We start from the raw sequence: 71,452 nt of genomic DNA, 5'->3' as shown, positions 1-71,452 counted from the left end.
GAAGCAGGGATGGGCTGAGAAGTGGGAAGGTAATTATAATAATAATAACTGTGGTATTCATTAAGCACTTACTAAGTGCCAAGCACTGTACTAGCAGAAGCAAATTGGGTTGGACACAGTCCCTGTCCAACGTGGGGTTCACACTCTTAATTTGACAGATAAGGTAGCTGAGGCCCAGAGAAGTGAAGTGATGTGCCCACAGTCACACAGCAGATAAGTGGCAGAGCTGGGATTAAAATCCAGGTCTTTCTGACTCTCAGATCCATGCTCTATCCACTAGGCCATGCTGTAGAGGGGAACATGGGCTTGGTCATGGAGATGAAAGGTAGAGAGGAGCATGGGATGGGGTGGGGAGTGGGAAGGTGAGGGTTGCTGGTTTCCACAATGACCCTGCTGGGTTATACAGGCTAAAATCCAGACCTGCGCAGCTCTGTGACAACATCAGTAAGTGAGAAATAGATTTGAATGTAACAGAGGCTCTTGGGGAAGAGACACAAGAGGAACCCGGGGACTTTGTGATTGGTGGAGAAACCGTTGGTTATGGGAGGTAGAGGGGGAATGGTGCAGTGGGGGTGGGGCCGGGGGTCTGTCCAGGGCAGGTCTGTCCTCTCCTGGGATGGGGACACACTGGCTGGTTTGAGCTTTTGTCTTCCCACTCTGGGTGTCCATCTCACGGCCACAAGGAAATCCCAGCTCCCGTGGCTGGGAGCTGGGAGCACTCTATGCATCTGAGGGTGGTGGGAAAAGCTTCATGGCTTCCTATCCTGGACTCGGTCAATGTTACATGGACATGGGTGGGGAAGTAGACTTGGGAAGAGGAAGTAGCCCTCCGCTTTCCTATTTCCCCAGTTGTGTCAACAATGAAGTGTGACTGAGCGTGAGGTCCCGGGTTCATTGTCTTTGAGGTACAGAGCGGCTGGCAGGAGGGGTCCTCAGAGGGGCTCCCCGAGAGTCTGGAGGGTCTGCCTTAGTTTTCCCAAACATTGGAGGGCCCTTTGGCGGGCTGAGCTCCTTTTAGGGGAGCAATATGAACTTATCAGAAAAGCACAGGATGAGGCATCCGGAGACCCCAGCTTTTAAACTCAGCTCTGCCCCTGGTCTGCAGTATGACCTAAGGCAAGTCGTTTAACCTCTCTGGTCCTCAGTTGCCTCAGCAGTATGCTCTCCCTCCCTTTTAGAATGTGAGTCCGGTGTGGGGGAGAGGCAGATGCCCCTATTCTGATTATCTTGTATGTATCCCAGCACTTAGCACAATCTCCTGCCATATAAATACCCTAGCCATATACCAGTGAACTTTTCCTCCCTGCAGGTTTCTGCCCACCCTCCCCATCACCATTGCCCCACCACCGGACCGTCCCACGTGCAGCCAATGGGGGCACTCTGTACTTGATAGGGGGATCTCAGGAACCACGACCAGGCCCAGTGGGGGCTACTGGGCCCAAGACACCCTTCCTTCCATCTGCTGATAAATCGGAGCCCAGACTTGAGGCCTGAGGGTGGGCTGGAGGGGAGATGGTGGGAGGGTGAGAGGTTTGGGGATGGAAGGGAGTGGGTGTTGGGGCGGGGGGAAAGACAGCAGGCCAGAGACCAAGGAAAGTTCTGGGTGTGGTTACTTCTCTCAGAGCTTGAGAGTGGGCCTTTGACCACCACCACGAGTGGAACTACAGCCATTCCATCAAGTCCTCCTTTCAGCTCCCCTGTGGCTGTGTTCCCTGGGTCATACCCCTCTCCCTTAGGACAACCGGGCAGCTGGCCAAAAGCAGAGAAATGAATGTTATCTTGTCCCCAGGCGTTGCCAAGGTACTTATCTAAATTACTTGTGCTACAGGCCAGAGATGCAATGCAAAGTAGGACCCACTCCCTTGGCTCCTGGAAAACCTATCCTGGGCCTTATTCTTCCAGGGGGCTTTAGCAGAATGAAGTACAGTACTGAAGAGGGTCCTTGCCCCCCCTGGGTCTCAACTCCTGCAGGGAAAAAACAGGGGAGCACCCAGACAGACTGGGGAAAGAAGGTTGAGGTCCAAGGGAGGTCAGGAAAGCTCACAGGGGTGTGAGGAGGAGGAGGAGGAGGAATAGCAGGAAAAGGACCAGGAGAAGAAGGGAGAGGGTTTATTTAGCACTTACTGTGTGCAGATCACTATTCTAAGTGTTGGGAGAAAATACACTCCTCTTCTTAATATGGTAACAAATAATAATTGTGATATTTGTTAGGTCCTTTCTAGGTGCCAAACACTGAACTGAACACTGGGGTAGATACTATATATGCAGATTGGAACGGTTGCCTGTCCCACATGGAGCTCACAGTCCAATAGGGGGGTAAAACAGGTATCCAATCCCTTTTTTGAAGATGATGATGATGATGAAACTCAGGTGAAGAAAAATTAAGTGACTTATCCAAGGTTAAACTGCAGGATGGAGCAGAGTCTAACTAGTAGCTAGGTCCTCTGACTCTCAGGGCCCAGCTCTTTCCACTCGGCTAAGCCGCTTCTTCCTTTGTAACATCCCTGCAGCGCTTGGCCGAATCAATCCATCAGTCAATCAATCAAAGTATTTACTGAGCAGTTACAGTGCACAAAGCACTGTACTCTTTGGGAGAGTGCAATACAGTAAAGATGATAGAAAGGATCCCTATTCTCAAGGTACTTACAAGCTAGTGGGGAGGCAGACATTAAAATAAACTACAGATAGAGGAAGATTAAAATAAATTGCAGTAGAAGAAAAAGCAAAGTATAAAGATATGGTGTGGGTTTCAAAGTGTATAAGGGTACAGACTTAAGTACTTAGGCATCACAGAGAAGAAGGTGAATAGGGTGGGAAAAAGAAGGGTTAGTTTAATCATTAATAATCTTTATGCTATGGATAGTTAATAGTGGTATTTGTTAAGCACTTACTCTGTGCCAAGTACTTTACTAGGCACTGGAATAGATGCATAATTAGCAGATATCGGTAAGCACTTATTATGAACAGGTATAAAATCCCCATTTTACAGAGACGGTAACTGAACCACAGAGAAATTCAGTGACTTTCCCAAGGTCTCACAGCAGGTAAGCAGCAGAACTGGGATTCAAACCTAGATCCTTTGAATCCCAACCCCTCGCTCTTTCCACTAGGCCATCCTGCCTCTCACTAAACTTTATACTGCTTGGACACTGAGCCCCATGTAGGGCAGGAATTCTGTCCAGCCTAAGTTGTGTTAACCCCAATGCTTAGACAAGTGCTTGAAACATAGTACATGCTTAACAAATACCTTAGTAATAATAACAGTCTGCTGCCTGCTTTCATTTTGGCCATTACTAAACAGTCAGTTGTATTTATTGAGTGCTTACTGTGTGCAGAGCTCTGTACTAAGCGCTTAGGAGAGTACAATATAACAATGAACAGACACATTCCCTTTGCACAATGAGCGTACAGTCTAGAGGGGGAGACAGACATAAGCACTTACTAGGGGCCAAGCAATTGGGTAGATTAAAGACACATCCGCCATGCAAACTCTCTTCCTCCCTTCAAAGCCCTACCGAGAGCTCACATCATCCAGGAGGCCTTGGCAGACTGAGCCCCCTTTTCCCTCTCCTCTTCCCCAGCCCCCGCCACCTCCTTCCCCTCCCCATAGCATTTGTATATATTTGTACAGATTTATTACTCTATTTTACTTGTACATATTTACTATTCTATTAATTTTGTTAATGATGTGCATATAGCTTTAATTCTATTTGTTCTGACAATTTTGACACCTGTCTACCTGTTTTATTATCTGTCTCCCCCTTCTAGACTGTGAGCCCGCTGTTGGGTAGGGACCATCTCTATATGTCGCTGACTTGTACTTTCCAAGCGCTTAGTACAGTGATCTGCACACAATAAGCGCTCAATAAATATGATTGAATGAATGAACGAATAATCAGATCAGACACAGACCCTACACTGGGCTTCCTGGCTAAAAGGAAGGGGAGAGTTTTATGCCCATTTTACAGATGAGGAAACTGAGGTCCAGAGAGAGCTCATCCTCTAGACTGTCAGCTGGTCTTGGGCAGGGAACATGCCTACCAACTCTGCTATATTGTACTCTTTGTACTCTTTGTACTCTTTGTGTGCTCTGCACACAGTAAGTGCTCAGTAAACACCACTGACCGATTGATGAATTATCTTGCCCGAGGTCATGCAGCAGGGCAGCGGCAGAGCTGGGGTGGGAACTCTGATCTCCAGATTCTAGACCTGGAAACTTTCCAAGAAGTCACGCCCGCCCCCCTGGCACCTGCCTTTGCCCAAACACCAAGCACTTTGCCTGGCCTGTCATTGCCAGCTGTCGGGAACAGGGAGAAAATGGCCCACAGTGCCAGCCAACTGCCCTCTAGCCTCTTTTTGACCTCAGTGCCAGGCACCTAACCCTCACGCCCTCCATCCACTCTTACTGGAGGGAGGGGAAGGGAGGAGGAAGCTTGGTGGGAGAGTGGAGGAGGGGAAGGGAGTGGGGGACCTGGGAGGCATCTGGGAAGAAGCTGAGAGAGGACCCCAGAGACCACCGGGGCAGAGAGGAGGAGGAAGAGGAGGGGCCCGAGATGCCAGAAGCCGGGTGGGAGGGGACTGCAGAGATGGAACCCTTGGCATTGACCCAGAGAACATACCAGTGACCCCGCCGTGCCCTCCTGGGCTGGTCTGCATAGTCGAGGGCTGAGCCTGCAGTCCACACGATTTTGATCAGAGCAGCTTCCCCGATGGACTGTCCAGGGGTCGATTTCAGACATAGCATCGCTGGACCAGTGCTGGATGTCTGCGGACCCCAGGGTGGCCATTGGGCTGTGAGTCTGAGGAAGAGGAGAGTGCAGGTGACTGTGATCTTGCTGGGAATGGTTGTAATTGAGTCCCAGAGGTGCCTTTGATCTCCAGCAGAGACGGGAAGGAGGAGGAGGAGGAAGAGGAAAAGTCAGATAGTCAATCAGTCGTATTCGTAGGAGAAGCAGCCTAGTGGATAGAGCACAGGCCGGGGAGACAGGAGATTGTGGGTTCGAATCCCGACTCCACCACTTGTCTGCAGTGTGACCTTAGGCAAGTCACTTCACTTCTCTGTGCCTCAGTTACCTCATCTGTAGAATGGGGGTTGAGACTGTGAGCCCCACGTGGGACAGGGACTGTGTCTTACCCGATTAGCTTCATCCAACCCAGCACTCAGTAAAGTGCCTGGCGCATAGTAAGCACTTAACAAATACCCAAATAATAATTATTATTATGATTGAGCACTTACTGTGTGGAGAGCACTGTTCTGAATGCTTGGGAGAGTAGACTATAACAATAAACAGACACATTCTCTGCCCACACAAGCTTGCAGTCTAGAGGGGGAGACAGACATTACTGTAAATAAATTACAGGTATGTACTTAAGTGCTGGAGAAGGAGGAGGAGGAGATAGGGCAGGGAGATCAAAGCCTCAGAACACCCCTGAAGCCCTTCACCAGCCCCATTTCTTGGAACTTGCAAACAAATCCCAGAGAGATGAGCTAGTCTGATGTTCCAGGCCCCTCTAGTAGAAATGACTTAATATCTGACAAACAGGTGTTTCTGGCCCAGAATCCTCCCCCTTTCTCCCAACATACTCACTTCCTGAGGCCACACAGACCCAGACCTGCCTCAGGTAGATGGCTCTTGACGTCTGGGCAGAATGGGGGCCCTCCAGACACTGGTGCCCTATTCAGCAGAGAAGGGATGGCCACTGCCAGTACTCAGGAATGCAAGTCACCCTAATGTACTACTGTGCCTGTACCAGAACAGTACTGGGAAGCAGCATGGCCTAGTGGGAAGAGCATGAGCCTGGCAGTCAGAGGACCTGGTTTCTAATCCCTGCTCTGCTACCAGTCTGCTGGGTGACCTTGGGCAATTCACTTATCTTCTCTATGTCTCAGAATCCTCATCTGTAAAATGAGTACCCCCTCATGCTCCCACCTGGGACAGGGACTGTGTTCAACCTGATTATCTTGTATCCACCCCAGCGCTTTGAACAGTGCTTGAAACATAGTAAGTGTTTTAACAGGTACCTTTATACTGAAAGCTCATTGTGGGCAGGGAATGTGTTTACCAACTCTGTTGCATCATACTTTCCCAAGTTGTTAGTATAATGCTCTGTACATAAATAAGCACTGACTTCATATCATTGACGATGGTGAAATTGAAAGCTCATTGTGGGCAAGGAATGAATGAATGAATGAATGAAGTGATGATTATTATTATTTTCACTGCATGGGGGACAGACCACCTGAATGTAAGGGTTCTGCCTGGTATAAAACATGGCAGAATGCCCTCCAGAGCCAAGATGGCCTCACCCCTACTCCTGCTGGTTTAGTCTGTCCTGAGCAGCTGGCCCACAGCGAACCCCAGACCCCATCAGAAGGGACTCAGCTTGGCTATTCCACTTCAGTTTACACCCTTGATTCACCCTTCCCTCAACCTCACATCACTTATGTATGTAATTGTAATTTATTTATTTAATGTCTATCTCCCGCTCAAGACTGTTAATCTCATTGTGGGCAGTGAATGCGTCCACTAACTCAGTTATATTGTACTCTCCCAAGAGCTCAGTACAGTGCTCTGCACAGTAAAAACTCAATAAATATGATTGATTGAAGTCAGTTATGCTAGTAGTCGTAGGCATATTTATTAAACATCTACTGAAGACAATGCACTATATAAAGCAGAAGCCCAAGGCATATTCCCTACCTAAAAAGAGTTCATAGTCCTTTGGAACACACACACACACACACACACACACACACACACACACACAAAATGTGTCATATAATGTCATATAACTATACTAAAGGGACTCATAGGAGTTGAACAAATGGACTGGAATGGAGTATCAAAGAAATCAGAGCAAATCATCGAATGCCCAATTGAAAAGGCATATTACACAAGTGCTGACGATAGGTTTATAAAAGCGGGGGGTTGCTGGATGGATACTACTTGGGGTGTTGGGAGTGAATGAGGGAAGCCTGGCTGGAGGAGGGGGCACATGCTGGAGGAGGGCTTTGTACCATGGGCAAGGGGGCGGGAGGGACCAGTGTTGGCTGTCAGTCTGCCAACAGTCAGAGAGGAGTCATGGTGCTGGCAGGTGGACCGGCTAGGAATGCTTCTGGCACCCACAAAAGTTTTCCAGGAATTTTCATTTCTTAGTATCTCCAAGGTCCTGGTGCGAGAAGAGAAGAGCCGCTCTCACAGTCTCTCCTTGTTTGTACTTCACTGCGCCCCACAAAAACTCCCAGAACCCAGGAAGGTGGCCCACTGCTCATTAGAATCCCAAAAGGGAGTCAACATGGTCCTGGGCCATGATGAAGCAGATTGGGTGGCTGCTGGCGGCACTAGAGAATCCTGTACAACCCACCCTTTGCTGATCCCATAATGCAACTCAGGTCATGTGAGGCGGGGCATCGGGGGCGACCCCTGAGAAAAGATTCTTTGTGGAAATTTGCAGAACCTGTATAGCTCCCCAGCCTGGCACTGTTATTATTGTCAATTGCCGTTGAGTCGTTTCCGATTCATAGAGACTCTATGAATATACTTTCTCCAGAACATCGTGTTTTCTGCCATAATCCGTAACCTTTCTAGTGGTTCTTCCATTATTGTTTGTTATGATCTCTATCCATCTAGCTGCTGGTCTGCCTCCTCCACGTTTTCGCTGGACCTTTCCTAGCATTAGTGTCTTCTCCAGGGAATTAGTCCTCTTGATTATGTGTCCAAAATAATCTAAGTAAAGTCATTTGGTCTTCCAAAGACCACTTTAGTTTAATTTGCTCCAAAATCCATTTGTTTGTTTTTCAGGCAGTTCATGGTATTCACAAAAGCCTTCTCCAACACCACATTTCAGAACAATCTATTCTCTTTCTATCCTGTTTTTTCATGACCAGCTTTCGGATACATACATTGTTACTGGAAACACCATAGAATTGACAATTTATATTTTTGTGCTTGGCCTTAGGGGGACCCCAAATTCTCCACCTTGCACTCCCTTTCCAGGTTCCCCCCGAAAACAGGTGCCACATTCAACCTACAGAACTCTTCACAAGGCAGCATGGCCTAGTGGATAGAGAACGGACCTGGGAGTCAGAAGCACCTGGGTTATAATCCTGGCTCCGCCACTTGTCTGCTGGGTGACATTGGGAAAGTCGCTTCAATTCTCTGTGCCTCAGTTACCTCATCTGTAAAATGGGGATTAAGACTGTTAGCCCAGTGACTTGTCTTGTCGAGTGGTCTCTGACCCATAGAGGCTCCATGGACACATTTCTCCCAGAACGCCCCACTCACCATCTGCAATCGTTCTGGTAGTGTATCCATAGAGTTTTCTGGGAAAATATATGGAAATGGTTTTTCCATTGCCTTTTCCACACAGTCAGTCCACGCTGTTGCCTGGCACAGTTGAGTTTTGACTTGTAGCAGATTGCTTTCCACTCGCTAGCCACTGTCCAAGCTAGGAATGGAGTGAGTGGGCCTCTGCTTGACTCTCCCTCTTATAGCTAATCAATCAATCATATTTATTGAGTGCTTACTGTGTGCAGAGCACTGTACTAAGCACTTGGGAAGCACAAGTTGGCAACACATATAGACGGTCCCTACCCAACAGTGGGCTCACAGTGTAGAAGCTAAGACTGGTAGAGTACTGCGATCCTGAGAGAAGGGGCCCAGTGTAGGACAGATACTTCCTTGTATCTACCACAGCACTTAGTACAGGGCCTGGTATAGTATATTAAGTATAGTAAGTGGTTAACAAATACCACAGCTGTTATTATTAAGGCCTGGGTTAAGGGAGGCTGGGTGCTTTAAATAAAGATAGTGGGCATAGAGGCTTCCAGTGTCAAGTCCATACAGACTGTCTAGTGTGAATCTGGACAAATGGCCTCTTATTTGGGCCTCTTCCACCTCCAACAAGATTTTCTGTGATCATTGTAACTCTAGAAGGTAGCTCCAGTAGGCCTGGGCTTACCAGGAAAAAGTAGTGAAGCCTAGTGGAAAAGGCATGGGCCTGGGAATAAAAGCATCTAGGTTCTAATCCATTTCTGCTCCTTGCCTATTGTGTGACCTTGGACAAGTCACTTAGTTTCTCTGTCCACAGTTTCCTTACCTATAAAATGCGGATTCAATGCCATTCTCCCTCTTACTTAGACTGTGGGCCTCATGTGGGTTAGGGAATGTGTCTAACTTGCTTATATTATATCTTTTTATGGTATTTGTTAAGCACTTACTGTGTGCCAGGCACTGTACTAAGCACTGGAATAGGTACAAGTTAATCAGGTCGGATGCAGTCTATGTTCCAAATGGGGCTCACAGTTTCAATCCCCATTTTACAGATGAAGTAACTGAGGTACAGAGAAGTTAAGTGACCTGCCAAGGTCACACAGCAGACAAGTGGTGTAGCCAAGATTAGAACCCAGGTCCTTCTGACTCCCAGACCTGTACTCTATCCACTAGACCACTCAATCCATCCTTAAAGCAATGGTATTTATTCAACGCTTATGGTATGCAGAGCACTGCACTAAGTGCTTGGAAGAGGACAATAAACAGTGTTGGTAGCCATGTTCCCTGCCCACAGTGAGCTTAGAGCCTAGAGGGGAGACAGACATTAATATAAATAAATAGTTCGTGGATAGGTGCATAAGTTCTGAGGGGCTGAGGGTGGGTTGAAAACCAAGTGCCCAAAGAATACTGATCCAAGTGTAATGTTTAGTGCAGTGCTTGGCACCTAGCAAGCACTTAAGATATACCACAATTATTAATATTATTATTATTATTGGAAACCCAGCTAAAATGCTCAATCCACGAACTTATCAGCCACTTCTAGTTCTGCAATTATAATAATCATGGTGTGTATCAAGGCCTTACTAGGTGCCATGTCCTTTACTCAACACAGGGCTAGATATAACCATTGTGGGCAGGGAAAAATAGCCAAATCTGTTATAGCGTACTCTCCCAAGTGCTTAGTATAGTGTGCTCCTGCACACAGTAAGCGCTCAATAAATATAATTGATTACAAGATAATCAGCTTGGATCCCATGTCTGTCCTCAATCTAAGGAGAGGGAGAGTTGGGTATCTTATCCCCATTTTACAGGTGAGGAAACAGAGGCCAAGAAAGTTTAGGTCACCGGCAGGGAGCGGGCACTAAGCAATCAGTCAAGCTTTATTGAGCTTCCTGTGTGCAGAGCATTGTCCTGAACTCTTGGGAGAGTTCAATACAACAGAGTTGGTAGACACTACAGCATTTAGTACAGTGCTCTCTGCACATAGTAAGTGCTCAGTAAATCCAATTGACTGACTGGCTGACTGATTGGTAGACATTAGAATCCAGGTCTCCTGACTCCCTATCCTGGGCTCTTCCCAATAGTCCATACTGCGTCCCGTGTCCTAACTGCCTTTGGTTTGGGGATTGGCCATTGCCAAATGCCAGGCTATTTTCATTCATTTATTCAATCGGATTTATTGAGCATGTACTGTAGGCAAGCACTGTACTAAAGGCTTGGGAGAGGGTGATACAACAATAAACAGACACATTGCCTGCCCACGACTTCTCCCCAAAGTGCTGGCTTCACTGAAACTCCTGCAGCCAGCGCCTCACAATTCCTGGCAGGGCTTAGAACGACACTTTCCAGCTGGACTTTCTGGCCCAACCTCAAAGTCTCCATCAGTGGGGGCTTTATTCACCCCAGGAATGAGGCTTGACTTTGCCAGGACCATCAAGGAGGCCTTTTCAGTGGCTAGCTGCCCGCAGCCATATTTGGGGCAGGGTTGACAAAGATGTGCCTCCTTTAGGAAGCCCTCTCAGATTGAGAAGGAATTTGGCCTAGGGCCTGGGAATCAGAGGCCTCGGGTTCTAATCCCAATGTGGCCACTGGCCAGTTGTCTGACCTTGGGCAAGTTACTTTTGTTCTCACTGCCTCAGTTTCCTCGTCAGCAAAATAGATGTTAAATGCTATTCCCTCCCACTTAGATTGTGAACCCCATATGGGACAGGCACTGTATCTGCCCTGATTATCTTGTGTCTACCCCAGTGCTTAGCACATAGGAAGTGCTTAACATATACTGTAATTACTGTTATTACCCTACCTGGGGTCCATCAATCAATCCATAGTTTTAAATAAGTGCTTACTATGTACAGAGCTCTGCACTAAGTGTGTGGGCCCATACAATAGAATCAGTGGACATGATCCCTGCCTTCAAAGAACTGAAAATCTAGCTGAGGAGACAGCTCCTAAAATAAATTGCAGGTGGAGGAAGCAATAGACGGCTTCAGTTGCTCTCATTCAGTAATATTTATTGAGCGCTTACTGTGTTCAGAGCACTGTACTAAGCGCTTGGGAGTGTACAATATAGCAATGAACAGACATGGTCCCCACTCACGACGAGCTTACATCTGTTCACTCCAGCAAATAGAGAATGTGTCGGATATGGATTTTGGGGATTTATCCTACTTAACTCCAATTTCCTCTCCCTGTTCCCTTCATGCCCCTCCACACACTTCCTCCAATTCTGTTTTGGACTAAACCTTAGTTCCGGTGTAATGAGAGAGAGCTTGGTCTAAATGAGGTCCCCCAGACAAACCCATTTCTCAGAGGGAAAACCTACAGGGAGTATAATAATAATAATAGTACTTGTTAAGCACTTACCATGTGCCAAACACCGTTCTAAGTGCTAGAATATCCCTGACCCTGAGCACCTGCCCAGTCTGGGACACAAATGATCGTCAGGGGCCCAAGCCGGAGGCCTCAACCCAGGCCACCAGCCTACCTCCTGCACAGCTCAGAAGTGGGCACATTTCAGAAGATGTTGTGGGTAATTTTAACTGAAGAGGAGCAGGTGGGCAAGGGGGAAAGGTGAATGGGGGCAAGGTGGGCAGGAGGGCAGGTGGATGGACATGTGGGCAGATAGGACAGTGGGTTGGCGGATGGACAAGAGGGCAGGTGGGCGGGCAGGAGGGTAGGCAGGCAAGCGGGCAGGAGCGAGAGCGGGCCGTCTGTTCCCAGTGACTCCACCTTTCAGCCCCTATCTGGGTGCCAGTCTGCTCAAAGGGGAGGGGCCTCGCTCCAGACAAGCAGGAGCAGGCAGCTAGCACACCTAAGCCATGGTCTCCCTACCTGATCATTGACCCCTGCTCAATAGCACAACTTTGACTCCAGCTACCTTTGAGGTAGCCCAAGTGTGGAGGGAGTAGAGCAAGGGTTTTGGGCTCCTGGGACGGAAATTTCTATGCCACAGTTTCCACTTCCAGGGGGAATAAGGCGAATATGAATTCAGGGAGAAGGAGGAGGAATGTCTGGGACTAAGGAACTAAAGGACTAAGAGAACCAGTGTGGCCTGAAGGAAAGAACATAGGCCTGGGAGTCAGAGGACCTGGATTCTAATTCTGGCTCTGCCACTTGTCTGCTGTGTGTCCTTGGGCAAGCCACTTCACTTTTCTGTGCCTCAGTTACCTCTCTGTAAAAAGGGGATTAAGACTGTGAGCCCTGTGTGCCACAGGGACTGTAGCCAGCCCGATTATCTTGTAACTATCCCAGCATTTAGTACAGTGTCTGGAATGTAGTAAGCACTTAACAAATGCCATAAAAAAGAATGCATTTGGAGATTAGATGGGTTTAGGCAAATTGACTAGGTGTCATTCCTTGCTTCCATAGACAGAAATCCGTAGAGGCAGCTGGGAGCTAATTACTCCCAGCACACACACATTGTGTCAAAGTGTCTGGGAAATGGGCAAAGGAAAAAAATATAATAATAATGATATTTGTTTAACACTTAGTATGTGCCAAGCACTATACTTGGTACTGAAGTTGATGCAGTATAAGCAGGGTCAGACACAGTCCCTAACCCACATGGTGCTCACAATCTGAGTAGGAGGGAGAACAGATATTGAATCCCCATTTTACAGATGAGGAAACTGTGGCACAGAGAAGTTAAGTGACTTGCCCAAGGTCACACAATAGTCAAGTGGCAGAGCTGATGTTAGAACCCCAGTCCTTTGACTCCAAGCCCGTAGTCTTTCCAATAGGTCTTGCTGCTTCCCAATCCCAGATATGGGCTGTCACAAGAATTATGCTCTGGGGGTGTTTGTGGATCTTCAGATTGTTGCTCAAGAGACCAAGAACCATTTCACAGTTGGTGGCAAAGTCACATTTCCTCTATAAAGCAGGGGCCATGTGTTTCTTTAACATATTATTATTATTATCATTATAATTATATTTGTTAAATTCTTACTATGTTCCAGGCACTGTACTAAACATTGGGGTAGCTATGAGGTATTCAGGTTGGACACAGTCTCTGTCCCACATGGGAAGCACAGTCTAAGTAGAGGAAGTAGGATTTATTCCCCACTTTCAGTTGAGGAAGCTGAGGCACAGAGAAAAATGACTTGCCCAAAGTCACACAGCAGGTAAGTGGCAGAGTCAGGATTAGAACCCAGGTCCTCTGACTTCCAGGGCTGCACTCTTTCCACTAGGCCATGGTGCTTCCCCCTTGCACCTTTCCCTCGGAGCAATTTTTCTTTTGAAATTCACTGTGGTTTAAAGTAGAGGAAAATATACTTACTGAGCACTCAGTATAGGCTAAGGGCAGAACTAAACTCCAGAAAGAGGTGCAGGATGATCAGATTGGACAGAGCCCAGGTCCCACATGGGGACTAATCGAAGAGGTAGGGGATAAAAGGTATTTTGACCGATGAGGAACCTGAGGACCAGAGAGGTTAAGTGACATGTCCAAGGTTACCCAGCAGGCCCTTGACCCCAAATCTCCTGATCCCCAGCTGAAAGCTCTTTCCACCAAGCCATACCACTCTCGCTGCTGGCCCTTGGCTTCAGTCATCATGGCACATTTCCCCCAGGGCTCCGCCCCACCCCTCCCCACCATCCAATTTGAGGTGTGTCTGATGAGAGAGCCGGGCCAGAGTAGATGCCCTCTCAGGTGGCTGGGTGGCATCTCAGAGGATGAGGGCCATCCCAGAAGCCACCTGGGCAAGCCCTTTCACCAGGAGTCCCGGTCTCCTGGGAGCACCAGGCTGATTCCCCAGGCCACCAGGAGAGCGGGCGAGTAGGTGGGTGACTCCAGAGTACCAATATGTTCCATATCGTTCCCCACCTTTGGACCGAGGCTGCTACTCTGGCTCGGATCCTGGCAGGAGAGTCACGTGACTGACTGGAAATGCCCTGCTGGGTACCGCCTCAGTTCACTCCCAGGAGGCAGTGCGGTCCCCGGGCACTGCTGCTGCTGCTTGTCTAGTGGAAAATCTGGGCCATTTTTAAGGGTTGAAGTCAACGAGATCTCTGACAAGGGAGATGAACTGAGTTGCCCGAGGCTTGGGGAGCACTGGAGCTCTCTCTAGCCCCCAGCTCCCAGGTGGCCTCGGCATCTCTCTGCAGACTCATTCATTTACTCATTCAGCCAATCGTATTTATTGGGGGCTTACTATGCACAAAGCACTGTACTAAGCACTTGGGAGATTGCAATACAACAACAAGCAGACACATTCCCTTCCCAAAACGAAACTCAGGCCCAGGACGTGCTGATAGAATCAGAGTTTTCTAGCTTCCATTGGATAAATCACTCTATCAATTGGTAGTATCTAATCCTGGCTCTGCTACTTGCTAGAAGTGTGACCTGGGGCAAGTCCCTTAACTTATTTGTTTTTGGTTTCCTCTTTTATAACATGGGAATTCAATGCCAGTTCTCCTTCCTCCTAGGTCCCATGACTCGAGGCCCATGGTCTGTCTACTAGGCCACATTATTGATGGTTATTGATTATTGATGCAAAGCAGTGAACTGAGCACTTGGAAGAGTCCAGCAGACACAAGACTGGCCTAGTAGAGAATGGGCGTGGGGGTAAGAAGGACCTGGTTTCTAATCCTGGCTCTACCACTTTTCTTTGTGACCTTGGCCAAGCCTCCTAACTTCTCTGGGCCTCAGTTACCTCATCTGTAAAATGGGGATTAAGACTGTGGGCTGTCTGTGGGACATGGATAGGGTCCACCAGATTAACTTTTATCAAACCCAGCACTTAGTTCAGTGCCTAGCACATTGTAAGCACTTAACAAATACCATAATTTTTTTAAAAGACATGTAGCCACTACTCCCAGAAGCTTACAGTCTAATGGGGAAGTCGGATAAGAATTATTTACAAATTATGAGAAAAGGAGGAAGGGTAAAGATTGAACAAGTTCAAATACGTAAGGTGAAATAACTGAGTACATAACCAAATATACAAATAAACATATATGTATAGCACAATTATTAATATAATAAAAGTAATAATAATAACTATGGCATCAGCACTTAGAACAGTGCTTGGCACAGAGTAAGTGCTTAAAAAAAACCATCATTATTATTATTAGTTGTTCAGCACTTACTCTGTGCCAAGCACTGTACTAAGGACTGGGGTATATAGAAGATAATCAAGCCATATGTAGTTCCTATCCCATATGGGACTCATAATCTGAAGGGCAGGGAGACATATTTTTATATATCAGTATATGTATATATCATTGCTGAAGATGGTCATGAACATATAAATGCTAAGGATGTCTTTTGGTCTGGTGCTTCTTGAGGGCACTAGGAATTAATCAGGGAAGGCCTCCGAGTGGAGTTGGAATTTCAAGAGGGCTTTGAAGATAGGGAGAGCTATGGTCTGGAGGATTGGTTCTTGGGGAGGGAATTCCAAGCCGGGGGAGCATTGTGAGCAAGGGGTTGAAGCAGGAGATTCAGAAGTAAGTTCGAGGTGGAAGGTAGGTTCGGGAAGAGAGGAGCGTTCAAGGAATGGGTGAAGAGAGATGCTCATCTGATTAACTTTTATCGAATCTGGCACTTAGTACAGTGCCTAGCACATAGTAAACACTTAACAAATACCATAATTATTTTTTTTTTAATTTGGAGAGATGGAGAGACTTGGAGGCCAGCCTGCAAGCCAGTGGTCAGGAGATTTTGTTGGATAAGGAAGGAGATGAATCCTGACAGAGAAGGGATAGTTCCTCATGTCCATCAGTGGGGAAGATGGCTTTGCGCTCCTTCTCGGAGGAAACTCGGTGATTTAATAGGGCAGAAACAAGGTGGGTGAGGGAGACAGAACAAGGAGAAAGACTTTAAGATGCCTCAATGCCTGACTCGGATATGCCTTATGACTCACTTCCCCTTTTCATCCTCAACCCAGCTCCTCAGCATCTTGTTCTGAGGGTGTTTGCTGAGGGAGAGGGGGTTGGACAGGGCCAGAATGCAAGCTGCCCTGGACTGGAAAGTATGGGTGGCTCCCACCCTTGTGGAGAGTACAGCCAAATGATGACACGGGGTCTCTGTCCGGACTCCAGACCAAAGCCATCTGGGTCGTGCCCCTGTCTTCCAGGAAACGGTTCTCCTCCAAGGCCAGAGTGTGCTTTCCCCTCCCCTCCCCTCTCCATCTCTCCATGCTGCCGTTCTCTCCATCACCCCACCTGTCCACCTCTCTGCTTCCCCACCTCCCCATCTGTCCACCTGTGCACCTCCCCACAGCCCATCTCCACATTTGTCCATCTCCCCACTTCCCCACTAACCCATTTGTCCTGCTTGCCTCCCCACCACCTCTGTTGGCTCATCTGTCCCTCCAACTCACCCCCACTTCTCCACCAGGACTGACCAGCCTCCTCCTTCAGAAGAGAGTCCGACTTTCTCTCCCAAGATCCAGGCTGTCTCGACTTGCTTTAGCCCCCGAGCCAAGCCCAGAGATGCTTTGCCGGTGTTGGGGGTTTCCCTGAGGTTTTTGGGTCGGATTGAGGCCAGCCTCTGGGGTTTTGTGGATCAGCTGGGGAAACCTGCCCGTGACCACGGGACCCAGGGCCCACAGGCAGGAAGTCGATCAATCATACTTATCGGGTGCTTACTGTGTGCAGAGCACTGTAATACGCGCTTGGGAGAGAACAATAAACAAGACAGCTCACCAACCCCCAGGGGCTGCTACCTAGCTCTAGTCAGGGGCTCATCCCACTACAGGCTGGCTTGGCCAAATAGAGAAGTAGCATGGCAAAGTGGATAGAGCGCAGACCAGGGAGTCAGGAGGTCATGGGTTTTGATCCCGGCTCCGCCAGTTGTCCACTGTGATATCTTGGGCAAGTCGCTTCACCTCTCTAGGCCTCAGTTACCTCATTTGTAAAATGGGGATTGAGACTGTGAGCCCCAAGTGGGGCAGGGACTGTGTCCAACCCAATTTGCTTGTTTCCACCCCAGCACTTAGTATAGTACCTGGCATAGAGTAAGCATTTAACAAATACCATAATTCCGATTATTTATTATTATCTCATAGCTTCAGGGATCTAGGGCCAAGTGTCTTGCCCCTGCCAGCTTGTCCCGCCCCAGGCATGGTCCATCATGGCCTCCGGGGACCCATGTCCACCTCAACTCCAATCCCCTCTGTAAACACATTGGATTTGGCAGGGCTCACTGGACCAGAGCCTCTGTTGGTGTCCTTAGCACTAACGGTGGTGGAATCCACTCTGATTTTTGCCCCTGCTGACAAGCCAGCTTTGGGTGAAAGACTGGGATGGGAAGACGATGAGTGATCATTCCATCCAGGCCCCTGCCTCCACATAAGGCTACAAGAAATGGGGCCAGTCGGCGAAGGACTTAAGGGGAAATGAAGTTTTCCAGTGTCTCTCATGAGCCCATTCTAGAGTTTAAGTGCCTGCTTAGGCAGGAAGTCCTTCTTGCTGTTTACCCTGAATTCCTCATGCTGCAGTTGGAGTTTGTTGCCTCCAGTCCCAACTTTGGGGAGAACAGTTGATAGCCACCCTCTTCCCACTCTGCTGCCTCACCAAACACCATTATTGTATCCTCTCTCCATATTCTCTGGCTGAAATAATCCCAGTTCTCTTAGCCTTTCCTACTTGGCTCGACTGCCCACACCCCCAGCCCTTCTCAGGCTTTCCATCATCTTGGCACCCCCCAGTTGGTTGTGAAATTGGAATATCACGGATTCCCTCAGGTCTGAGAGTCCTGGGGACAAACCCCTCTAGGCATTGCTTTTTTATGGTATTTGTTAATCGCTTACTATGTGCCAGGTACTGTACAATGCTCTAGGGTAGATACAAGATAATCCGGTTGGTTACAGTACATGTCCCACATAGGGCTCACAGCTTTAATCCCCATTTTATAGATGGGGTCACTGAGGCACAAAGAAGTCAAGCGATTTGCCCAGGGTCACCCAGAGGGCAAGTGGCAGAGCCGGGATTAGAACCCTGGGCCTCTGACTCCCAGGCCTGGCTCCTTTCCACTAGGCCACGCTGCTTTTTCATCTTGCTCTCAGGAGCTTCCCGAATCTTGGACTTTCCAAACACCAGGGCCCCACTCATCTAAATAAGCAGGCTGATCATGTATGGTCTGACAAGCCTTCCCCCAAGCATAGGTCAGACCCGGAAAGAGTTGTTGTCTTTAAGGATGAGGCAGATCCTACGGGAAACACAAAGGATTATGAGAGTGCTGAGGCCAGGCCCTCAGGTCAGGGGGTAAGAAGAAAGGGGAGTTTGGGTTTCTGGGACTCAGCAGCATCTGTGCTAGACACCTGTGCGACCTCCCCCGAGAAACTCCTTCCTGCTCCCGTCTCCCTGGATCCTCTGATGCCTCTGGAAGAGCTGACGGGGAAGGGATGCATGCACTTTTTGCAGTGAAGGGACTTGTCCAAGGCTGCCCGGGGAGGCAACTGGGGGTGCAGAGACTGGTCCCCAGGTCTGCTGGCTTTCCTTCTGCCCAACTCCACCACCACCCAGAGTAAGGGGCAAAAGGAAGAATGGGAGATGAGGTGGAGCCACACTCTCTCCCCAGTGGGACCTCTGAGTAGATATAGCCACTGTGGTGAAGTACGTAAAGAGTAGCAGCCCCCACTTTATATTGTACCCTCCCAAGCACTTAGTACAGTGCCCTGCACACAGTAAGTGCTCAAGAAATATGATTGACCGACTGACTGGAGCTGGGGGCTGGGGAGGCGATCCTTGGGGGAAATCAATCAATCAATCGTATTTATTGAGTGCTTACTGTGTGCAGAGCACTGTACTAAGTGCTTGGAAAGTACAAGTTGGCAACATATAGAGACAGTCCCTACCCAACAGTGGGCTCACAGTCTAGAATGGGAAAGCATGGAGTTGTGGATCCTTTCCAGGGAAAAATAGATCACCCCACCCTTATGCCATCCTTCCCATGCAGGGCATCGCTTCGCTCACCCAGCCTTAACCCAGGAAGAAGCTTCCAAAGAGAAGCCCATTCCCCAAGCAGCCAATCTGGATCTGGACCTCTTCTTGGGTGGCCACAGTGTCTGTGGGCACCAAGCCCTGTGAAGTTGTATGCTCCGCTGAGAATGCAGTTTGGTGTGATGACCTCCTACGTGCCATTTGGAGGAAGTCTTCCCGAGCCTAATATTTCTAATAATAACAATAATAACAATTATGGTATTTGTTAAGCACTTACTATGTGCCAGGCCCTGTTCTGAACTCTGAAGTAGACACAAGATAGTCGGGTTAGACATAGTCCCTGTCCCACATAGGGCTCACAGTCCTAATCATTCATTCATTCATTCAATCATATTTATTGAGTGCTTACTGTGTGCAGAGCACTGTACTAAGTGCTGGGAAGTACAAGTTGGCAACATATAGAGACGATTCCTACCCAAAGTGGGCTCACAGTCTAGAAGGGGGAGACAGACAACAAAACAAAACATATTAACAAGATAAAATAAATAGAATAAATATGTACAAATAAAATAAATAAATCAGTACAGTAATAAATACGTACAAACATATATACATATATACAGGTGCTTTGGGGAGGGGAAGGAGGTAAGGTGGGAGGGATGGGGAGGGGGAGGAGGGGGCTCAGTCTGGGAAGGCCTCCTGGAGGAGGTGAGCTCTCAGTAGGGCTTTGAAGGGAGGAAGAGAGCTAGCTTGGCGGATGTGCAGAGGGAGGGCATTCCAGGCCAGGGGGATGACGTGGGCTGGGGTTCGACAGCAGGACAGGTGAGAACAAGGCACAGTGAGGAGATTAGCGGCAGAGGAGCGGAGGGTGCAGGCTGGGCTGTAGAAGTAGAGAAGGGAGATGAGGTAGGAGGGGGTGAGGTGATGGAGAGCCTTGAAGCCGAGCGTGAGGAAAAATCCATGCCCTATTCATGGGTTTGTGTATTTCACCTCTTAGGGGATTTGAAAAGTCCTCCTTCAGCTGATCAGTGAGAATCTGTCCCTGTTGAAAACTCCATCCCACACCACTTCTGCTTCTTGTAAGTGTAAGACAAATAGGTCTGTTACATTATGCCCGTTCTGTCTCCCAAGCACTTACTATAGTGCTCTGCACACAGGAACCGCTCAATAAATACGATTGACTGCCTAATGCTGAGAAGCAGCATGGCTTAGTGGAAAGAGCACAGGCTTTGGAGTCAGATGGCATGGGTTCAAATCCCAACTCCGCCAACTGTCTGCTGTGTGACTTTGGGCAAGTCTCTCAACTTCTCTGGGCCTCAGCCACCTCATCTGCAAAATGGTGATTAAAACTGCGAGCCCCCCCGGTGGGACAACCTGATCACCTTGCAACCTCCCCAGCACCTAGAACAGCGCCTTGCACATAGTAAGCACTTAACAAATACCATTATTATTATTATGATTATTAGTCCTCTCTCTGGGCATCCATAAGCAATGTGGGTCTGGGGGAACTTGGAACCCCCCAACCTCCCACCCCAATCGGGGTGCCCTGCAGCTGACAGAAGGCTGACAGGGCTGCAGGAGGGAAGCCAAGGTAGGGAAGCTGCCAACTTCTTCCTCTGCCTCAGCCGACGGCCTGATTGAGAAGCAGCATGGCCTAATGGCTACAGCACAGCCTGAGGAGTCAGAAGGACCTGGGTTCTAATCCTGGCTCCGCCACTTGTCTGCTGTGTGACGTTGAGCAAGTCGCTTCACTTCTCTGGACCTCGGTTCCCTCATTGTAAAATGGGGATGAAGATTGTGAGCCCCAAGTGGGGCGGAAACTGTGTCCGAACTAACTAGGCTGTATTTACCACAGTGCTTAGTTCAGGGACTAGCGCATAGTAAGCGCTTAACAAATGCCATTAAAAAAATTAGCTTGCTCTGGGTTGAAGAGTCCAGTGTGCAGTAAACCTTTCCTCTAAACTGTAAGCTTCTTGTGGGTGGGGAGTGTGTCTACCGTTTCAATTGCATTGTACAACCCAAGTGTTTAGTTTGGCGCTCGCTCAAAAAAAATCAATTAATCGTCAAGAAGTAACGTGGCCTAGTGGAAACAGCATGGGCCTGGGAGTCAGAGGACATGGATTCCAATCCCGGCTGTGCCACTTGTCCGCTGTGTGACCCTGGGCAAGTCGCCCAACTTTTCTGTGCTTCAGTTTCCTCCTTTGCCAGATGAGGATAATAATAATAATAATAATAATAATAATAATAATAGTATTTGTTAAGCACTTACCATGTGCAAAGCACAGCTCCAAGCGCTGGGGAGGTCACAAGGTGATCAGGTTGTCCTACGGGGGGGCTCACAGTTTTAATCCCCATTTTACAGATGAGGCAACTGAGGCACAGAGAAGCCAAGCGACTTGCCCAAAGTCACACAGCAGACCCCACCTTACAGACGAGGGAACCGAGGCCCAGAGAAATTAAGTGACTTGCCCAAGGTCATACAGCAGACAAGTGGAAGAGTCGGGATTAGAATTGATGACCTTCTGACTCCTGTGCTCTACCCACTAATAATAATAATGATGGCATTTATTAAGTGCTTACTATGTGCAAAGCACTGTTCTAAGTGTTGGGGAGGTTACAAGTTGATCAGGTTGTCCCACGGGGGGCTCACAGTCTTTAATCCCCATTTGACAGATGAGATAACTGAGGCACAGAGAAGTTAAGTGACTTACCCAAAGTCACACAGCTGACAATTGGCGGAGCCGGAATTTGAACGCATGACCTCTGACTCCAAAACCCGTGCTCTTTCCACTGAGCCACGCTGCTTCTCTAATAATCCCACTAGACCATGCTACTTCTACACAGGGGCCCCTGAACCCTTCCCTCACTCCAGAGCCACTGTATCCTCCTCACAGGGCCCAGTGAACACAGGAGCCACTTTGGAGCCTTGGGACTTGGCTCAGGTCGCCTAACCCCCTCAAAACCCTGGACAACTCCACCCCAGCCCACAGGCCCTTTGGAGGAAAGCATCAAATGAGCAGTCACCCAACCCCCAGCCCTCTGTGCAGATTGGAGGAGGGGTGGAAACTTCCTGGCCCCAGCCAGACTCACCCTGGAAGGCCAGGAACCAGGATAGACGTTTTGGAAAACAAGGTGAGCCCAGGGATGGCTTTAATATTGATGGGGTCCTGGTCAAGGGACTCGGTTGAAGCCCCTTGGAGTCTTAACTTTTGTTGACTATAACGTGTGGTCGAGAAACTTCTGCCTCCTTCTGGAACACCCCACACCCTCAGCATGGTTGGGTCTAGAACATCCCCACCCTGGTGGAGGTGTTCTAGATCAGTCATAGCGCATAGGCCCTTGGGGCATGCTCTAGACGGAGCGGTCTCCCTCAACTTGGCTTCTATAGCATCCTGTGACCTCACTCTCCCTCCGGGACAGTGGAACTGTGAGAAGAGATCACACCATCTCCACTGGTCTTTGCAGGTCAGAGTCATCTCACTTCTCCCAGTTTGAGCTCCCTGAGGATGGGCCAGACCAGAATCTTTTTCAAACTAAGGATGAAAGGGCACCCCAATGACTGACCCCACAACATCCGAGCCATCTCCAAGCCAACCTAGGTTCTAATCTCAGCCCCGCCGCTTGTCTATCAGCTTTGTGCCCTTGGGCAAGCCACTTAACTTCTCTGTGCCTCAATTACCTCCTCAGTAAAATGGGGATTAAGACAGAGAGCCCCAACATGGACTGTGTCCAATCTGACTTGCTTGTTTCTACCCCCATGCTTAGTATAGAGCCTGGCACATAGTAAGCGCTTAACGAATTTAAAAAGCACACACCAAAACCCACAAAACGACACTTCCAGGAACTCCTGGCCCAATAACGCGTAATTCGGCTCCACGTTCTATGGAAACATTTAATTTTTTTTATCAAAAACATTTTACACAAACTATTTACATGGTATGTACACGCAATCACACACATTCCTTAGTGATTTGATGCTCTTCAATTTGCAGGATGAAGCCAGAGCCGCCCTGGCCTTTCATCTCCTCTCTTCTGCTCTCCTCTTCTCTCCTCTCCTTCGATCCAGGTCAAGGCACTGGCCCAGGGCCCCACCACACAGTACTTCATGACATTTAGTATTGCGGTGCCTGGGCCAGAGCTGGTGAAGGCACTAACTACATAAATAAATGCAAATAGGAGAGGCTCCCAAGAAAGCCATTAGTGTGGGTCTCCCCATAAGGAGCTCTGGACCGAGTACTGAGGAAGAGAGCTGGGAGTGTGGTGGGGTGAGGAAGCAGGGGTGCCGTGGAGAGGGCGGGTGGGCACGCAGAAGGCCAGAGCAGAGCTGGAGTGGGAGTGAGTTTCCTTTTATTCAGAAGGCCCGGAGGAAGCGGAGCCCGTAGAGGAATCCTTTCTTTTCCTTCGCGCTTCACTGTCTTTGAACACATTTATGAGTCCGAGAGGTCTGGCTGGCAACGGAGCTGTACGCTGGCTCAGCCATCCCCTTTTAGTGCAATTTGTCAGGAAATGGGAGCCCTCTTAGTGCAAAAAAAAAAAAAAGGTTGGCAACAGGTGCTGCTCTTGGCTATCGGCAGGGCTAATGGCAGCTGTGCTGGGGACTCACGGTCCGCTGCACACACCGCCCTGGGTTCTAGGGTCACCAGAGAGGGCCAGTGTCCGACCCCCAATCCATCTGTGGAAAAGGGGGCTGTGAGGTCCAGGGACGGATGGGGGCAAGTCGGGGGAGAGGGGGCCACGAGCTGCTGCTTCTCAAGCCCGCAGGGGTGAGCTCTCTGCATCCCAAACCCTACGACACCCTCAGCTCAGACAGTCCAGTCCATAGTGAGCCTCAGAGAACTCAGCTTCCGGAGCCTCTGCCCCTTCACCGTCCTACTTAGTCAAAGCAAGATCCAACTTATTCCTTCTCTCTCCTGTGGCCCTTCGCCGCCGAAATTCCACCCGGCCAGGTTGTGGATCCGTGAGTCTCCCTGCGGCTGAAGCCGTCCTGACTATCTCTTGGGTAGGAAAGCGCTGGGACTACAAGCTGCAGGAGATGGCTTGGATGTTGGGAGGCCGGACGAGGGTCAGCATGGAGTCCATCCAGGTGGGGTCCAAGCTTTTCAGGTCAGTGAAATTCAGCTCGATGTCCCCTGAGAGGAAAGGAGAGGAGACACGTGTGAGTGAGTGGAGGCCATCAGCGGAGAAAGAGGTTGGTTGGGCATTTACCACGGCCCTCGCTGCCTCTGCCGGCTCTGCCTTCTACCTGGGCATGCAGATTCACAGCAGAAAGGGTGATTCTTCTCTTCCAGTTTGAGGATAGCCACCCTGAAACCCAGGCATCTCAGTCTCCCTAGATGAGCAATCGGCCCAGCGCTCTGCTGCCTGGCCCCTCAGAGCACAGGAGAAGACGACATTGGAAACAGATTGCTTTCAGGGGCATTTCAGAGGACCGTTTTTCAAGCAGTCCTTGGACTATAACTCTCCAAGTGTTCAGGAACCGTCTGAAAACCCAGGTGGTACTTTGCTGCTGCTGTTCTGATTGAAACCTTTTTAAAAGAACATCTCTTCCAAGAGGCCTTCCCTGCCTAAGCCCTCATTTCCCTTTCTCCCACTCCCTTCTCCATCGCCCTTGCACTTGGATTTTGCACCCTTTATTCACCCCACCCTCACCCACAGCACTTATGTAAATATCAGTAATTCACTTATTTATGTATATTATTGCCTGTCTCCCCCTCTAGACTGCAAGCTCATTGTGGGCAGGGAATGTGTCTACCAACTGTTATATTGTTCTCTCCCTAACTGTAGTTCAGTGCTCTGGATACAGTAAGCACTCAATCAATGTGATTAATCGATCAATGAATTGCCCAAGGGGCTATCTGTACCCCTTTACCTAAGGGAAAAGGATAATTGTCTATTCTCAGTCTTGCTGTGAGCTTGTCCACACCCCTTTAATGAGGGGGAAAGGACAGCTGTCCATTTTCAATCTTGCCTTGGGAGTTGTCTGCACCCTTTTACCTAGGGGGAAAGGACAGTTGTCCATTCTCGGCCTTGCCTTGGGCTTGTCTGCACCCCTTTATTTAGGAGGAAAAGGATGGTTGTCCCCTCTCGGCCTTGCGACCAGGTGGTCTCCGCCCCAAAAGAACTCCGTACCTCCCGTGGTATCAATGTCCCGCTCCTCCTCTTTGCAGCTGAAGTCATTGTAGATGGTTTGAGCCCCGGGCTCGTTGAGCAGGTAGCCTTTGCCGCCGATGTTCGTGGGCTGCCATTCTGACTGCTCTATTAGCTGGGAATGACAAGGAAGGCAGGCAGGCAGCCTGTTAGTTTTGCTTTCCTCATTTCTCCAGTGGGCAATAGGCCTCTCCTGCTGTCCGCGCTCAACTCCCTTGAGCCACTGTCAGGGATGTCAGAGATGACGCTGTTTGAGCCCAGCGGGTAGGCCTAGAGGCCAAGGCTCTCCTGGATCTACTCTGTATTAGTTGCCCTGCTCGGGCCAGCCCTGGGCCTGCTCTGGGCCAGCAGGTGGGGAGAAGCTTCCAGGTTGGGCCAGCCAGGTTCCTTATCTTTAGCTAAGCCTGAGGCTCTCACCCAGGCATCAGTGCTGGCAGAGACTCCCAACCCGCCCACCTTCCTCATGGAGAGAGAACGAAAGGTCTTGAGGTGGAGGAGACACCCATCTCTTGCAAAACTTCACAGGCTGTCTCTACCCTGCATAGGTCTCTGGTGAGAGAGCAAGTCGGCTCTTTTCGCCTGACTGAAGGACTTCCTATCCCCAGAGAAGCACCCTGGCTCTGTGCCAGGTAGAGAGGAGTGTGGGCCCGGCCAGGGAATGGGAAACAGGCCCCAGGCACACAATTCCCTGAAGACAGGCTACTCCCCTCTGCCCATGCCTTGCTAGCCCACTTGGCTATTTAAGAGCACTGCTCTGGGCTCCTGGACTTATGTGTGGGTGTGAGGGAGGCCTTGGGGCTGGTGTGGGTGAGGGCCTGAGTGCCTGTGGCTAGTCTTTTCCACGAAGTCCTCGTCCTGCTGGGTTTTCCTCACTGGCCTGACCACTAATCATAATAATAATAATAATAATAATGATGGAATTTATTAAGCACTTTCTATGTGCTAAGCACTGTTCTAAATGCAGGGGAAGTTACAAGGTGATCAGGTTGTCCCACAGGGTGTTCACAGTCTTAATCCCCATTTTACTGATGAGGTAACTGAGGCCCAGAGAGTTAAGTGACTTGCCAAAAGTCACACAGGTGCCGGGATTTGAACCCACACTCTCTGACTCCACAGCCTGTGCTCTTTCCACTGAGTCACACTGCTTCACTAGTGGTCAGATGTCTATCGGAAGAGCACTGCATCTTACCTTGATGATCTCCTCCGGGATTTTCTCTTCCTCGTCCTCATCGGTGGCCGCTGCACAAAACAAAACAGAGAGAGAGCAGCTGTGAGTCTACCCAGAGCTCTCCTCAGAAAGAGTGTGCTGCTGACAGGCCACACCCACTCTCTCCATCACCTCCCCCATCTCCGCCACAACCTCCCCGGCCTTAGGCACATCCCCACTTCCCCCGCCCTCCCCCACCCCCTCCCTCGACCCTGTCTTCCCCTTTCCACACAAAGGTTTTTGGTGAGCAAGCCCCATGGCCCCAGCCCCATAGCAGTGGGGTGCGAAGCTTCCACTGAGGTCGGGGTGAAATGGGGCCTTTAAACAGGAAACTGGTCAAACAAGCAAACTGCTTCTGCTCTCCAAAACAGTCAAACTTCTAAGAGCCTGGCCTCAACCACACATCCTCTCCCAAGCAGCCTGAGGTGAGTAGGTCGCTGCCGCTGCTGTAGCAGGGTTGTGGCCAAGCACCCACTCTGGGCAACAGGTGTGCCAGGGAGAGCAACTGGGGAGGGGGAGATGGAGAGAGCAAATACTCCCTGTGTTCTCCACGAGGAGCCGGGCTGTGGTGGCAAGGGGAAGGGGAGAGCTAGCTGTCTGGCTGCTGTCTGCCAACCTTCCCCTTTGGAAGTAGGAAGTGGAGTGGGAGGGCACTGAACCTCCTGCCCGTTTGACAGTCACCTCAAACCATCTAGGGATCTAGGCCAGGCGGGGGGCGGGGGACTGGAGCCTCCACAGTACTCTGCTCTGATTCAGCCCCGAGGCCAATCGGGGCCCACCCACTTTTTCCCAGTGCCCCACTGCCCCAGAAGCAGGTGACTGAGGCGAGCTGCGAGCCCGCCCGGCAGACAAGGGCACCCACCGTCAGAGCTAGAGGGCATTGGCGAGACCTGGAAGTGGTACATGTCATTGGTGCTGTCAGCCAGGATCTCCATCGGGGCCCTCCAGTCGGTCAGAGAGGGGCTGACGTCACAGGGGGACAGATCTGAGGGGCGGGAAAGAGCCAAGGGTCAGGCGGGACCTGGGGTCTGGTGGGTCTCGGAGTCACGTGGCCCCTGCCCTTCCGGCCGCAGCCCGTGGGCTCCTTGGGGCCCGATGCCCTCCTCCCGCAAGCCCCACCTCCCCGACCTGGTAGGGCGTGGCCCCATGGAAGGCCCCAGAGCCCTCAGAAGATAAACAAGCTTGGCTTCCCCAAGCTATAGCCACGCTGCGTTAGGAGAGCATGCTCTGGCACCTCTGGCTAGGGAGTATCAAATGTCTTTTGGACCCAGGAAATAAAACAAATCAATAGGCTAAACTAACCGGGGGTTAATCATTGAGCGGGCCCCAGACCCTGCCACAATGAGCTCTGCCAGTCAGCACAAAAGCCCCCAGAGGGAAGAAGCCCTCCTCCGAGGCCCATTTCTAGAAACTCGAGGGGAATCGGGGCCTGGGGTAGGGGGCAGGCATGAGGAGGTGAGGGAGGTTTTATCAGCAGAAGCAGGAACCTCACCTAAAGTGATGGATGTGCTCTCGACCTCGGCTTCCTGTATGGCATAGCTGTGAGCTGTGTAACCACTGTGGTCATCTGGTAGTGTGGAGGTGTTTAATGCTTCTGACTTGGCCTCTGGGCTGAACTCTTCATATACCTGCAAGGAGATGGGACGGCTTTAACCGCCAAGCTGTTCCTTTCCATGTGTCCAAGGCTCTCGGCCTTTGCCCCAGGCAACCAAGATTGGGCTTGGGGTGGGGAAGGCCGCACACGCACACATGCACACAAACATACAAACACGCACACACGCTCATGCACACACACAGACAAACATATACACACATACCTTCCTCTTATTCTTGCTTCTGGAGTCTCTTGAGGTCTTGGTCTTTCTCTCTGTTCAAGGAGAGCACATAGAGCAGGTCAGGGAGTTGAAGAAGGCCCCTAGCCATCCAGGCCAGTCCCCACTTTTCCCCTCTCAGGATTTCGAACCAGTTTCAGTGCTTCCTCTTCCTCCATGTCCCTCCTCCAAGTCGGCATGGAGGGCTTCCCCCACCCAGGGCTGCTACTGAGCCTGGGGCTCTGGTGGATCCTGCCTTCCCCTTTACCTTTTCTCTGGCTTTTGGACAAAGGAGGAAGCATCCGATAGACACGGACAGCACTGGGGCCTTTATTTCTGCTCTGGTCCTTCACCTCCTCGATGTCAGGCAGGGAGTTCATGGCACAGCGGAAGTTGGCCTTCCAGGTCTTGGGGTCTGGCTCCTTTTCTCCAACTTTGTATCTCCCTGTGGGACAGAGGGGCAGCCTTTCACGCCCAGGGCCTGTGATTCCTTCCGGAGATGGTCTGCCCCTCCAGCCCACGGGGAAGGGGTCTGAAGGCCGATCCCTCTTAGGGAAACCGTATCTCTGAATAGGTGATCCCCGACCTGATCTGGGGGTCGGATAGGGCGATGTGGACTACGCAGGTGCAATTCCGAGCTGTGGGTTTATTGAGCAGGCGGGGCCTCCTTCACCTCCGCAGCCCTGAGATCTCCTGCCCCCTTGCTGCACCTAAATAGGGACAGTCCCAGAAGCTGCAGCACAATGTGGGGGCCCTCAGTGGAGCTTGAGGAGTAGCCTGACCTAGTGGAAAGAGCACAGCTCTGGGAGTTGGGAGACCTGGGTTCTAATCCCAGCTCCACTATATGCCTGTTCTGTAACCTAGGGCCAGTCACTTAATCTCTCTGAGCCTCAGCTTCCTTATCTGTACAATGGGAATTCACTACCTATTCTCTCTCTGCTCCTAAGACTGTAAACCCCGTGGGGAACAGGGACTGATTATATTGAGGTGATGGGTTCAAATTCCGGCTCTGCCAACTGTCAGCTGTGTAACTCTGGGCAAGTCACTTGACTTCTCCATGCCTCAGTTGCCTCATCTGTAAAATGGGGATTAAAACTGTGAGCCCCCCATGGAACAACCTGATCACCTTGTCACCTCCCCAGCGCTTAGAACAGTGCTCTGCACATAGTAAGCGCTTAACAAATACCTTTATTATTATTATTATTACTTAGTACAGTACTTGGTGCTTATCCAACATTACCCAAATTATGACATGGAGTTGAAAAACATTTTTTCAGCTTCCCACGGGCTCTGGGGAGTGTCTCCCTCAGACTCAGGGTACTTCCAAACTTCCAAAGTATTTTCTCTTTGTTAAAAAATAAAAAAGCTTCCCAGGTCACCTCTCCCCTCTGAGCTATTGGGGAGGTGATGCTTCCTTGCTTCCCCCTGCCAGGATCAGTCCCCTCCAGCAGGCAGGGCCACATATAGTCCTCTAGACTGTGAGCTCATCATGGGCAGGAAATGTGTCTGTGATATTGCCATACTGTACCTTCCCAAGTGCTTAGTACAGTGCTCGGCATACAGTAAGTGCTCAATAAATATGACGGACTGACTGATGGACTTACCAGTGTGGATGGCCCAACTCCGGAAGAGACAGGCATCTTTGTTGATGTCCCAGCCATGCTTGGCGGCGTGTTTCCATGGGATTTGGAAAGTCATCTCCTCCTGTGTTTTAAACAGATACGTTGGGATCTGTCATGAATCCAAAGAGTCGAAGAGGGTGGGAAGGATCCTGACAAAAAAGATGGGCTCCTTGTGCCATTGGCACGAGGGAGTCCAACGTGGGCAACGGAATGGCATTTCCCAGTCTTTCAGTTTGCTCTTTGGGAATTTCTCTCAGGCCAAGGGAGCAGTGCTCTCCCCTCCTGCCCTCCTGCCCCAGGAGTCTCTGATCCTACCAGGGAATTTTCCCTCAGTTCACCAGGTTTCAAGTGCGGAAGCAGAAGGTAAGTCGGGTTCACCATCTGCCCAAGAATCAGGGTGTCATCGAGTGGTTCAGGGGTGTCTGATCCTGGCCCCCGGCTGCAGGAGCACTGCTATTCCCAGGACTGTCCCTCCCCTCCAGTTGGACCCAGGAGGATGGAGAAGTAGACAGAGGCTACAGCAAACAGCTGTTTCGCTGACAAGTAGTGAAGTGGGGCGGAAGGGTAGCCAGCCTCTGGGGATTGGGCACTTGCGAAGCATCTTGGTTCACCTGCCCCTCCTCCTCTCCCTCCCTCCCAGCATCTCCCAGAGTGCTTCATGTTGGGCCCAAGAGTTTTTGCAGAGTAAGACGAGCCACGGCTTTGAGCACAGAGAGAGCTCTCTCTCAATTTGGTTTCCCCTGGGGATCTTAGAGTACAGCCTAGGGTCCAAGCACCACACCCTGTTTCCAGCCACCCCAAGACATTCACCTTATTGAGCCACACTAGGCCTGGAATCTGATTGGAATTGATCTGCAACTCCAGCCAAGGTCTCATGCGCATTCGTGTTGTCGGCATGTTGCCTGGGAAATGGGATTGGAAACAAGGAGGTGAATTTCACCTATCAGGCACGTGCACGCACACGCTCACACATGCACACGCATGCATGCACACACACAGGACCGAGATAAACTTCTGAAAAAGCCATTCAGTGCCCCAGCACCAGGCTGCAGTTTCCGGTGTGAACGACCTTTGATCCTGAGTCTGCCTCCACTCCAACCCGGGGGATGCAATAAGATGAAGTTAAGACTTTCTCTCACAAGAGAATGCTGGACTAGAAGCCCGGAACCCACAATTTATTCCCAGAACCACACTCTTTAGAAAGTTCAGGGATTGGGTGGGGGTGGGGGTGGGAGTGGGGGTCTCATTACCATATCACCCCATGGCATAAGTAGGGTGACCTTCTATCTCCCACCCAACTTCTGGCCCAAACTAATCACTCCTTGCCTCGAGAGACTTTCTTCTTTATCTTGTAAAGGAAAACAACAACATTTCCTACACCATACTTTGAGCCTTACAACCAGCCCATTCTCTTGGACTGCCATGCTATCCTAGCGAGACAGTTCTAATTATACACTGCTCCCCTCATCTTCCCTTCCAGGGGAGACTGGCCTCCTCAAAAATGGAGCACCTGCAGCTTCTCGGGGCCCGACGACGCGGTTTTCCTGCAGTCTGTCTCTCCCTTTGCTGACTCGCTGCTCTCACCACAAAGTTCCTCTATTCCCTGAGATTGTGCAGCCACCTGGTGGGGGGCGGGGGGGCAGAGGTAGGGGCCCACCATGGATCCCTCTAGTTCCCCCAGAGGGCTAGCTGCAAGCCCCGGGGTCCAGTGCACTGGTTTTATGCAAATATCCTGACCAACGGATCAGTTCGACAAGGTGGGAGGAGCCTGGAGGGTTTGTAACTTTGCCTAGGTGGTTCAAGACTTCATGGCCCAGTAGCCGCTTACTTCCCTGGGCCCCTCCCAATCCAGCTTCCTGAGGCTTGCTCCTGGGGACCCAGGCCCAAGAGAAACGGGGAGGGACCTGAGCCGGCCGGAACCTCGCCGAGGACACGTACGCTGTCCAGCCTGGGCAGGGCTCAAACCCAGAGGGAAGCGAGCTGCTTCCCACCAAACTCAGTTATCTCGACTTTAGCTTCGTCGACAATTCTTATCACCACCCCGACTGAGCTCTGCCTGGCACCCAGCCTGCCAAAGTGACAACCAGCCGCCCACTGCCCGCGCCTGGCAGTGCCCACCATGCTGGCCCTCCAATGTCCACTGCCCCAGCTCCGACCATGCCCACCTGGCTGCCCTCCCACAATTACTGCCCCAGCCCCAACTGCGCCCACTAGGCAGGCCCTCCAACTACAACTGCCCCTTTCATGCCTGCTTAGCACTGGCACTTGGCTTTCTTCTCTTCCCCTCTCTAATCTGCCAAACATGAACTGTGTTCCACCTAACCTTCCTGACACAGCTCTGTTCAGTGATTACCAGCGACAACAATAGCTCCAGTAGCTTCCATGACCACCACTACCACTACTACTACTACCACTACTACTACCACTACTACTACTACTACTATTTGGCCAGGATCCTGCTAAGCCGTGGGATTCCCTGGGGTTGCTCAGCTTCTCTGATGGCCCCCGCCTCCCCCAGATCTGTGTCCCTCTGGACTGTCAGTGGCCTGCCCTTAAAAGCCCTCTCCAGTCTGCCTCCGCCCGTCAGTCGGTCTGTCCACTGGGCAGCCTGCCTGTCCTGTCGCGTCAGTCCTTCGGGTAGCCTATCTACCCACCTGCCTGTCCATCGGTCGGTCAGTCTACCAATCAACGGTATTTACTGAGCCCTTACTGCATGCTGGGCAATGTACTCAGCGCTCAGGAGAGTTCAGTACAATAGAATTAGCAGCCATGCTCCCTGCCTATAACGAACCTACGGTCTGAAGTTTGGAGTCCATCTACCTGTCTGTGTGGCCACCAGGCTTTCTGTCTGTCAGTCAATCTGTTGGGCAGGCAGTCTGCCGGTTGGTCAGTCTACGGTTTGCAGTCCAGCTACCTGTCTGTGTGGCCAGCAGGCTGCCTACCGGTCAATTTTTCGGGGCAGGAGGTCGGCCAGTCGGTCAGTCTACAGTTTGCAGTCCGGCTACCTGTCGGTGTGGCCAGCATACTGCCTGTCTGCCAGTCATTCTGCTGGGGCAGGGAGTTGGCCAGTCGGTCAGTCTACAGTCTGCGGTCTGGCTACCTGTCCGTGTGGCCAGCAGATTGTCTGTCAGTCAGCCTGATGATCAGTCAACAGTTTGCAGGCCGGCTACCTGTCAGTGTGGTCAGCAGACTGCCTGTCTGCTGGTCAATCTGTCGGGGCAGGGGTTCGGCCGGTCAGTCAGTCTACAGTTTGCAGTCCGGCTACCTGTCGGTGTGGCCAGCAGATTGTCAGTCAGTCGGCCGGATGGTCAGTCTACAGTTTGCAGTCCGGCTACTTGTCCGTGCGCCAGCAGACTATCTGTCTAGACTATGAGCGCACTGTTGGGTAGGGACCGTCTCTATATGTTGCCAACTTGTACTTCCCAAGCGCTTAGTACAGTGCTCTGCACACAGTAAGCGCTCAATAAATACGATTGAATGAATGAGTGAATGAATGAATGTCGGTCCATCTGTCGCTGCCCAGCCCAGCCCGTTGGGCCCGCTCTGTGCCCAGCCCGGGGGGCGTCGGGAGCCCTCCCCCGGCCGCCGGTACCTGCGGGGGGAGGTGTCCGGTGCGGAGGGGCCGTTGGGCGGTGGAGGAGCCGTGCGGACAGGTCCTGCCTTGGCCGAGGAGCTCCTCGCTGTGCGCCCTGCAGGCTGGAGAGCCGGCGGTCAAATCTAAACAATCGGCGGGATTCCCCGCGCCGGGGACCCGGCCCCAGGGCCCGCCCACTGGCCACCCGCCCAGGCGCCCATTGGCCCGCACCCCAACATCATTTCGGAGAAATCAGGCCTTTGTAGAGCTAGAGGACGAAGGGGAAGTACACAGCGGCCCGCCCGCCCTCCGCCCGCTTCTCTCCGCCCTCGCAGCTCCTCCTCCTCCTCTTCCCCCTCCTCCTCCTTCTCCTCCCCCTCTTCCTCCTCCTCCCCCTCTTGCAGAAAGGACCCAAGACTCCATCCAGGAAACCTCCCCATCTCATAATTATTCATTTTCTCACCAGCCCACTCCCTGCCCCCGAAGGGGAACTTTGCAGAGTCGCCTCGCACTCTGCTCAAAATGTCATATTCCCTGTCTCTCTTCCTCTCTCTGTCTCTCTGTTTCTGTCTCTGCCTCTCTCTATGTGTCTCTGTCTCTCTGTGTCTGCCTCTCTGTCTCTGTCTCTCTCTATGTTTCTCTGTCTCTGGATCTCTCTTCCCTTCCTCTGCCGTGTAGAAAAGACTCAAGACTCCATCACTCCATCCAGGAAAACTCCCCTCTCTGTCTCTGTCTCTCCATATCTCTGTCTCCCTCTGCCTCTCTCTATGTGTCTCTCTCTGTCTCTGTCTCTGCCTCTCTCTATATGTCTCTCTCTGTCTCTGCGTCTCTCTATGTGTCTCTGTCTGCCTCTGTCTCTATGTGTCTCCCTCTGTCTCTGTCACTCTGTCTCTGTCTCTCTCTCTGTCTTCCCTTTCTCTGCCGTGTAGAAAAGACCCAAGACTCCATCCAGGAAACCTCCCGATCTCATAATTATTCATTTTCTCACCAGCCCCACCCCGAAGGGGGACTTTGCAGAGTCGCCTCGCACTTTGCTCAAATTGTCATATTCTGTCTCTCTGTCTCTGTCTCTCAGTGTCTCTCTTCCCTTCCTCTGCCGTGCAGTAAAGGAACCAACCAGGAAACCTCCTGACTTCGTAATTATTCATTTTGTTAACATGCTCCAGAAGGGGGGACTCTGCAATTTGTTTTCGCACTTTGCTCAAATTGTTATATTTTCTATCTGTCTCTCTCTGTCTTTCTCTCTCTCTCTTCCCTTCCTCTGCCGCGTAGAAAGGACCCAAGACTCCAATCAGGGATCCTCCCGACCTCATAATTATTCATTTTCTCACCATGCCCCTCGAAGGGGGACTCTGCAGTTTCGCCTCGCACTTTTCTCAAATTGTCATATTCACTTTTCTCAAACTGTCATATTTACTTTTCACCTCTCTCTCTCTCTCTCTCTCTTCCTCTCCCTCTCCCTCTCTCTCTCCCCCTCTCCCCCCCCCCACCACCTTATCTTCCTCTGCTGTGCAATAAAGGAACCAAAACTCCAACCAGGAAACGTCCCGACTTCATAATTATTCATTTTCTCACTATGCCCCAGAAGAGAGGACCCTGCACCCTGTAGTTTCACCTCACATTTTGCTCAAATTGTCGTATTCTCTCTGTCTCTCTGTGTGTCTCTCTGTCTCTGTCTCTCTTCCCTTCGTGTCCTGGGCCCTGCACGGGGGCGGTGGGGAAATCTCAGGTGACCGGGTGCCCTCCCCAGCCCCCAGGGAGCCCAGGGCCGCGGCTAAGAGAGGCCGCTCCCCGCTTTTTGCCCTGTGCGGAATTCCAGGCTCCCCCTGGGGAGGATGGGGTTGTGGGGCGGGGACAGGACAGCCGTGCCCTAACTTTGACCCGCCGTGGGACCGTGGGGAGGTCACGACTTCTCTGGCCCTCTTTTGACCATCCACTGGGAGTGTCCGGCCGGCAGGGGCGCCCTTTTGGATCCCAGGCCGAAGAGGAGGAGGAGGAGGTGGGGGAGGAGGAGGAGGTGGAAGAGGAGGAGGAGGGTGAGGAGGAGGAGGAGGGAGAGAAGGAGGAGAAGAGGAGGAGGAGGGAGAGGAGGAGAAGGGAGAAGAGGAAGAGGAGGTGGAGGAAGAGGAGGAGGAGGGAGAGGAGGAGGAGGAAGAGAAGGAGGAAATGGAGGAGGAAGAAGGGGAGGAGGAGGGAGGGAGAGGGGAAGAGAAGGAGGAGGAGGAAGAGGAGGTGGAGGAAGGGGAGGAAGAGGAGGAGGAGGAGGAAGAGGAGGAGGAGATGGAAGAGGTGGACAAAGGGGAGGAGGAGGAGGAAGGGCTTAGGAACAGGGTCCCTGCCCCGATGATAGCCCCTGTCAGAAACCCAGCTCTGGCCAGTCCGTTGCTTGGACCCACAATGGGCACTCAGCAGATACCATTGATGATGGATCGATGAGCGCCATCTGCATTCAGGGCTCCTCATGGGAGGTCGGGCACTGGAGCCTGTGGATCAGGCCAGACTCGAGGCTGTGGGGAACACCGCTGGCTCCATCCCTTTTGGCCTCCACCACCATCCTGGCCAACTCCATGGCATCAGAGAAGCAGCATTGCCTAGTGGCTAGAGCACGGGCCTGGGAGACAAAAGGACGTGAGTTCTAATCTCAGCTCTTCCCACATCCCACGACTCCCAAGCCCGTTCTCTTGCTACTAAGGCATGCTGGTTCTAGTGCCATTTGACACCTTCACCCTCCCCCCACCCCTCAACCTTCCTTCCCTCCTCTCTCCTCCTTCCCATTAAAAGAAATCAGGTTGATGCCGGGGAGATGCTAGGGTGCAGTTCCCACCCATGTTGGGACATCTCCCCTTCTTGTGCATAAATATCCACGTTTCCTTTTGAGCACAGGACGAAAGAGTTTTAGTGGGGATGAAGAATGAGTGGGGACAGACTTCCAAGAGCTATTTTTTTCTTTTAAATGGCATTTAAAAGGGAAGCAGCATGGCTCAGTGGATAGAGCACGGGACTGGGAGTCAAAAGGAGCTGGGTCCTCATACCGACCCTGCCACTTGTCTGCTGTGTGACCTTGGGCAAGTCACTTCACTTCTCTGTGCCTCAATTACCTCGTCTGTGAAATGGGGATTCATTCATTCAGTCTTATTTATTGAGCACCGCAAAGTACAGTACTAAGCGCTTGGAATTAAGACTGTGAACCTCAAGAAGGACAGGGACCATGTCCAGCCTACCTTGTATTTACCCCAGCGCTTAATACAGTGCCTGGCACTTATAAAATGCTTAAACACCACCCATTATTATTATTATTATTATTATTATTATTATTATTGTTATTATTATTATTAGTTAAGTGTTTATGTGACAGGCACTGTACTAAGCACTGGTAGATACTAGTTAATCAGATTGGAGACAGTCCCTGTCCCACATGCGGCTCATAGTCTTCATCCCCGTTTTACAAATGAGGTACCTGAAGCACAGAGAAATTAAGTGACTCACCCAAGATCACACAACAGACAAGTAGCAGAGCTGGGATTAGAACAAGGTCCTCTGACTCCCAGGCCCATGCTCTATCCACTAGGCCACGCTGCTTCTTCTCAGGTCAGAAAGCCACCAGTTGGGGTCTTTTCGACTCTGATCGGAAACTCACCAATCTTTTCAGAAACCTGGAATGAGCAAGTCTGGAGTCAAGCTCAGAAAACCATACAGTGGGGGACCTATGCTCTCGGCTCTCAAGCCAGGGGACAAGGGACAGACGGACTGACTCTTCCCCCGATGTGCAGGCTAGATGTCTTTGAGCCCACTGCCCATTTGGGCAATGTCCAACTCACTGAAAACAGCACTAGTGCTGGGGAAAGTGAGGGGAGGGAGACATCTTTTGTTTGTGTGTGTGTGCATCCATGAAACCTTGCCCTGTGCCAACTGGTTGCAGATACCTTTCATTCATTCCTTCAGTGGTATTTATTGAGCACTTATTGTGTGCAGAGCACTGTACTAAGCGCTTGGGAGAGTACAGTATACTAGTAAACAGACACTTGAAGTATGGAGGTGACTGCTGCCCCATCCTGAGGCCCCATGCAGGAATGAGAGAGAGCAGTCAATTTCACTCTTTGGGCAGTCAATTTCACTCTTTGGATGTAGAGGCAGAACAGCGAAGATATTCAAAGTATCAGTCAAGATAGGCCAGCGAAAATAAGCAAGGGGAAATATCCATCTGGATGGATAATGGTGGCTTCAGGGATTGATCATCTCTCTAAGGTCAGCTACCTCCCGGTCATTATTCATCTCCAGGATTTGAGGGGTTTGTAGTTTTTATTCCACCCAGTTTTTGTTGACTTGGGGTTAATTTCCATCCATAGCTGAATGGGACTTCATCATATCATGCCACAGCTGCTGACTCAAAAGTATGAAGAATTCCACAGGCTGAGTGACCCGTGACACTTCCTTTGCCCTTGAATCTCCTTGAAAGGGTCATCCTGGCATGATTCTGGGCTATAAACATTAGGCTCTTAGACGGTGAGCCCCATGTGGAACAGCAACTGTGTCTCACCTGATTATCTTGTATCTATCCCGGTGCCAAGCACAGTGCTTGGCACATACTAAGGTCATACTAAATATCAAAATAATGATCATAATTAATTTGCAAGGCTACTTTGTGTGATTAAAAAAAATAGTTCCAATGTCATGGTAAAGAAGCTTAGTGTAGTCTAGTGGATAGAGCACGAGCCTGGGAGTCAGAAGGACCTGGGTTCTAATTTCTTCTCTGCCACTCGTCTGCTGCGTGACCTTGGGCAAGTCACTTCACTTCTCTGGGCCTCATTTACCTCATCTGTAAAATGGGGATAAAGACTGTGAGCCCCACGTGGGACAGGGACTGTGTCCAACCTGATTCACTTGTATCTACCCCAGCACATAATATACAGTACATAACACATAGTAAGCACTTAACAAAGACCATTATTATTATTATTATTATTATTATTATTATGTGGTATACATAAAAATAACAGTAATATATTATTGACCCTGAAGCCAGATCAGCTGGGTTTTCTAGATGTTCAGGCAATAGTCTCTTCATCACCCTATGCCTCACTTTCCCCAGTATTTTCCTGGGGAGAGTGATAATGGTGCAGTATTATTATTATTATTATTATTATTATTATTATTATTATCATCATCATCATTTTGAATTTCACCATTCAAGTTATTTTTCCATCCCATGAAGTAGTCTTGCAGATTATTCCAAATTTTTACCAGCTCATAAAATCTCTCCCGCCTTTCCCACCCACAGAGTGGACTTGGGGAAGGACTGAAATCAACCCACCATCCTTTCTAGTTATCATGATTCCAGAGATCAGTGGCAGTGGGGAGAACCCAGAAGGAAAAGCCAGTTGAATTTCCCGCTGAGCTTTCTGCCAAGCCAACAGGCCTCGAACTCGTCTATCTCGCTGTCGACCCATTAGCCCATGTCCTGCCTCTGGCCCGGACGGCCCTTGCTCCTCAAATCCGACAGACAATTACTCTCCCTCTCTTCAAAGCCTTATTGAAGGCACATCTCCTCCAAGAGGACTTCCCAGACTAAGCCATATCTTTCTCTTCTCCCACTCCTTTCTGCATTACACTGACTTGCTCCTTTTAGTGTTCCCCCCTCCCAGCCCCATAGGATTTATGTACATATCTGTAATATACTTATTTATACTGATGTCTGTCTCCCCCCACCAGACTGTATGCTCATTGTGGGCAGGAAATGTGTCTGTTTATTATTGTACATTGTACTCTCCCAAGCGCTTAGTTCAGTGCTCTGCACACAGTAAGTGTTCAATAAATAGGATTGAATGAATGAGTGAAATAATGAAAGGAAAAGGGTGGAGAGGAATGGGGCAGGCAGAGGTTCTGGGTAAGGCGAGGTAGCTACTGTGGAGATTCTCGTACAAACCAGGTTCCATTTTGTAGAAGGGGATCAGAATCAAGGCGCCAAGGGGATCCTTGACATTTTTAATGAGGACAGACTTTTCCCAAGCACCTGTATCTAAATCCATCACCTGTGGTTACTCACTCTTGTCCGCATCAAGCGGAAACTCCCAACCACTGGCTTTAGGGTACTCCTTCAGCATTCTCCTGCCTACTTATCTCCTCTCTTCTCTCATTGTACCCCAGCTCACATTCTTTTTTCCCCTCAAGCTAATCGACTCACTGTTCTTGGTTTCCATCTCTTTTGCCACAGACAACACTAATAATTATTGCGGTATCTGTTTAGGTCTTATTATGTGGCAGGCACTGTACTAAGCGCTGGAGTGGATACAAGCAAATCAGGTTGGACACAAGCCCCACATGGGACTCACAGTCTCCATCCCTATTTTTCAGATGAGGTAAATGAGTCCCAAAGAAATGAAGTGATTTGTCCAAGGTCACACAGCAGACAAGTGGCAGAGCCAGGATTAGAACCCATGCCCTAACTCCCAGGCCCAAACTCCATCCACTACGCCATGCTGCTTCTGATCTCTTACTCACAGGCTCCCCACTGCCTGGAAATCTCTCCCCTTTCAAATTTGACAGACCACAGTTCTCCCCAATTTCTTAACCCTTCTGAAGTCATATCTCCTCCAGGGGGCCTTCCCTGATTCATTTCTATTCTCCCCCATTTATATCCCCGCCTATAGCCTCATTAGTGCTACCACACCACCTAAACCCTGAAGTACTTTCAATCTCCTGTAGCACTTAGGTACTTACCTTATGTACCCTAGAACTTCGGCACTAACCCATGAAAAAAGCCCCTTTTCCTTTCTCCTATCTGAAATAAAATTTGGTGTCCCTTCCTCTTGACCTCCCCTGCATCCCTCCCACTATTGAATTGAAAATTCCTTGATACCTGTCCCACCTAGGGCTCCCAGTCTTAATCCCCATTTTACAGGTGAGGTAACTGTGGCACAGAGAAGTGAAGTGACTTGCCCAAAGTCACACAGCAGACAAGTGGCCAAGGTGGGATTAGAACCCAGGGCCTCTGACTTCTGGGCCCATTATAGGCCTCGCTGCTTCCCAATAACTCTGTTATATTGTAATCTCCTAAGCACTTACTATATGTGTGTGTGCAGTTCTGAACTACATGTTGCTGATTTGTACTTCCCAAGCCCTTAGTACAGTGCTCTGCACACAGTAAGCACTCAATAAATATGATTGAATGAATGCTCTGCACACAGGGGCATGCAACGAGTATTATTGATTGATTGATTCATAATAATAATTATGGTATCTGTTAAGTGCTAACTATGTGTCAGGCACTGTACTAAGTGCTGGCATGGGTACAAGCAAATCGGGTTAGACACAATCCCTGCCTCAGAGGAAAGAGCAGAGGGCTGGGTGTCAGGAGACCTGGATTCTAATCTGGGCTCCACCACAAGCCTGCTGGGGACTTTGGGCACCATTACTTACTTTCTCTGGGCCTCAGTTTCCTCATCTTTATAATAGGGATTACACCCCTCCTCCCCCCGATAGACTGTGAGTCTCATGAGGGACAGGGAATGTGTCCGATTTGATAATCTTGTAGATATGTTTATCCTAGTACTTACCCTAGTGCTTACACCATCATTCTCTCCACTTCAAAGCCCTAGTAAAATCACATCTCCTCCAAGGGGCCTTCCCAGACTAAGTCCTGGTTTCCTCTATTCCAACTTTCTTCTGCATCACCCATGCACTTGGATTTGTACCCTTTAAGCACCTGATATTCACCCAACTCTCAGCCCCACAGCACTTATGTACTTGTCCGCAATTTATTTATATTAATGTCTGTCTTCCCTTCTAGGCTAAAAGTTCTCCGTGGGCAGGGAATACGTCTACCAACACTTTTCTTTGTTTTTTATTAAAAATGGTATTTGTCAAGTGCTTACTTACTGTGTGCCAGACACTGTACCAAGAGCCGGGGTAGAAATAAGCCAATAAGTTTGGACGTAGTCCCTGTCCCACATGGAGCTCACAGAATTGAATTCCCATTTTACAGATGAGGGAACTGAGGCACAGAGAAGTGAAGTGACTTACCCAAGGTCACACAGTAGACAAGTGGTCAAACTGAGATCAGAAGTTGGGACTTCTGACTTCCAGGTCCGTTATAGGCCACATAGCTTCCCTACTTCATTCATTCAATCATATTTATTGAGCGCTTACTGTGTGCAGAGCACTGTACTAAGCACTTGGGAAGTACAAGTTTGCAACATATAGAGACGGTCCGTACCCAACAGCGGGCTCATTGTACTCTCCCAAGAGCCTAATAAAGCACTCTAAAACGCTCTAGAAACAGTAAGCGCTCAATAAATACCACTGATTGATGGATTGGCCTGTAGTAAGGGTGCTGAACAAACACCACAGTGATTATGACGATTCTCAGGTGCTTAGTACAGTGCCGTGCAGCCAGGAGGAATGCAATAAATCCTGTCGAGTGGTTGATCCAAGGAGCTTTAAGCAGGTCTGAGCAGATCTAAGTCTAAGGCAATTTAGGGGGAAAGCAGAAGTGGGGAAATGGGGAGGAAAGCACGGAGAAAAGGTTAAAGTCACTGACAGGCCTCCACACTGGATCTGATAAGGGGGGCCCGCCCAGCGAGCAGACTCGTGAGGAGGCCAGTGAGAGGCTGCCCGTCGAGAGGAATGGCGCAAGTCCCCGGACACCCGGGCTTAGATTTGTACTTTGCCCCTCGAACCCAGAGGTCGGCAGGGGGCGGCTAGTGGCTAGAGCACAGGCCTGGGAGTCAGAAGGACCTGGGTTCTAATCCTGACTCCACCGCTTGCCTGCTGTGAGATCTTGGGTGAGTCGCTTCACTTCTTCGAGCCTCAGTTACCTCATGTAATAATAATAATAATTGTGGTATTTGTTAAGTGCTTACTATGTGCCAGGCACTGCATGGCTTAGTGGAAAGAGCACGGGCTTGGGAGTCAAGGGTTCTAGTCCCGGCTGTGCCACTTGTCAGCTGTGTGACTTTGAGCAGGTCACTTAACTTCTCTGTGCCTTAGTTCCCTCATCTGTAAAATGGGAATTAAGACTGTGAGCCCCACTTGGGACAACCTGATTAGCTTGTATCTACTCCAGCACTTAGAACAGTGCTGGGCACACAGCAAGTGCTTAACAAATACCATAATTATTATTATTATACAAGCAAATTGGATTTGGCACAGTCCCTGTCCCACAAGGTGCTCATAGTCATGCTCTCCATTTTACTGATGAGGCAACTGAGGCCCAGAGAAGTGAAGTGACTCATCCAAGGTTACACAGCAGGCAAGTGGTGGAGCCAGGATTAGAACCCATGACCTTCTGACTCCTAGGCTTGTGCTCTCTCCTTTATGCCATGCTCCTTCTCCAATGTACTCATTCATTCAATCAATCATATTTATTGAGTGCTTACTGTGTGCAAAGCACTGTCCTAAGCATTTGCAAGAGTATGATATAACAATAAGCAAACACATTTCCTGCCCACAACATGGGGGTGAAGACTGTGATCCTGATGGGGGACATGGATTGTGTCCAACCTGATTAGGTTGTATCAACTCCAGCACTTAGGACAGTGTCTGGAGCGTAGTGAGCACTTAAGAAATGCCATTAAAAAAAAAGATTCTGCTGAGCCTCCCTGGGGAAACGGGGTGGGATTCTGCTGCCGGGACAGGGCACAGGTCAGAGACCATGCTGCCCCGTGATTGGGCATGGGCTCACCAGGTGCAACCTGCTTTCAGCCCATCCCCCTCACCCTCTGCTGGACTAAATGGGGCTTCTTCTGTAGAGGAGCAGTGTTCTCAGTGGCTAGAGCACAGGCCTGGGAGTCAGAAGGACCTGGGTTCGAAACCTGACTCCACCACTTGTCTGCTGGGTGACCCTGGCCAAATCACTTCACTTCTGTAGGCTTTAACTTCTCTGTGCCCCAGGTACCTCATCCATACAATACATCCATTCCCTCTCTGTAATTTATTTTAATGCCTGTCTCCCCACACTAGACTGTAAGCTCCTTGAGGGCTTGACTTGCCCAAGTTCACACAGCAGACAAGTAGTAGAGCCAGAATTTAAACAAAACATTTGGTGTTTGTTAAGCGCTTACTATGTGCCAGGCACTGTACACTAAGCGCTGGGGACACAGTCCATGTCCCATGTGGGGCTCACAATCTCAATCCCCATTTTACAGATGAGATAACTGAGGCCCAGAGATATGAAGTGACTTGCCCACGGTCACACAACAGACAAGTGATGGAGCAGGAATTAGAACCCATGACCTTCTGAATCCCAGGCCCGTGTCCCATCCAGTACGCCATCCTGCTAGAACCCAGGTCCTTCTGACTCCCAGGTCTGTGCTATTTCCACTAGGCCATGCTGCTTCTCGACCAGTGGTATTTACAAAACACCCACAGGAAAACAGAGAGCCTTGTTCCCTGGATGCCCCAAGCACCCACCGGGCGGCCGGCCCTGTGATCTACCCTGGCCTAGACCTTGCCCTTCACTCTGCAGAATGCCAGCTGGGATGGGCCACGTTTCTGACAAGATCAATGAGAACATAAGTCCATTTTCCCCTCAAACACTATTGCTTCTCCCCACACCTCTGTCTCTCCCAGCCAGCTGTTTTCTCACTGATTTCATCCTGATGTATTCTTACCACTCCATTCATTCATTTAATTGTATTTATTAAGTGCTTACTGTCTGCAAATCACTGCACTAAGCACAGTGATTAGTCAACAGTACAGATTAATAATAATTGTGGTATTTGTTAAGTGCTTACTATGTGGCAGGCACTGTTCTAAGGACTGGGATGGATATAAGCACTTTGGTTTGGACACAGCCCCTCACGGGGCTCACAGTCTTAATCCCCATTTTACAGATGAGGTTGCTGAGGCACAGAGAAGAGAAGTGATTTGCCCAAGGCCACACAGCGGACAAGAAGTGGAGTTGGGATTAGAATTTAGGTCCCTCTGACTTCCAGGCCTATGATCTATCCACTAGGCCATGCTGCTTCTCATGGCCACGCTGCTTCTCACTGTACTAAGCAGTATACTAAGTGCTTAATAATAATAATTAATAATTATGGTATTGGTTAAATGTTTACTATGTGCCAAGCACTGTTCTAAACAAGGTAATCAGATTGGCCACAGTTTCTGTCCCACATGGGGCTCACAGTCTTAATTCCCATTTTACAGGTGAGGTTGCTGAGGCACAGAGAAGTTAAGTGACTTACCCAAGGTCACACAGCAGACAAGTGGTAGAGCAGGGATTAGAACCCATGTCCTTTGACTCCCAAACCTGCGCTCTTGCCACTAGGCCATGCTGCTTCTCATGGGAGAATGCACTACAACAGAATTAGCAGACACATTCCCTGCCCAAAATGAAGCTTACTTCCTTAAGGAACATAAGGAATCCATAAGGAATCTAGTGGACGGTAAGCTCCTTGAGGGACAAGAACCTGCATTTTTGCTTCTCAGGTGCTCGACCAAAGTGCTTAGGACAGAGCTTGACACTCAGAAGGAGCTCGATAAATGCCAGCCACTAGATAATCAATTAACTGGGGCCCACAGGAGAGGAGGGGGCTCTGGCCCAGCTTTGCAGACACTGGCAGGGGGCTTGGACCCAGCCTACTAGCCGGTGGACATTCAGTCATCTGGTCATCCCAGCCTGCCCTCCTCCACTGTAATTTTAGAAAAGCAAAAAGGTTCCTGGTGTGAAATTTCAAACAGCTGAAGCAGAGAGACCTGGTGTAGCCCTAGATGTGAAAACCTCTTTTGGGGGGTGGGGGGCTCAGGGAAGTAGGCAAGGAAGGGTCCAGCAGGACCAGGGTGGGGAGGGGGAGACATAAGAAGATCCGATCGTGGAAGAAAACCACTGCTTCTCCAACTTATTTTAATATGACTCTCTATTCAGGAGCAGCCAACAAGGGGTTACTTGGCCCATCTCTGTGACTGGAGTTTTCATTTCTTATAAATGCGCCTCTGAGAGAAAAGAGGCTGTTGCGCATTGTGTCAAGCATCAAGGATGATGGGAAGAATGCTGGCTTCCTGCCCAGATCCTGAGGGAGAGAGAGCCGGCCTTTGGCCAAGCGTTTCTCTGTGACTGGGTGGCCCAGAGGTCACATCGGGGAAATGTCAACTCTCTCAGGAGGAACTCGTGCAGGTTGGACTCCAGAGGGCCAGGAGTGCTCGTTTCCTGATGTTCTGTGAGCTCCCCTCTTCCCCCTCTTCCACCCCCCGCCCCAAGACCCAACCCCCACTTGAAATGTTCCCTTGGGAAAGCCACCCCAGAGAGCAGAGATGGGCAGTGGGGCTTCCAGAGGATCAATCAATTAATCAATCAGTCAAAAAATGGTAATTATCAAGTGCTTACTGTGTGTGGAGGAGTGTACTAAGTGCTTGAGAGAGTGCAATTCAACAGTGTCAGCATTCATTCATTCAATCGTATTTATTGAGCACTGTGTGCAGTGCACTGTACTAAGAGCTTGGGAGGATAGAATACAGTGAAGTCAGTATTCATTCATTCAATCATTTTTATTGAGCACTGTGGGCAGAGCTCTGTACTAAGCACTTGGGAGAATACAATGCAGCAGAATCAGTCTGTTCATTCATTTAATCGTATTTATTGAGAGCTGTGTGCAGAGCACTGTACTAAGTGCTTGGGAGACTACAACAGAGTCAGTTGTATACTTTGCACTTAGTACTTAGTAGTACTTTACACTTTAGTACTTAGCATTGTACTAAGCGCTTGGGAGGGTACAATACAGTGGAGTCGGTATTCATTCATTCAATCGTTTTTATTGAGCACTGTGTGCAGAGCACTGTACTAAGCACTTGGGAGAGTACAGTGCAGCAGAGTCAGTGTCTGTTCATTTATTCAATTGTATTTATTGAGAGCTGTGTGCAGAGCACTGTACTAAGTGCTTGGGAGAGTACAATACAACAGAGTTAGTTGTATACTTTGAAGGGTGGAGAGTGATTGTCGGATTTGAGGAGGGAGGGTGTTCCCTCCCCATCCCCCCCCCCCCGGCCTTACCTCCTTCCCCTCCCCATAGCACCTGTATATATATATATATATATATATATATATACCTGTATATATATATATGTTTATATGCATTTATTACTCTATTTATTTTATTTGTACATATTTATTCTATTTATTTTATTTTGTTAATATGTTTTGTTTTGTTGTCTGTCTCCCCCTTCTAGACTGTGAGCCCACTGTTGGGTAGGGACCGTCTCCATATGTTGCCACCTTGTACTTCCCAAGAACTTAGTACAGTGCTCTGCACACAGTAAGCACTCAATAAATACGATTGAATGAATGAATGAATGTTCCAGGACAGAGGCAGGACATGGGCTAGGGGTGATGACTCCAGGTTATTTCTCCTAAAATAGTGAGGTCCCTTTAAGCAAGGAGCCGGGCCACTTCATTATCCTGTACTTTACAAGACGTCTAGTAGAGTGCACAGCACCAAAAGGGTGCTCAAAAAAGCTACAACCAGAATTCTGTTCCCACCAGCTCCAGCTTACCTCCAGCATAAACTCGTTGTGTACAGGGAACATGTTTACCAATTCTGTCATAGTGTACTCTCCCAAGTGCTTAGTACAGTGTTCTGCGCTCAGTAAGTAACAAGGGTTGGTTAGTACCCCCATGGCTTAGTGGATAGGGCATGGACCTGAGAGTCAGAAGGACCTGGGTTCTAATCCCAGCTCCACCACTTGTCTGCTGTGTGACCTTGGGCAAGTCACTTCACTTCTCTGGGACACAGTTATCTCAACTGTATAATGGGGATTAAAAGTGTAGAGAAGCAGCGTGGCTCAGTGGAAAGAGCCCAGGCTTTGGAGTCAGAGGTCGTGGTTCAATTCCTGGCTCCGCCACTTGTCAGCTGTGTGACTTTGGGCAAGTCACTTCACTTCTCTGGGCCTCAATTACCTCGTCTGGAAAATGGGGATTAAGACTGTGAGCCCCCCATGGGACAACCTGATCACCTTGTAACCTCCCCAGCACTTAGAACAGTGCTTTGCACATAGTAAGTGCTTAATAAATGCCATCATTATTATTATGTGGGACAGGGACTGTGTCCAACCTGATTAACTTGTATCTACTCCAGAGCTTAGAACAGTATTTGACACATAATAAGTGCTTACCAAGTTCCATAATTATTATTATTACACTGAGCATTTTACCGAGGGTCTCCTGATGAAGAGCACTGTACTTCCAGCTCTGCAGGCTGGGAGACACAACCCCTACACCACTGTTGTCCCCAGTCTTCAGACCTCATCTTGTTTGTTCCAACACAACGGGGCAGGGAAGGAAGGGGACAGGAAGGAGGAGGCAAGTGGCTACAAACCTTCCGAAATTTTAGATCAATGGGATGGCTTTTGGATGACATCCCGGTGGCTGTGGGACTCTGAACAGCCTTGCCTGAGTGGGAAACTTTTAGCCTCAGTGCTCTGCTGCTTTTATCCCACTCCTTGCCCTCCTTTTTGATTCCAGGGGCAGTATGCGTAGTAGATAGCGCACCAGCCTGCACATCAGAGGACCTGGATTCTGATTCTTGCTCTTCCACTTAATAATAATTGTGGTATTTGTGCTTACTAGGTGCCAGGCACAACATGGCTTAGTGGAAAGAGCCCGAGTTTGGGAGTCAGAGAATGTGGGTTCTAATCCCATCTCCACCACTAGTCTGCTGTGTGACCTTGGGTAAGCCATCTAACTTCTTTGTGCCTCAGTTCCCTCATCTGTTAAATGGGGATTAAGATTGTGAGCCCCAAATGGGAAAAACTGATTACCTTTTATCTATCCCAGTGCTTAGAACAGTGCTTGTCACATAGTAAGTGCTTAACAAATACTATTATTATTATTATCATTACTAAACTCTGGGGTAGATACAAGCAAATCGGGTGGACACGGTCCCTGTCCCACATGGGGCTTACAGTCTTAATCCCCATTTTACAAATGAGGTAACTGAGGCACAGAGAAGTGAAGCGACTTGCCTAAGATCACACAGCAGACAAATGGTAGAGCTGGAATTAGAACCCATGACCTTCTGGCTCCCAGGCCTGTGCTCTATCCATTATGCCACCCTTGGGCAAGTCACTTCACTTCCCTGTGCCCCAACCCCAATGACCTCATCTGTAAAATGGGGATTGAGATTGTGAGCCCTATTGAGATGTAGGACAGGAACTGTGTCCAACCTGATTTGCTTGAATCCACCCCAGTGCTTAGTACAATGCCTGGCACATAGTAAGCCCTTAACAAATACCACAGTTCTTATTCTTATTAATATTATTATTATTATTATTATGGAATCACAGAACTTCTCTGGGCTTCAGTTCCCTCATCTGGAAAATGAGGATTCAATACCTATTCTTCTCAATTCCTGTTCTTTCTCTTACTTAAACTCTGAGCCCCATGTATGACCTGATCACCTTATATTTACCCCCACACTTAGTACAGTTCTTGGCATTTAGTAAGCACTTAAGAAATACTGTTATTTTTGTGTTTGGGTTGGTTCATCTTCCTTTATCTGTCCATCACCAACTCTCCCCCTGATTTATTCTTTTAGTTTGAGATGTTTCAGGGACATGGATTAGGTCTAGTTCTCATCCATGTATTCTAGTCTCCGAGCTTAGTAGAGCAATGGCGCTCCTGACTCAGCTTATGCTGTTGAGTCATTTCCGACCTATAGCGACGTCATGTACACACCTCTCCTAGAATGCCCCACTCCCCATCTGTAAACCCGGTGTGGGCAGGGATTGCCTCTCTTTATTGATGAATTGCACCTTCCAAGCACTTAGTACAGTGCTCTGCACACAGTCAGTGCTCAGTAAATACGATTGAATGAATGAATGAATCATCCTGGTAGAGTATCCATAGAGTTTTCTTGGTAAAAATACGGAAATAGTTTACCATTGTCTCCTTCCGTGCAGCAAACTTGAGTCTCCACCCTCGACTCTCTCCAATGCCGCTGCTGCCCAGCACAGGGGAATTTTGACTTGTACAGATTACCCTCCACTCACTAGCCACTGGTCTAGCTAGGAATGGAATGGGTAGGCCTCTGCTTGACTCTCCCTCCCATAGCTGAGACTGCTAGAGTACTGGAAACTCTCCAGGTAACATTATATTATATGTGTGTTATTTCCATCTTCACCAAAACCGAAATCCCGCTTACCAAGTGCAACTTCCTAACAACTCAACCAAGCCTGGGCACCAGTACCACCATCACCGCCACTCCCCTCGGTCTCACAAAACTATTCTCTCCCCAATGTATCCAACCTTATTTTTGTCTGCTGTGTTACCTTGGGCAAGTCACTTGAGTGTAAGCTCATTGTGGGCAGAGAATGTGTCTGTTTATTGCTATATTGTACTCTCCCAAGCACTTAGTATGGTTCTTTGCACACAGTAAGCACTCGATAAAGATGATGGAATGAATGAATGGATAACTTCTCTGTTCCCCATCTGTAAAATGGGGATTAAGACTGCGAGCCTCATGTGGGACAGGGACTGGGTCCGATCTGATTAGCTTGTAATTATCCCAGCACTTAGAATAGTGCTTGACACATAATAAGCAATTAACAAATACTTTTATTATTATTGCCCCTCTCAGGGTCCCACCTGGAGAGTTCCAGTACTCTACCAGTTTCAACTGCAGGAGGGACAGTCAAGCAGAGGCATACCCATTCCATTCCTAGCTTGGGCAGTGGCTAGTGAGTGAAAGGCAACCTGCTACAAGTCAAAACTCACCCATGCTGGGCAGTAGCGGCATGGCAGAGAGTCGAGGGCAGAGACTCATTTACTGCATGGAAGGAGGCAATGGTAAACTGCTTCCATATTTTTACCAAGAAAATGCTATAACAATAATAATAATAATGATAGCATTTATTAAGTGCTTACTATGTGCAAAGCACTGTTCTAAGAGCTGGATGGATACACTACCGGAACGATTGTAGATGGAAGTGGGGCTTTCTGGGAGAGATGTGTCCATGGTGTCACTATGGGTCAGACATGACCCATAAACATGGCTGCATAAGGCAACAACAATTGTTGTTATTATTATCTCATATCCCAGTGCCTAATGCAGTCCTTGGCATAGGGTGAGCACTGAACAAATACCCCAACAATCAGTGATCACCCATATCCAATCTGTTGCCAAATCCTGTCATTTTTTCCTACACAAAAACTCCACACTCCTCCCCTTCCCTTCCATTAAAATGCCACCAGGCGGGTCCAGGCACTTGATATAGCCTCTCCTGACTAATAATAATAATGATAATAATAATAATGGTATTTGTTAAGCGCTTACTATGTACAAAGCACTGTTCTAAGTGCTGGGGAGGTGACAAGGTGATCAGGTTGTCCCACAGGGGGTTCACAGTTTTAATCCCCATTTTACAAATGAGGTAACTGAGGCATAGAGAAGTGAAGTGACTTGCCCAAAGTCACACAGCTGACAGTTGGCATAACCGGGATTTGAACCCATGACCTCTGACTCCAAAGCCCGTGCTCTTTCCACTGAGCCACGTTACTGCATCAGTCTCCTCACAGACCTTCATTTGTTCATTCAATTATATTTGCTGAGTGCTTACCACGTGCAGAGCACCATACTAAGTGCTTAAGGGAGTACAATAGAACAATATAACTCATAACTAACAGCGTTTAGTACAGTGCTTTATACACAGTAAGCACTCAATAAATATGATCAAATGAAGGAATGAATAACAGATACGGTCCCTGAAAAATCCATTAACCCCAGGGAAATGGAGGTAATTCATTCAACCGTATTTATTGAGCACTTACTGTGTGCAGAGCACTGTACTAAGCACTTGATACTGCCCTGGATTTACACCCAAGTTGTGACACTGGAAATAAAGAAATACAGAAGTTCTAGAATTGGCTTGGGGCTGATATGACTCCAGGTTGCAATCCAAAATCACTCTGAGAGGAAGTGATTTCTCCCAGGCTAACGAGAAAACTTGGCCTCGTGACAGCCTTCATTGACCAATGCAGTCTGTCCTCTCTGCCCTCTCTTCTTCTCCTAAAATAACTGGATTCCCATCAGCCACAGAGACTCCTTTCTCCCAAACCGTACTAAGCACCTCTCCCCTCTCTCCTCATTCATATACCCAGTTGGGAGACCAGGCCACACTAGTCAACCAGTGGGACTTATTGAGTGTTTATTATGGGCAGGACTCTGTATTAAATGCTTGGGAGAGAACAGTACAATAGAGTTGGGAGACACAATCCCTGCCCAATCTGGGACTGCCTTCATTCCCCACTTGGTCTGTGGGAGGACCAGGTTGATCCAAACAACTGGATCCTCGCTACTTTCCAATACAACCCAGCACACTCACTTTGCTCCTCTAATGCTAACCCTCTCACTATATCTCAAGCTCATCTATCCCTCTGCCGACCTCTCACCCACATCCTCCCTCTGGCCTGGAATACCCTCCCTCTTCACTTCCAACAGACAATTACTCTCCTCCCTTATTGAAAGCCTTATTGAAGACACATCTCCTCCAAGAGGCCTTCCTTGACTGAGCTCTCCTTTCCTCTTCTCCCACTACCTTCTGCATCACCTTGATTTGCTCCCTTTGTTCATCCCTCCTCCCAGCCCCACAGCACTTATGTACGTATCTGTAATTTATTTGTATTACTGTCTGCCTCCCATTCTGAACCGTAAACTCATTTTGGGCAGGGAATGTGTCTGTTTATTGTTATATTGTACTCTCCCAGGTACTTAGTAAAGTGCTTGTACACAGTGAGTGCCCAATAAATAAGATTGAATGATTAATGAATGCCCCATGGACCTGTTTCCCTCAGTCCCTGTCCAGCTGGTATTTAACCTTCATAATGGACCATTTAGCCATCTCCCAAGTTATACTTTTATGCTGTACTCTCCCAAATGCTTAGTGCAGTGCTCTTCACACAGTAAGTGCTCAATAAATACGATTGAATGAATGTCCTTCTCTCCCCAGTCTTTTTTAATATGGTCCCTGAGGGACCCCTCCATTCTCCACATAAGTCCTCAAGAAACAAAACATAAAGCTTCACAAGGTTACAAGTCCCATGAGATGGGAAGAGCAGTAGTGGCCACTTTCTTCTGCTTCCCCTTCTCAGAAAGGAACTGGCTCTCTCCAAAGCTGGGAATTATTTCCCCAGGTGGAAGAGAGAAGAGGCGATGATAAGGCAAGGGAAGGAGGAGAAATGGGATAAGAAGGGGGGGAGGAGGAAGAGGAAGAAGAAGAAGGAAAAGTAGTGAAGGAAGAAAGGAGGAGGAGGAGGAGGAGGAAGGATAAGTGGTGAAGGAAGAGAGGGGGAAGAGAAGGAGAAGGAGGAGGAAGGAGAGGTGCCAAAAAGAGGAGGAGGAGGAGGAAGGAGAGTGGCAAAGAAAGAGAGGAGAAGAAGAGGAGGAAGCAGAGATGAAGGTGATGGTGGTCAGGGGAGAAGGCACCAGTGCTGAATATTGACCTGAGAAGCAAGTCTCCACCTCCACCCTGAGCCTCCCTCCCAAAGTTTTTGGCGGGGCTTCAGAGAGCCTGGCCCCATCCTCCCGTTCTCCCTCCACCCCAGAGATGGAATCATGGGCAACCCCTGCTCCGCTCTGCCCTGTTCTGCTCTGCCCTGCCCTGTGCTCTACCCCGCCCTGCGCTCTGCCTTGGCTGCTCTGCCCTGCACTGCCATGTATGAGATGTTTTGGAGATGGGCAGTGATTTGTGCGCTGCTGGGGTGGGAGGTGTGGGAAGTGTCCAGGGGAGGAGAGAACCCTCTATGGGACTGTGTGTGTGGTGGGTAAGCCCAGGGGACAGGAGTGGTTCTCCATCCTAGGTCAACAACCCTCTCCAATCTGCACCAGTGAAGCCAGTGGGAAGCCTGGGGAGGCCCAGTTCATCACCTCCCCAACCGAGATGGCGAAAAGTCTGGCGATAAGCCGAGCAGGCTGGGCAGGGTGAAGGGCAGAGGGTTTTCTGGGGTCAGGGTCAGGAAGATCAGGGCATTTGATAAGAATAACAATAATACTATTTGTTAAGTGCTTACTATGTGCCAGGCACTGTACTGAGCGCTGGGGTGTATACAAGCAAATAGTGTTGGACACAGTCCCTGTCCTACATCTCAATCCCCATTTTACAGATGAGGTAACTGAGGCACAGAGAAGTGAAGTGACTTACCCAGGGTCATGCAGCAGAAAAGTGGCAGAGGTGGAATTAGGATCCATGACCTTCTGACTCCCAGGCCTGTGCTCTATCCACTACTCCATGCTGTTAAGAGCTTACTACATACCAGACACTGTTCTAAGCCCTGGGGTAGATACAAGATAATCAGGTTGGACAGTGCCTGACACAGAGTAAGTGCTTAACGCTCTGCCTCTTGTCTGCTGGGTGACCCTGGGCAGGTCACTTCACTTCTCTGGGCCTCAGTTCCTTCATCTGTAAAATGGGGATTGAGAAGGTGAGCCCCACGAGGGACAGGGACTGTGTCCAACTTGATTTGCATGTACCCATCCCAGCGCTTAGTACAGTGCCTGGCATATAGTAAGTGTTTAACAAATACCATTATTATTTATAATAATAATAACTAATATGACCATTACTATTAATTATCACTTTTACCAGGGCTTTTCTACACTGAGACCCCCAGGGGACAAGCAGTGGGGTCACAGAGAGTGTGCCAAAGACCCTCCCTCCTGGTGCACCCCATCCCACACCCATCCCCCAGTCAGCAGGATCAGCCCTGAGCTGTGGGACACCCATTCATTCATTCAATTGTGTTTATTGAGCACTTACTGTGTGCAGAGCACTGTACTAAATGCTTGGGAAATTACAATACAACAGTAAATGGTCACATTCCCTGCCCACAGTGAGCTTACAGTCTAGAGTGGGGGAGACAGACATCAATACAAATAAAAAAATGACAGATATAGACATAAATGTTGGGGAGCTGGGGTGGGGGGAGAGCAAAAGGAGGGCAATGCAGAATGGAGTGGGAGATGAGGAAAGGGAGCTCTCATCCTATCCCGTCTGGACTACTGCATCAGCCCTCTCTCTGATCTCCCATCCTCGTGTCTCTCTCCACTTCAATCCATACTTCATGCTGCTGCCCGGATTATCTTTGTCCAGAAACGCTCTGGGCATATCACTCCCCTCCTCAAAAATCTCCAGTGGCTACCAATCAATCTGCACATCAGGCAGAAACTCCTCACCCTGGGCTTCAAGGCTCTCCATCACCTCGCCCCCTCCTACCTCACCTCCCTTCTCTCCTTCTACAGCCCAGTCCGCACCCTCCGCTCCTCCACCGCTGATCTCCTCACCGTACCTCGCTCTCGCCTGTCCCGCCATCGACCCCCGGCCCACGTCATCCCCCGGACCTGGAATGCCCTCCCTCTGCCCATCCGCCAAGCTAGCTCTCTTCCTCCCTTCAAGGCCCTGCTGAGAGCTCACCTCCTCCAGGAGGCCTTCCCAGACTGAGCCCCTTCCTTCCTCTCCCCATCGTCCCCCTCTCCATCCCCCCATCTTACCTCCTTCCCTTCCCCACAGCACCTGTATATATGTATATATGTTTGTACATATTTTTTTTTACTCTATTTATTTATTTTATTTGTACATATCTATTCTATTTATTTTATTTTGTTAGTATGTTTGGTTTTGCTCTCTGTCTCCCCCTTTTAGACTGTGAGCCCACTGTTGGGTAGGGACTGTCTCTATATGTTGCCAATTTGTACTTCCCAAGTGCTTAGTACAGTGCTCTGCACATAGTAAGTGCTCAATAAATACGATTGATGATGATGATGATGAATAGAGCCAGGGCCTGAGAGTCAGAAGGTCATGGGTTCTAACTCTGGCTCATCCACTTGTCTGCTAGGTGACCTTGGGCAAGTCATTCCTCTTCTCTGTGCCTCATTTAACTCATCTGTAAAATGGGGATTGAGACTGTGAGCCCCACGTGGGACAGGGACTGTGTCTTAGATCCACCCCAGCACTTAGTACAGTGCCTGGAGCATAGTAAGCTCTTAACAAATACCACAGTTATTATTATTAAGGAAATCCTCCTGGAGGAGATCTGCCTTCAATGAGACTTTGAAGAGGGAGGGGGGAGAGAAACTGTCCAGCCTCAAACCACCAGAGCTTCATGCAGAAGTGGACTGGAGGGGAGAGGAGGGAACGGCCAACGTTTTCCTCCGGTTCAGGCAGAGTGGCCAGATTTCCGCATTCTTGAATTCTCACTCACTCAGTTCCGCCTGACTGCGGGGGAGGGGTGAGCCCAACTGGAGGCTAGAAAGCCTGAGAACTCAGCCGATTTCCTGGAAAAGAGCTGCTCTCCGCTCAGAGTGCACTCCCCGCAGCGAGGGTCCTGGCCCAGTCCACGGACCCTGCGTCCAGCCCCAAGCCTCATTGCACCTGAGCTTCTCAGCTGCAGACCTCCCCTGCTAGATGTCAGCGTAGCAAAGAAAGCCCAGGCCTGGGAGTCAGAAGGTCATGGGGTTCTAATAATAATAATAATAATAATAATAGCAATAATAGTGGTGTTTGTAAAGCACTTACTATCGGCCAGGCACTGTACTAAGTGCTGGGGTGGGCATAAGCAAATCAGGTTGGACACAATTCATCCATTCATTCATTCATTCAATCGTATTTATTGAGCGCTTGTGTGCAGAGCACTGTACTAAGTGCTTGGGAAGTACAAATCAGCAACATATAGAGACAGTCCCTACCTAATAACGAGCTCACAGTCCACAATCCCCCTGGCGTTCACAGTCTCAATACCCATTTTACAGAAGAGAGAACTGAGGCCCAGGGAAGTGAAACGACTTGCCCAAGGTCCCACAACAAACAGTAATAATAATTATTATGGTACTTCTTAAGCACTTACTATGTACCACTGTTATGAGCACTGGGGTAGATACAAGATGGGTTGGACACAGTCCCTGTCCCACAGAGGGCTCACACTCCTAATCTCCCGTTTTACAGATGAGGTATCTGAGGCCCAGAAAAGTGAAAAGACTTGTCCAAGGTCACACAGCAGACATGAGGCAGAGTCAGGATTAGAACCCATGACCTTCTGACTCCCAGGCCCGTGTTCTATCCATTACACCACACTGCTTCTTTAATTCTGCCTCTACCACTTGTCTGCTGTGGGACTTTGGGCAAGGCGCTTCACTTCTCTCAGACTGTTACCTCATCTGTAAAATGGGGTTGGAGACGCTGAGCCCCATGTGGGACAGGGACAGTGTCCTACCTGATTTGCTTGTGTCCACACTAGCGCTCAGTACAGTGCCTGGCACACAGAAAGAACTTAACAAATACCGCAGTTATTATTACCTCAGGGGCCACCTCCAATCAATCAATCAACAGTATTTATTGAGCGCTTGCTATAAATGGAACACTGCCCTGAGTGCTTGGGAGAGTACAATGCGACAGAATTAGCAATGGTATTGATTGAGCGTTTACAACGTGCACAGTCCTGTAGTAAGCACGTGGGCAACATCAATCCAACAGAATTAGCAGACACATTTCCTGCCCATAACAAGCTTGCAGTCTAGGTCGACAACCTAAAGACTCAAAATAAGCCTCATTCTCGAGGAAATGCTCAACTTTCATATATTTTATTTCAAGAATGCAGAACAGTGTACTAAATGCTTGGGAGAATACAAAATAAGAGTTGGTAGACATATTCCCCTTCATATATTTTCATATATATTTAACTTTCAAATATTTTATTTCATTCTCAATGTGAAATCGTTTATCAGGTTTAGCCTAATCTGTAAAAGGTGCAGCCACAAGTTGTGCAATAGTAACAGTAGTAGTGATATTGATTAGGTGTTTACACAGCGTGGGACTGTCCTCAGGCCTGGGGTTCACTGTCTAGCAGCCGGAAGTGACAGGGAAGCAGTGTGGCCAGTGGATTGAGCATTGGCCTGGGAGTCAAGGGACTTGGGTTCTCATCCCAACTCGGCCACTGGTCTGCTGTGTGACCTTGGGCAAATCACTTCACTTCTCTGTGCCTCAGCTACCTCATCTTTAAAATGGGAATTGAGATTGTAAGCCCCATGTGGGACGGGCGCAGTGTCCAACATGATTATCTTGTGTCTACCTCAGCACTCCGTACAGTGCCTGGCCCATAAAGCAGCTTGGCCTAGTGCATAGAGTACGGGTCTGGGAATCAGAAGGACCTGGGTTCTAATCCAGGCTCCACCACTTGCCTGCTCTGGGACCTTGGACGAGTCATTTCACTTCTCTGGGCCTCAGTTACCTCATCTGTAAAACGGGGATTAAGACTGTGAGCCCTATGTGGGACAGGGACTGTGTCCAACCTGATTAACTTGTATCTGTCCCAGAGCTTAGGACAATACTTGACACATAGTAAAATTTAGCAAATGCCATCATCATTAACGAATACCATTTTTTTAAAAGGGAAGGAATGAGGGTAAACTTCAGCATCAATAACCATGTAACAAGCAATAGCGGCAGCAGAAAATTTGAGAATAGTCCTCAGACTCCCATACTCCACATATTGATTCCTACTGATCCCAGCTGGCCACCCTAGAAAGGTCGTCTCAGAGATGCAACACCTACTCTACTCTTCCATACCCATCCTGCACAACCCCCTCTCTGCTCTTTAGTACACTGCTCTGTGCTATTTTGATTATAATTATAGTATTTATTAACAGCTCATAGTGTGCCAAGCATTGTGAGAAATGCTGGGATATGAAGAAAATGGTCAAATCACCCCCGAGAAAGCCTTATTTAATCTATTGCAATTATCGAGCATTTAGTGAATGCAGAGCACTGTACAAAGTTCACGGGAGACTACAAAAGAGTTGGTAAAAACTAGAGGACTTCTCTGAATAATCCCTAATTCCCTCTTCTCCCATTCCCTTTGGAACACCTTTGCACTTCGATTTGTATCTTTATTCACCTCACCCACGGCCCCACAGCACTTATGTACATAGCAGCATGGCTTAGTGGCAAGAGCACGGGCTTGGGAGTTGGAGGTTGTGGGTTCTAATCCCTGCTCGTGAACTGTGACTTTGGGTAAGTCATTTAATTTATCTGTGTTAACTTCTCAGTTACCTCATCTGTAAAATGGGGATTAAGACTGTGAGCACCATGTGGGACAACCTGATTACATTGTATCTACCTCAACACTTAGAACAGTGCTTGGCACATAGTAAGTCCTTAACAAATTGCCATTATTATTATTATCCATAGTTAAATGATTTATTTTAATGTCTGTCTTCCCTTCTAGATTGTAAGCTCCTTGTGGGCAGTGTCTGCTTATTTTGTATTCTTCCAAATATTTACTACAGTACTCTGTATTCAGTAAACACTCAGCAAATACCATTGATCAATTGATTGACTCCCTGTCTCACATGGGGCTCTCAAGCCAAGAAGTAGGGAGAACAGGTATCTTATGCCCATTTCAGAAAACAGTATGACATAGTGGATAGAGCATGGTCCTAGGAGTCAGAAGGATCTGGGTTCCAATCCCAACTGCGTCACTTGTCTGCTGTGTGGCCTTGGGCAAATCACTTCACTTCTCTGGGCCTCATTTACCTCATTTGTAAAATGGGGATTGTGACTGTGAGCCCCATGGGAGACAGGGACTGTGTCCAACCTAATTTGCTTGTATCCACCCCAGAGCTTAGTACAGGGCCTGACACATAGTAAGCACTTAAAAAATACCACAGTGATTATTATGACTACCTGTAAAATAGGGATTATGACTGTGAGCCCTATGTGTCCTACCTGATTAGCCTGTATCTACCCCAGTACCAAGAGCAGTGCTTGACACATAGTAAGTGCTTAACAAATACCACCATCATCATTATTATTATTTCACCGATTAGGAAAATGAGGTCCAGGTATGTTAAATGAGACTTGCCCAAAGTCATACAGTAGGCCAGTGATAGAGCTGAGGTTAGAACCAAGGTCTCTAGACTGCCAGGTCCAAGCTCTTTGCAGTGAGCCACACAGCCTATAATGGCACTCATTCAAGCCTATGGAGCTCCTTAGGGATTCTGCTTTGATATGTAGCATCCCCGGACCCCAAAGCCAGGTTAGCAGATGGGAATAATAATAATTATGGTATTTGTTAGGTGCTTACTATGTGCTAGGTACTGTACTAAGTGCTGGGGTGGATACAAGCATATCGGGCTGGATGCTGCCCCTGTCCCACATGGGGCTCACCCTCTCAATCCCCATTTTTCAGATGAGGTGACTGAGGCCCAAAGAAGTAAAATGACTTGCCCAAGGTCACACAGCAGGCAAGTGGTAGAGCTGGGGATTAGAACCCATGCTCTATCCCACTAACTCCCAGACCCGTGGTCAATCCACTACACCATGAGAGGAAATCAGGACAGCTCTAGAACCTCCTCCCCACCACCCCTGGTGGAGGTGGGACAGGTCTAGGGAGGCTGATCTGAGCTCTGTGATGTTAGGCTCCATTCTACCAATCAATCAATCAATCATATTTATTGAGCGCTTACTGTGTTCTGAGCACTGTGGTCGGGAGAGTACAATAGATCAGAGTTCACACAATCCCTGCCCACAAGGAGCTTACAGTCTGAAAGAGCTTGACTGAAGACTGCAGTCTTCTCCCTGTTGGCCCCAACTCCCTTCCCACCCAATCTCTATCCCTTCTCTTCCTCAGTTATTCCCTTGCCTTATCATCCACCTCTTCTCTCTTTCATTTGGAGAAACAAATCCTAGCTTAGGCGAGCGCCAGCTCCTTTCTGAGAGGGGAAATAGAGGAAAGAGGCAGCTATTGTTCTTCCCATCTCACGGGACTTTTAACCTTGCAAAGCTTTGTGTTTCATTTCTAGAGGACTCTCTTGGGGAAAGGCGGGGTACCGGGGGTCTTTGGGGACCATACTAAAAGGGAGTGGGGAGAGCAGGACACAAGCTAGTGTCATACTGTACTCTCCCAAGTGCTTAGTGTGGCACAGTAAACACTCAATAAATACCATTGGTTGATGGATTGAGTGACAGTCACTGGGCAGTGAAGAATCAGCTCTCCTAAAATAAACCGGGGAAAATCCAGAAGGCCAGAGCTCCTTTGGGAGGAGCTGAGCCAGCCCTTTGAGAACTGCAGGACTTCTAACTAGGAAGGGGTGAGTAAGGCCGTTAGTGGGAGTAGGCCCACCCTACTCTCCCTCTTCCTGGGATGTGTGGTTAGTTTATTTACCTGGCCTGACCTGGCAGGGAAGCTAGAGAAGAGTCCCACTTCCCTGCAGTGACTTCTGTTTGATCAGGTGCAGGAGCACCATGCTCACCCCAAGGGACAAGATGGGGACTATTGTCCCCACAGCTTTTAGGGCTGGATGCCCAGCCTTTTTTTTGTGGCATTTGTTAAGCACTTACTATGTGCCAGGTACTGTACTAAGCTCTGGGGTAGATACAAGCTAATCAGTTTTTTTAATGGTATTTGTTTAGCATTTACTCTGTGCCAGGCACTGTACACTGTACTACGCACTGGGGTAGATGAAAGTTAATCAGTTTTTTATGGTATTTATTAAAACCCTTACTATGTGCCAGGCACTGGGGTAGATGCAAGCTAATCAGTTTTCTTTAATGGCATTTGTTAAGCACTTACTATGTGTGGGGCACTGTACTAAGCACTGGTATAGACCCAAGATCATCAGGTTGGACATAATCTGTGTCCCAGATGAGACTCACAGTCTTAATCTCCATTTTTCAGATGAGGTAACCGAGGTATGGAAAGTGAAATGACTTGACTGAGATCACACAGCAGACAAGTGGCAGAGTCAGTATTAGAACCCAGGTCTTTCTGACTTCTGGGCCCGTGCTCTATCCACTAGGCCATGCTGTTTCTTGCTTGTCCCATGGTTCTGACAAGTCCTGAGAGCCTCACAACTGTGCTGAAAAGAGCAATGAATTTCTGAGAGGAACGGAAATGGTTCGTGCTTGGGGAGTTAATCATCACTGTGGTATTTGTTAAGTGTTTATTATGGGGCAAGCACTGTATTAAGCCCCCGCTCAGGGTCGCTCCTGGAGAGTTCCCAGTACTCTTAACAGTCTCGGCTACAGGAGGGAGAGTCAAGCAGAGGCCTACCCATTCCATTCCTAGCTTGGGGCAGTTGCTAGTGAGTGGAAGGCCATCTGCTACAAGTCAAAACTCACCCGTGCTGGGCAGTAGTGGCAGGGGAGAGTCAAGGGTGGAGACTCGAGTTTACTGCATGGAAGGAGGCAATGGTAAATCACTTCCATAATTTTACCAAGAAAACTCTATGGCTCCACTACCAGAACAATTGCAGATGGAGATCGGGGTGTTCTGGGGGAGATGGGTCCATGGTGTTGCTATGGGTTGGAAACCACTCGACGTCATAAGACAAGGCAAGACTGTATTGAACACTGGGTTGGACAATAATAATAATAATAATTGTAATAATATTTGTTAAGTCCTTACTCTGAGACAAGCATCATGCTAAAGTGCTGGGATAGATACAAGATAATCATGTCACTTGCAGTCCTTGCCTGACATGTGGCTCTCAGTCCAAATAGCAGGGAGGACAGAAATTGGAACCCTATTTTACAGATGAGGAAACTGAGAAATTAAGTGACTTGCCCAGGGTCACACAGCAGACAACTGGCAGAGCCGGGATTAGAATCCAGGCCCATTCATTCCCTGGCCCATGCTCTGTCTGCTGGGCCACACTGCTTCTAACAGTTTTGCTGATGCTTTCTGTCACTTTCGCTCTTCAAAGTCTACCTTCCCTTCCTTTCTCATTTCCCCAGACCCCAAAACCCTGCTCCTTCCCCCCCACTCTTCTCCCCTTTTTCCCCTCCTGTCTTTTTTCCACATCAAAGAATGATAATTGTGGCATTTCTCAAGTGCTTAGTATGTTTCAGGCACTCTACTAAGCGCTGGAGTGGATACAAGCAAATCTGGTCAGACACAACTCCTTTCCCACATGAGGTCCACAATCTTAATCTCCATTTCACAACTGAGGTAGCTGAGGCTCAGAGAAATTAAGAGTCTTGCTCAAAGTCACATAGCAGACAAGCGGTTTAGCGGGGACCCAAGCATGACCTAATGAGTAGAGCATTCATTCATTCAATCAATCAATCATATTTATTGAGTGCTTACTGTGTGTAGAGCACTGTACTAAGCTCTTGGGAAGTACAAGTCAGCAATATATAGAGATGGTCCCTACCCAACAACGGGCTTACAGTCTAGAAGGGGGAGACAGACAACAAACAAAACATGTAGACAGGTGTCAAAATCATCAGAATAAATAGAATTACAGCTATGTGCACATCATTAACAAAATAGAGTAGTAAATATGTACAAGTAAAATAAGTACAGTAATAAATCTGTACAAATATATACAAGCGCTGTGGGGAGGGGAAGGAGATAGGGCGGGAGGGGATGGGGAGGAGGAGAGGAAAATGGGGGCTCAGTCTGGGAAGGCCTCCTGTAGGAGGTGAGCTCTCAGTAGGGCTTTGAAGGGAGGAAGAGAGCTAGTTTGTCGGATGTGTGAAGGGAGGGCATTCCAGGCCAGAGAAAAGACATGGGCCGGGGGTCGATGGTGGGACAGGCAAGAACGAGGCCCAGTGAGGAGGTTAGCAGCAGCAGAGGAGCTGAGGGTGTGGGCTGGGCTGTAGAAGGAGAGAAGGGAGGTGAGGTAGGAGGGGCCAAGGTGATGGAGAGCCTCGAGGCCGAGAGTGAGGAGTTTTTGCTTGATTATGGGCCTTGGGTTCTAGTCCTGCATCCACCACTTTGCTGTGTGACCTTGGGCAAGTCACTTCACTTCTCTGGGCCTCAGTTACCTCATCTGTAAAATGGAGATTAAAACTGTGAGCTCTAGGTGGAACAGGGACTGTGTCCTACCTGATTACCTTGTATCTAACCCACCCCTTAGTTCAGTGACTTACATGTAGTAAGCGCTTAACAAATGCCATAGATATTATTATTCTGACTCCCAAGCCCTGTGCTCTTTCCACTAGGTCAAGTAGAAGGGAAGGAGCAAGAGGATGCTGGGTTCTGCAGAACTGTGGTTTCAATATTTAGGCTCCCTGGAGTTCAGGTTGCTGCAGTTACCTGATAAAGTGTTCATTCACACAAGGACAGTGTTTGGCAGCTAATCTATTCCCTGCCCTGTACTGATAGGGCACCAGACGCCATCATGTTTGGTGTTTAATTTTTTCGATGCCCAGCAAAACTTTATAAATTCTGCAAATTCCCACCAAGAACCTCTTCCTGTGTTGTGTCCATACCTGCAAGAAACTCAATGCACTGGTCAGTTGCTCCTGCTGGTAACACCCTGATAGATGGGAGAGCTGTTGTTTCCAAACAAAATGTGGATAAATATCTCCAAGAAAGGACAGTAACAATAATAATAATAATTGTGTATGTGTTAAGGGCTTATTGCGAGCCAGGCACTGTACTAAGCGCTGGAGTGGATCCAAGCAGATCAGGTTGGACACAGTCCCTGTTCCACGTGGGGCTCACAGTCTCAACCCCCATTTTACCAATGAGGGAACTGAGGCCCAGAGAAGTGAGCTGACTTGCCCAAGGTCACCCAGCAGACAAGTAGCGGGGTTGGTAATCGTCCCTACCAGGTATATGCATATTCGTTTTTACTTTTTTATATTTTTACTAGCAATTCTTCTCTTAGTTTTGTTGATGCTTCCTGTAACTTTTGCTCTTCCAAGCCCACCTTCCCTTCCTTTCTCATTTCCCCAGACCCCAAAACCCTGCTCCTTACCCCTATTTCTCTCCTCTTTTTCCCCCTCCCCTCTTTTTTCCATGTCAAAGAATAATAATTATGGCATTTGTTAACTGCTTACTATGTGCTGGGCACTGTACTAAGCGTTGTACTAAGCCAAAAGGGTGAGGGTGGGCCAAGAGGGTGCCTGGAATTTTTTTTGGGGGGGGGGGTGATCAGGGTCTAGGGGGTTAAGGGTGGGGAGAGCTTCCTTGGTTTCCCCTTGGAGCGAGTCATGTTAAGAAGCAGCATGGCCTAGTGGATAGAACCCAGGCCTGAGCGTCAGAAGGTCATGAGTTCATTCATTCATTCATTCATGCAATCGTATTTATTGAGTGCTTACTCTGTGTGGTTCTAATCCTGGCTCTGCCGCTTTTTCATTATGGGACCTTAGGCAAGGCACTTTACTCCTCTGGGCCTCAGTTCCCTCATCTGTAAAATAGGGATTGGGACACTGAGCCCGACATGGGGCAGGGACTTTGTTCAACCCAATTTGCTTGTATCCACCCCCGTGCTTATTAGGTGCACATAGTTATAGAGAAGCCGTGTGGCTTAGTGGAAAGAGCACAGACTTGGATGTCCATAGGACGTGGGTTCTAATTCATTCATTCATTCAATTGTATTTATTGAGCGCTTACTGTGTGCAGAGCACTGTACTAAGCACTTGGGAAGTACAAGTTGGCAACATATAGAGAACGTCCCTACCCAACAGTGGACTCACAGTCTAAAAGGGGGGGACAGAGAGCAAAACAAAACATATTAACAAAATAAAATAAATAGAATAGATATGTACAAGTAAATTAGAGTAATAAATATGTACAAACATATATACATATATACAGGTGCTGTGGGGAGGGGAAGGAGGTAAGGCAGGGGGGTGGGGAGGGGGGAGAGGGGGAGAGAAAGGAGGGAGCTCAGTCTGGGAAGGCCTCCTGGAGGAGGTGAGCTCTCTGTAGGGCGTTGAAGGGAGAAAGAGAGCTAGCTTGGCGGATGTGCGGAGGGAGGGCATTCCAGGCAAGGGGGATGACGTGGGCCGGGGGTCGACGACGGGACAGGTGAGAACGAGGCGCAGTGAGGAGGTTAGCGGCAGAGGAGCGGAGGGTGCGGGTTGGGCTGTAGAAGGAGAGAAGGGAGGTGAGGTAGGAGGGGGCGAGGTGATGGAGAGCCATGAAGCCTAGGGTGAGGAGTTTTTGCCTGATGCGTAAGTTGATTGGTAGTCACTGGAGATTTTTGAGGAGGGGAGTAACATGCCCAGAGCGTTTCTGGACAAAGACACTCCGGGCAGCAGCGTGAAGTATGGATTGAAGTGGGGAGAGACAGGAGGATGGGAGATCAGAGAGGAGGCTGATACAGTAATCTAGATGGGATAGGATGAGAGCTTGAACGAGCAGGGTAGCGGTTTGGATGGAGAGGAATGGGAGGATCTTGGCAATTCTGGCTCTGCTACTCGTCTGTTATGTGACCTTGGGCAAGTCACTTCACTTCTCTGTGCCTCAGTTACCTCATCTGTAAAATGGGGATTAAGACTGTGAGCCCCACGTGGGACAGCTCGATTGCCTTGTATCTACCCCAGTGCTTAGAACAGTGCTAGGCGCATAGTAAGCCCTTTGCAAATATTATTATTATTCATTCATTCAATCGTATTTATTGAGCGCTTATTATTAATAAACCGATTTGCTTGTATTCATTCAATCGTATTTATTGAGCGCTTACCGTGTGCAGAGCACTGCACTAAGCGCTTGGAAAGTACCATTCAGCAATAAAGAAGGACAATCCCTGCCCGTAGCCCCCTCAACGCTTAGTACAGTTCCTAGCACGGAGTAAGCGCTTAACAAATCCCACGATGGTGATTCTGGAGCTGAGCTGGGCTGGGAGGGGCAGCGTGGTTTAGTGGAAAGAGCCCGGGCTTGGGAGTCGGAGGTCGTGGGTTCTAATCCCGGCTCCGCCACTTATCTGCCATGTGACTTTGGGCCAGTCACGTAATTTCTCTGTGCCTCAGTTCCCTCCTCTGTAAAATGGGGATGAGGACTCAGTTCCCTCATCTGTAAAATGGGGATGAAGACTGCGAGCCCCACGTGGGACAACCTAATAATAATAATGGTATTTGTTAAACGCTTACTATTTTCGAAGCACTGTTCTAAGCGATGGGAGGCGGGGATACAAGGTGATCGGGTTGTCCCACTTGGGGCCCACGGTCTTGTTCCTCATTTTACAGATGAGGGAACTGAGGCCCAGAGAAGTGAAGTGACTTGCCCCAAGTCACACAGCTGACGAGTGGCGGAGGCAGGATTAGAACCCATGACGTCGGACTCCCAAGCCCGTGCTCTTTCCATTGAGCCATGCTGCTTCTCTACCTATCCCAGCGCTTAGAACAGTGCTCGGCACATAGTAAGCGCTGCACAAATACCATTATTATTATGGTGATGATGATGTCGCGCGTGGGAGTCGGAGCCCGGCTTAGCCCTGCTGGGAGCGGGGGAGGTGAGGTTGTGTTCCCTCCCTCCTCCTCCTCCTCCTCCTCCCCTTCGTCCTTCTGGTCCCTGCAACCCTCCTTCTCCAGGAAGCGCCGTCGCCCCGAGTTTCGGTTTCTTGCAAACGGAGCTCCGCGGAGGAAAGCGGGGATCTTCCGGGAAATGGGCAGGAGCGCCGGGGGCGGCCGCCAGGGGGCGCGCGCGGGGCAGCCCCGGGGGCAGGAGGGCCGGTCCTGCCCCGGACGCCCCCGGACACCCCCCCCCCCAGGACCCCAAGGACCCCCCGGACGGACGGACGGACGGACGGGCCCCGCCTGGAAGTTCCACCGGGGCGGGACGGGCAACGCGCCCGGGGGAAACCCGGCTGATGAACTGGGAAAAATTCCGTCCCACCAGCCTCCTGCGGGGAGGGGGGACGGGGGTCGGGGGTGGGGGGTCATCCACCCGGCTGGAGGGGGGAGGGGGGCTCACCCACCCTGCTGGAGGAGGAGGAGGGGGGTCACCCACCCTGCTGTAGAGGGGGGGTCACCCACCGTGCTGAAGGGGGGATGTGGGGGTCATCCACCCTGCTGGAGGGGGGATCATCCACCCTGCTGGGGGGGTGGTCACCCACCCTGCTGGAGGGGGGGTGTGGGTCATCCATCCTGCTGGAGAGGGGGTGTGGGGTCATCCACCCTATTGGGCGGGGTAGGGGTGATCATCCATCCTGCTGGGGGATGTGTGGAGTCACCCACCCTGCCGGGGGGGGGGGGGGTCATCCACCCTGATGGAGGGCGGATGTGGGGGTCACCCATCCTGCTGGGGAGTGGGGCCATCCACCTTGCTGGATGGCGGGGAGTCACCATCCTGCTGGAGCGGGGAGGTGGGGGTCACCCACCCTGCTGGAGGGGGGATGTGGCGGTCCCCCATCCTGCTGGAGGGGGTATGCGGGGGTCACCCATCCTGCTGGGGAGTGGGGCCATCCACCTTGCTTGATGGTGGGGAGTCACCACCCTGCTGGAGGGGGGAGGCGGGGGTCACCCACTCTGCTGGGGGCCTGTGGGGTCATCCACCCAGCTGGATGGTGGGGGAGTCACTTGTCCTGCTGAAGTGGGGGCAGTGGGGGTCATCCACCCTGCTGTATGGCATGGGGTCACCCTCCATTCTGGGGGGGTGTCGGGTCACCCATCCTGATGGATGGCGGGGAACCTCGCACCCTTCTGAGTGGGGGGCTGGGGTCACCCACCCTGCTGTATGGTGGGGGGGTCACCCATCCTGCTGGGTGGGGGGGGCATGGGGTGTGACCTCTTGGGGGTAGCAAGAGAGAGGGGTAAGCCGGCTGGGATGGGGAGGACCTAAAGAGAAGCAACATGGTCTAGTGGAAAGAGCACGGGCCTGGGAGTCAGAGGACCTGGGTTCTAATTCTGGCCCTGCCAACTGCTTACTGTGATAGCTAAGGCAAGTCACTCCAACGTGCCTTAGTTTCCTCAACTGTAAAGTGGGGATTCAAAGCCTGTCTTGTCTTATGCCTTCAAGTCACCTCCGACCCATAGCTTTCTCCCCCCTAATTAGACTGTGAGCCCCAAGTGGGACAGGGACTGTGTCCAACCCGATGATCTTGTATGTGCCCCAGTGCTTAGAAATGTGTTTGATGCGCAGTAAGCTCTTAACAAATACCATTAAAAAAAAAACAGTAAAAACCTAAGTCAGCTTCTGGGTTCTTGCCCTGGTCCAGAGCTCTGTATTCTTTTCAGCCCCACGTGGCAACTCTTTGGTCTGATCTACCACCTGAAGGTACAGCCCCATCACCTCTCCCGGGTTGTCACCTTGGTGCCACTTAGACATGTTTTGAATCAGTGCTTCTGTGGAGCAAATTTGAAGCGGGGCAGTCAAATCCCATCTTCTGCTTCATTTCCATTTCTCTGCAAAACCCAAATCTCCCCAGGACTTCTACTTAAGCAAAAGGTCGATACAATCCCACTTCGCACCCTCACTTTTAATATGTCCCTGCGGAGAGAATTTTTAATCTGGTAAACTGCCCCACTTCTAAAGTGGAGATTAATCAGGGAGAACCTCCAGGAGGCGATGTTATTTCAGAAGGGCTTTGAAGATGGGGAGACCAGCTATGGAGGACGAGGGAGTTTCAGGCCAGAAGGGAGGACTAGTGGCAGGATAGAGAAAGAAGCACAGTGAGACGGTTGACAAGAGAGGAGTGAAGCGTGTGAGCTAGGGTGGACTGGGAGAAGAATGATGATAAGTAATAGAGAGAGAACTGACTGCATGCCTTAAAGCCAGTCTTCTAGACTGTGAGCCCATTATTGAGTAGGGACCATCTCTATATGTTGCCGACTTGTACTTCCCAAGCATTTAGTACAGTGCTCTGCACACAGTAAGTGCTCGGTAAATACGATTGAATGAATGAATGAATGGTCAAGGTAGCCATTAGAGGTTTCTGCGAAGCTGGGAGTCATGCTCTTCCAAGCCCTTAATAGAATGCTCTGCGCACAGTAAGCACTCAATAAATAGGATTGAATGAATGTTCAGAAGGATATTTTAGAAAAACTATCTAGGAGGCATGTGGAAGGTATGGAATGGAGAGAGGAGAGCCTGGAGACAAGAGGTCTGATACTGTAGTCGAGTCAGGATAGGCCAAATGCTCAGAGCAGCATGGTGGCAGTATGGAAGGAGAGGAAGGCGTGGATTCTGGAAGCGTGGATTTGGTCACAGAACTGACAGGATTTGATCACAGATTGAATAGGGCAATTGAGTCAAGATTAATGTGAACAAACAGGGTTTTGAATGAAAATTAAAACATTAAATGAAAATTAAATGAAAAAACTCCCAGCATGAGACTGGGAGTCAGACGGACCTGCGTTTTAATCCCAGCTCTGCCATTGGTCTGCATTGTGAACTTGAGCAAATCACTTAACTTCCCTGAGCCTCAAGTTACCTCATCCTCTAGACTGTAAACTCATTATAGGCTGGGAGCTTGTCTACCATCTCTGTTATTGTGTACTTTCCCCAGAGCTTAGTACAATGCTCTGCACACAGTAAGTGCTCAATAAATATGATTGACTGATTGCTTGATCTGTAAAAAAAGGCAGAGTGGAAGAGGTATAACATAATGGATAGAACAGGTCTTGGGAATCAGAGTCCCTGGGTTCTAATCCCAGCTCAGCTACTTGTCTGCAGTGTGACATTGGGGAAGTCACTTAACTCCTTTGTGCCTCAGTTTCATCATCTGTAAAATGGGGACTAAGACTGTGAGCCCCATGTGGAACGTGGACTGTGTCCAACCTGATTAACTTGTATCTACCCCAGCATTTAGTAGAATGCCTGGCACATAGTAAGTGCTAAACAAATGCTATTTAAAAAAAAAAATGACAGGGAAAGTTTTATTTCCACAAATCTGTGTTTTACTAGCAGATTGGCATTCTTCTCTACCTCTGTCCTCCAAACCAATTAACTTGCATATTACCCAGCACTTAGGACAATGTCTAGCATATAGTAAACACTTAACAAATACTGTTGAAAAACGGTTTCCCAGCTATGTTCATTTTCAGATTCCAGATATATGATGCATTATCACTGAGTCATTGTCAAATGTGTTGTGGTTGCCTGAGGAGAGGTGTCTAAACACGCCTGTAGACTTTTTAAAATCTATCCAAGAGATCAGTGTCCAGGCTAGTGGTTCTCTTTTGACCGCTGCCAGAGTTATTTCCAGTTTACAGTGACCATGCTCATCTTTCTGTTTAAAACATCAGCTGGCCTCAGTCCATGGCATACTGACCCTGGACCTCTAGGAGTCATCTCTCCCAGTAATTGGCTTCATATACTCCAAGATAGAAGCTTATTGGATTAGATTTATAAGGACTGAAGCATTGTTCTTTGCCTGCAGAACAGAATTTTTTCTGCATAGTCAATATTTTCATTAGTAAGCATCTGAGTTAAAGTCTGAGCCATCACCTGGGAATCACTAAAGGAATAACTACAATTTGGTAAATTAATACAAAGATCTTCGTATCAAAGCTCTTGTGGGAGAAGCAGCATGGCATAGTGGATAGAGCTTGGGCCTGGGAGTCAGAAGGACCTGGGTTCTAATTTTGCTCCACCATACGTCTGCTGTGTGACCTTGGGAAAGTCACTTAACTTTCCCTCATCCGTAAAATGGGGATTAAGAAGCTAAACCCCACCATGTGGGATAGGGTCTGTGTCCAACCTGATCAACCTGCATCTATCCCAGCGCTTTGAACAATGCTGGGCACATAGTAGATGCTTAACAAGTACCATTATTATTACATTATTAATATTATTATTATCTTCTAGTGAAGTATCCACATGCTTGAATTTAGTCCCTAGAACTAGCAGGCACACATATGGAAATCAGTAATCTGAAGCCTTAGAATGAGTGAACTTCATTACGAAGTGTTTTCCTAATTTTGGTGTGGGTAGGTTGGGAAGCCTCTAGGGAAAACCCAGATGTTGCAAGAATGGAGTTGGTGATATCAGTAGCTGGCAAGGATTCACTCTGCTGGGTCTTTTGAAAAGGATCCAGGAGAGCCTGAATGGCTTTTTTTGGAGAAAGAATCAGACAGATTAGGGTGGTAGGGAAGAATGCCAATCTGCTGCTAAATCACAGATTCCTGGAAATAAAAATTTCCCTCTCAATTTTTTGGTTTCAAATGGCATGTGTTAAGCCCATAATATGTTCCATGCACTGTACTAAGTGCTGGGGCAGATACAAGTTAATTGGGTTGGACACTGTCCATGTCCCACATGTGGTCACTCTCTTAATCCCATTTTACAG

The 71,452-nt window shown here is 49.2% G+C and overlaps 1 protein-coding gene and 1 non-coding gene across 2 annotated transcripts; one reads left to right on the top strand and one right to left on the bottom strand.

Annotated features, from left to right (window-relative positions):
* Positions 1 to 23,020: 23,020 nt before the first annotated feature.
* Positions 23,021 to 33,647, bottom strand: IRF1 (interferon regulatory factor 1). The gene is made up of 10 exons (XM_038772657.1): positions 33,534 to 33,647; positions 30,752 to 30,843; positions 29,924 to 30,023; positions 28,588 to 28,764; positions 28,326 to 28,375; positions 28,001 to 28,136; positions 27,371 to 27,493; positions 26,491 to 26,540; positions 25,284 to 25,416; positions 23,021 to 24,283 (listed from the first exon to the last, which is right to left on the bottom strand). Exons 2-10 carry the CDS (start codon positions 30,836 to 30,838, stop codon positions 24,171 to 24,173), a joined length of 969 nt encoding a protein of 322 aa, XP_038628585.1. The 5' UTR covers positions 30,839 to 30,843; positions 33,534 to 33,647; the 3' UTR covers positions 23,021 to 24,170.
* Positions 33,648 to 50,070: 16,423 nt separating this feature from the next.
* LOC119920144 lies at positions 50,071 to 50,207 on the top strand. The gene has a single exon (XR_005447909.1). It is a non-coding gene; the product is annotated as a small nucleolar RNA SNORA7 (small nucleolar RNA).
* Positions 50,208 to 71,452: the final 21,245 nt, after the last annotated feature.

This window comes from Tachyglossus aculeatus, chromosome X1 (assembly GCF_015852505.1).
Source record: "Tachyglossus aculeatus isolate mTacAcu1 chromosome X1, mTacAcu1.pri, whole genome shotgun sequence".
NCBI lineage: Eukaryota > Metazoa > Chordata > Mammalia > Monotremata > Tachyglossidae > Tachyglossus > Tachyglossus aculeatus.
The sequence above is the reverse complement of the archived record's forward strand: the minus strand, read 5'-3'. Positions and strand labels throughout refer to the sequence as shown.

Excerpts from the sequence above, each read along its gene's own strand:
- IRF1 (XM_038772657.1), bottom strand. The coding sequence starts at position 30,838 with ATGCCGACAACACGAATGCGCATGAGACCTTGGCTGGAGTTGCAGATC. Across the intron at positions 30,024-30,751 it reads GCCTAGTGTGGCTCAATAAG|GAGGAGATGACTTTCCAAAT; the intron begins GTGAATGTCTTG and ends TTTAAAACACAG. Across the intron at positions 26,541-27,370 it reads AATGCCCTCTAGCTCTGACG|CGGCCACCGATGAGGACGAG; the intron begins GTGGGTGCCCTT and ends TGTTTTGTGCAG.